Here is a 60,948-nt window from a genome sequence, read left to right on the forward strand (position 1 = left end):
GCAGACCCGTGTCAGTTCAGATCCGAGAGATCTGAACGATCCGAGAGACCCGTTCAGAGAGTAGAAAGAGAGAGAGAAAGAAATCTCAGACGGGTTGCTGCCAGCGCCATCAATAAACGAGCGATATTGCCAAAATGATCCACAGTTACATGACCTTTAAACTGCCTAGAACAAAAAAACGTTGTTGTGTTTCGATGTGTAGCGTATTAAAAACTTTAGAGTAAATTGTTTTATTGTTTTTTACTTTCCTTAAACAGTAATTGTCCACCTCAGATGTTAGAGATTTGAGCGTTAAATGCATTAGGGCATCGCATGCACATAGGCCTATAGGCCTAGACGTCTACTGCGTGATATTGATATTTTAAAAAGGGATATAAAGGAAGAGAAGTTTAGGCCTAGCCCTAGAGAGGTGGATGGAAAGGTAGAGATATGCCGGCGTTATGTTCCCGGTTATGTTCCCGGCCACTAAAATGTGCTGTTTTGTCACACAACACAATGCCACAGATGTCTCAAGTTTTGAGGGAACGTGCAATGGCATGCTGGACTGCTAGAATGTTTACCAAAGTTTTTGCCAGATAATTCAATGTTCATTAATCTACCATAAGCCGCCTCTGTTGTTTTAAAGAAGATGGCAGTACGTCCAACCAGCTTCACAACTGCAGAGGGGTCTGCTGATGTCAACGTTGTAAACAGAGTGCCCTATGGTGGCGGTGGGGTTATGGTATGGGCAGGCATAAACTATGGATAACTAACACAGTTGCATTTTATCAATGGCAATTTGAATGCACAGAGATACCGTGATGAGATCTTGAGGCCAATTGTCGTGCCATTCATCCGCCACCATCACCTCATGTTTCAGCATGATAATTCACAACCCCACATCGCAAGGTCTGTACACAATTCCTGGAAGCTAAAACTGTTCCCAGTTCTTCCATGGCCTGCATACTCACCAGATATGTCACCCATTGAGCATTTTTGGGATGCTCTGGATCAACGTTTACAACAGCACGTTCCAGTTCCAGCCAATATCCAGCAACTTCGCACAGCCATTGAAGAGGAGCGGGACAACACTCCCCAGGCCACAATCAGCCTGATCAACTCTTTAATTTAATTTTTTTAATTTGACCTTTATTTAACTAGGCAAGTCAGTTAAGAACAGATTCTTATTTTCAATGACAGCCTAGGAACAGTGGGTTAACTGCCTGTTCAGGGGCAGAACGATAGAATTGTACCTTGTCAGCTCGGGGGTTTGAACTTGCAACCTTCCGGTTACTAGTCCAAAGCTCTAACCACTAGGAAGGAGATGTGTCTTGTTGCAGGAGGAAAACATTGGTCACACCAGATACTGCTGGTTTTCTGATCCATGCCCTTACCTTTTAATTTAAGGTATCTGTGGCCAACAGATGCATATCTGTATTCTCAGTCATGTGAAATCCATAGATTAGGGACTAATTTATTTATTTATATGAACTGATTGCCTTATATGAACTCTAACTCAGTAAAATCTTTGAAATTGTTCCATGTTGCATTTATATTTTTTGTTCAATATAATTGCTACAGGCCTCGGGCATGTGCAATTAAAATTGATTTACCGACTGGACCCATCCTCTGTTAATTTAATGTGTAAGATGATGAGAACTGCGCAAGCTCGTTATCTATGTCAGCCAATTCCAACTAAATAAAACGTATAGCTGAAACTGGTTCTGGCTGCTCACCTCACGTACGCCTGCTGCTGAGGAGAGAGCGAGTGAAATGAACCTTGGCCTACCTAGGCTGCTGTTGATTGCGAATATATAGGCCTTTTTCATTTAAGTAAAACCAAAGTTACAGGTGAACGAGTATAGTGAAAAGAAGCAGACATGGGGAATGTCATCCGTGGGGACACGTTTTAATATTGTAGTGGACAAAGATGAGCAGAACGTTGTCACGGCCAAATGGACTGTTTGCATCTCGCTATTCAGCATTGATGCAATTTTCAAACTTTAAAGTATGTATTTTCGTATTTATTATAATTAGTTTTATCTTTATTATTATGATTCAGTTAGGGCTGACCCCAATTAGTCAACCGAGATTGTTTTAGTCGAGCTTTGCGCCCATCCCAGGAAACGAATCAATTGCGCAGGCCTAGACTAAAATGCCTATTTATGCTTAAACCAATGTATTCTTGATCCAAAAATGTGGTAGGAGGGAGGCTCCATGTGGAGGGTTTGACGCAATTGCTGAGCCTCCAGAGGCATTCAGAGGCCATCCTGTATGAACACAAACTCACTTATATGACAACAGCTCTGCGAAGCGCAAGAAATATGAATGCTCAGACTTCTGCGAAGGCCACATCATCATAAATGCTGCATGGCCAATGCAGACGTTGGATTGACAATGCGCCCAGCTGCACGTCTCCAGTGCGCTCTCCTGCCAATTTGCGCTCATTAATTGTTTAATAACTTCATTGAGTGAATTGTTTGCGTTTGATTGTTAGTGTATTTCAATACCCAATTACATATCACCAGTAGTACATTTACCGTTAATTCCTAGAATGTCTAATCTACAATGTTTGTTACTTTGGATAAAGTCATTTATTTGAAGGCATTCAGTATTATTATCCCAGTCTTCCGGTTCTCATTGTCGGAGTGGACACATTGTTTGCAGAGTACACAACCTATGCTAACCGTATGAGAAACACGTTTTCGTTTATTTAATTCCTTTTATAAGTTTTGTCAATTTAGTCATTGTCTTTTATTTGTGGTGTACGCCACACTGTAGGAGAAGGTGTGTTCAGTGGCCAGCCTGATCATCTCTGTCACACACAAGGGGACGGTCAACTGCGTCAGGAAGGTGGGAAGCAGCCTGGACCCAGAGAGCATCTTTGAGATGACAGAGGTGAGAAAGGACGCCTGCGCTCCTCTTCATATCATCTGTCCTCTCTCACCCCAACAAACGTATTAGCATTGAATGTTCAGCTGTATCAAGGTTTAACCTTATCAGCACATCACAAAGTTGTTTACACAATTACACCCTTTGGGGGAATTTTGTGCAGAGGAAATTCATGAAGTGTGTGTGAATGTACAGTTTATTTGGTTTATGTGAATGCAATGCAATGTATATGTATACAGGTGCTGTATACCGGAGAACGCTACACGCACACACCCACACACAGTCTTGTACAACTAACCTAGTGGGGCCACACAATTCAGTCCCATCCAAAATCCTTTTTTTCCATAACCCCTAAACCTAACCTGTACCCTTACCCTAACCTTAACCTGAAAATGTAACCTTAACCCTAAACCAAACCCTAGCTGCTAACCCTCACCCTAAAAGTAAGCCTAGCTCCTAACCCTATACCTAATTCTAACCTTAACCCCCTAGAAATAGTATTCAACCTTGTGGGGACATTTTTTGTTTGTTTACTATTCTGGTCCCCACAAGTATAGTTACTCCCACACACATTTCTATGCTCTGTCGTATATCTCTACAGACAGGGAAACAGGTAGGGAAAGCCCTCATGGAGCTTCTCCAGAAGGAGAGTCTGGGAAAGAAGAGAGAAAGTAGGCTTTAATTTTTTTTAAACTTTTAGGTTTATGCAACAGTGTTAAATGTGTCTGTCTTCCTTACACTTCAAAGCAGGGACATTTTGAATCACCGATAGAAATGATCTGTATGAGTATTTTGATGAAAGGTTAATGATGTTTACTTGAGTGCTGAACTAAGGTGGAGGCGGCAGATGGCAAACATGTTTTTTACCACTACTGAGTTTACAAATAATGACCAAATTCAACACGTGTAACTTGAGCAGTGTGTTCTTGCCATTCAAATGGCTCCAATAAAAACTAAGCCTCTTACTTTTGTCTTCCAGATTGGTCAGGATTACACAAATGTTCAGCATTTAAGTGAAGTTAAAACCGTAGAGTACTTTTACGGTATACCTCTATAACTGAATATCTTTTTCTGTAATTGAGTAGATACTCTTGACGGCGATAGTCACTGTGTCCTATTGTCCTTTAACACGTGTCAGATTCATCAGAGGAGCATAAAGTGCACATCCAAAAGAGCAGATGTGAGACAGGACCATTTCCACTGCCTAAGAACCATGGCCTGGAGCATATGATCTACTTTGCCAAAGAGGAGACCGGTCCAAAGAAACACATATGTTTACTACTTCACCATTTAAAAACCTGACCAAGATCCTGAGTAAAAGTAAAGAAATTAAGTTGCATGGCAATAATACCAAAGACAAATGATTTTAGTTGACCATAATGTGAGTAAGAGATGCCATTTGACTCAAATTAGAACCACTACACCCTATTGTTCTTTTTCAAAGTACAGGGTGGGACCACTGGGACATCCAGAAATCAGATAAGGATGTCACAGTGCATGTGATGTCTGGGACTGAGAGTATCAGGTTCTGAGGTTGGACAGCTCCAGCTCCAGGCAGCAGTTTTCAATTACACTGTTTTTTCCTTTTGTGGAGGACTTGAGGACATAAATTGCTAGGCTCCACATTGAAGCAGTCATTCAACAACAGACCTAACCATGGAGTTCAGAAGAACCTGTTTGGTTTTTGGAATACTCCTCTTGGTGAACTGCTCATTCCAGCAGGCTTTCCCTACGAAGAGAATGGTTAAAAAGGGTAGGTGGTGGGTGCCTCGCACTCTATATAATGGTCAGAATGATATGTATGTCCAGTGTTGAAATTGTTTTTAAATCAATAATTTTGAATCTGAGAGAAATTAAATGTTTGTTACACACAGCTCTCATTGTTCGGAAGATTAACTATTTTGAGTAAAATAGGATTTTATTAGTCTTGCCAGAACATTGCCTGCAATACACATCAATAATTTCAAGCAACACATCTGGCATTGCCACCTCACTGGAGCAGTAGCCTATTGCTCAAACTTTGAGTCATCTTTGAGTCCATCCTGTTCCCCTCCCCCGTTTCTGTTCTGTCATGCTCCAGATGAAGGCAAAGGCGCAGCCATAGAGGAGCTGCAGAAGCAGATCAATGACATTGTTCAGGATCTAAATATTATGAAGGAGCAACAGGCTTTGCAGTCAGGTGAGATTCACACACACTGGTATTGTTCAGGAACTTTTGGACATAAATAACAGTATCGGTTTCTGTTTTAACACTTCTAAAGACGCTCTGACACTACAATTTTCACTTGGCTCCTCAGTTTGTTTGAAAGGGGTCAAGGTTCATGGCAAGTGTTTCCTGGCTGAGCCGCTGAAGAAAAGCTACCACACAGCCTTTGACGACTGCATTGCCCTGGGGGGTGTACTCGGTACCCCCTTGTCCAAGGACCAGAACGACCAGCTCAGCGACTACGTCCACCAGAGCATCGGCCCAGGCGAGCAGATCTGGCTGGGCATCAGCGACATGGTGACTGAGGGCAACTGGATGGATCAGACGGGTAACAGCATCCTCTACAAGAACTGGGACTCTGGTTCCAGATCCCCAAAAACAGATCGTTCCCAGAACTGTGTCATCCTCTCGGAGGCCACGGGTGGGAAATGGTTAGACAAGAACTGTCGTGAGGAGAAGGCCTCTGTCTGCGAGTTCAACATAGTCTAAGGCACGCCATTTGTTAGTTGCATTTCCCATGATTGAATTATTTTGTGTTCGCTACCATGTATTCTTTTCTACAATGTACGCTTTGGTTTTAAATTCAACCCCTGAAAATTTATATTTTTTAACATTTGGAACAAGTTACTGACAGTTTTCTAGAGCTGATAAGGTTATCAAAAATGTTGGAGAATTCTTTGTAAAAAAACATGTTGGTTTCTTGGACACAGATTAAGGATTATCCAGGACTAGGATTAATCTGTGTCCGGAGGCGAAACTGTCCCAATGACAATGACACATTTTCATGTGAATTTGCACAAGTACAAGATCCTTACGTTACCATATAGATTGCTTTCCTATCTAATTTACAACAATTATTTCAGAGTGCTAGCCTTTGAATACTTGTTTGTTTTCATCACAAGATGTCTTGCCTGAACACATAAAATCTCAATAAAAGTTATGAAATTATAATAGGGGCTTGTCTAAGAAAATGTAAAGACATTGAAAACCCAACTATTACACGACTGAACAAAGAAAACGTCTTAGGAAGACACGTTCATTTCACATGTATCAAATCTTGTAGCGGGAAAAGTGACTTTAAAAAAAATATTTTTAAACCTTCAAACAGAGATGAGACAAAATTGTAAACACAGAGGTGTATTACCGCAAGAGGATTGTCATAATCTGTTGACCCTTGGCGTCTTGCTAAAGGTTTGGTTGTTTCCCTTAAAAAGTCCCTCTTGGCAACTAATTCAATGAAAACCTACCATACAATCATCCTGCCTTCCGTGGTTGAAGTTCCTGTGGTTATAACAAACTACAAGCCAGGACTTTAAAGAAGGTCACAGGTTTTAGCCAAAGAATGAAAGAATGTCACTTTTCCCATCACTATAAGACACCCTCTGAAGCAATATTGTTTTGGATTGATTCCCTTATCTATCCTAGATACAGTATTCACAATATCACACTGTACTCAGACCACTCAATGTCTAAGGAATTTATAAAAATAAAAAAATTGGCAGAGAAATTTATAAAAACACATATTTACAGAGAAAACCCCTTGCCACAAGGCATAAACAACGCTAGGTACAAAACTAACAAACAAAACAAGCAGCCCAGCACTTAAACCCATAACACACCAGTGTCCAGGGCAACATTCAAGATATACTAGCATATAAAACTATTAAAATACTATCAAGAAATATACACAAAAACCAAGTAGACCAGTAATGTAAACACAGAAGAGCAGCACCGTGTGCCGTTTCAGAAATTACTCTCTAGGAGCTTGGAGGAAACAGACTCAGGCTCCAATGAAAGGCAGTAATAGTCATTTGTCTGATGGTCTTGTGCAGTAGGCACAACACCACTAATAGACTCCCTGAATGTTACGCAAAGGCACATTTACACCCCATTTCTCCACTGCACTCCACCTGAAACACATTGAGCTATGTAAAATGAGTAACAGTAGTCCATCTCACAGTACCACCTCACGCTAAATGGATTCCTCCCCCTTCGAGTCGAAGGTCTCTGGATCTAGGATTTGGTTTGCCCCTGACAGTCTAATCGTATTAATGTCCCCAGTGCTCTTGAACGTGTAGAGCTCATTGTCTACCATCCTGCGGTCCATGAAGCCCATGCTGTCCTGGCGGTCAATGGGCGTGCGAGGTCTCGACGGGATGAAGGTTTCCGACGGGTCCAGGAAAGGTCTATACTCGTCCATCTCAGGCACCAGTTCAGGCTCATGTTCTGCAGCTGTCTCTGTGATCTCTGGCACTCCATCCTGGAGCGCCATGAACGTCCGATAGGTGTCGACCGGCTGTCCTTGGAAGTGGTCCTGGATGGCGCCCACGTAGCTGGGCTCGCGCAACAGGTGGCTGTACACCATGGTGTCTTCGATGGAGGCGTAAACGTGAGACTCGCTGTCCGACTGAGTTTTGGGGAACACATGATCGCCTGGGATGAAGATATTCCCTTTCCCTATGCAGATGGAAGCCTCTTTGACCATCGCTCTTTTCTTCTTCCTGCAAAGCACAAAAGAGGAATACAAAATGGTCAAGAAGACATCACACTATTGGGGGGGCAAGTCATAAAATGACCTCAACATCAAAGCTATATATGGATTGTTTTGGTGAGGCAGGTGTTCTCACCTGAACACCAAGAAGACTGTCAGCACAATAAGCATAAGGAGCAGCACTGCTCCCACAGCACCCAGGATGCCGCTCAGGAGCAGCTCTACAGAGAGACACACAAGAAGGAGCGAATCGTGATTACATATGGTAAGAATGAGACAAATATAGCTGCAAGTAGCAATGAAATGAGGTGCTAGCGTATGAGCACGTTGGAACACAGTTGCATAGACACATTATAAACCCTTCCTTGTAACAATTCAAAACACTCATCTTTGATGTATTGCGTTGCTTTTCTCAAATGTACTAGAGACAGTAATACATGCTGAGAGTTAAGGTTCACACATGAATTGCATGCAGTTTCATTAAAATGTTATACATACACAGGACCTTCAGAAAGTATTCAGACCTCTTGACTTTACACATTTTGTTATAACCTTACTCTAAAATTGATTAAATTGTTTTCCCCCCTTCATCAATCTACACACAGTACCCAATGACAAAGCAAAACAGATTTTTAGAAATGTTTGCTAATTTATTCAACATAAAAACTGAAATATCACAAGTATTTACACGTTTTACTTAGTACTTTGTTGGAGCACTTTTGGCAGCGATTACAGCCTAGAGTCTTCTTGGTATGACGCTGCAAGCTTGGTACACCTGTATTTGGGGAGTATCTCCCATTCTTCTATGCAGAGCCTCTCAAGCTCTGTCAGGTTGGATGGGGACCATTGTTGCACAGCTATTTCCATGTCTCTCCAGATGTTAGATCGGGCTCAAGTCCGGGCTCTGGATGGGCCACTCAAGGACATTTAGAGACTTGTCACGAAGCCACTTCTGCATGTGTGTAAGCTATGTGCTTAGGGTCGTTGTCCTGTCTGGAAGGTGAACCTTCGCCCCCCAGTCCGAGGTCCTGAGCGCTCTGGAGCAGGTTATCATCACTAGACTCCCAGTTCGTGCAGCTGCTGCCACCATGCCTTACCGTAGGGATGGTGCCAGGTTTCTTCCAGATGTGACGCTTGGAATTCAGGCCAAAGAGTTCAATCTTGGTTATCAGACCAAAATAAATGTTTCTCATGGTCTGAGAGTCTTTAGGTGCCTTTTGGCAAACTCCAAGCGGGCTGTCATGTGCCTTTTACTGAGGAGTGCCATCTATCTGGCCACTCTACCATAAAGGCCTGATTGCTGGAGTGCTGCAGAGATGGTTGTCCTTTTGGAAGTTTCTCTTATCTCCACAGAGGAACTCTAGAGCTCTGTCAGAGTGACCATCAGGTTCTTGGTTACCTCCCTGACCAAGACCCTTCTCCCCCGATTATGCAGTTTGGCCTAATGGTCAACTCTAGGAAGAGTCCTGGTGGTTCCAAACATCTGCCATTTAAGAATGATGGAGGCCCCTGTGTTCTTGGGGACCTTCAATGCTGCAGAATGTTTTTGGTACCATTCCACAGATCTGTGCATCGACACAATCCTGTCTCGACGCGCTACGGACAATTCCGTCGACATCATGGCTTGGTTTTTGCTCTGACATGCACTGTCAACTGTGGGACCTTATATAGTCAGGTGTGTGCCTTTCCAAATCACGTCCAATCAATGGAATTGACCTCTGGCGGACTCCAATCAAGTTGTAGAAACATCTCAAGGATGATCAATGGAAACAGGATGCACCTGAGCTCAATTTCAAGTCTCATAGCAAAGGGGGTGAATACTTTAAATAAGGTAGTTCTGTTTTATCAAATGTGCAAAAAGTATCAACATCTGTTTTTGCTTTTTCATTATGGGGTATTGTGTGTAGATTGCTGAGGGAAAAAACTATTTAGAATAAGTCTGTAATGTAACAAAATGTGGAAAAATACAAGGGGTCTGAATACTTTCCGAAGGCACTGTGTGTGTGTAGAGATATATCTCAACACCTGCGTTGACACACAGAGAAGTTGAGTTATTAGGGTTTGATTGAGAGCTCAATATTTATTTCCTAGAAAGTTGTGATTTTCTCTTGACATATCGCTGAGCTTTTTTCACACTTAGAGGGATGAACATATATTCTGAGTTGAGTCAAGCTGAGTCAATACTGTGTTGATGATTATGAGATCATCAAGTACCCCTAATAATTCCCATACGTGTGTATTGATGTCATTTACGATATAGACATCCAATTAAAACAACTATTATTGTTTTCTTTTTGCCCTCAAATTTTAGATCTCTTAAGAGTTGTTGAATTAACCAGAAAGGTCTTGTGAGACAAATGCTAGAATTATGCAGATATCTTAGCAAACATATTAGGTCACAACTCTATAGTAACATTACAAATAGGTCCCTTACGGCTAGTCTTCTGCAGGGTAACCTTGCTGAGCACACTGAAGTGTCCATTCTCCGGCATACAGTTGGACATGTTGAGGTAGAAGCTCTCAGGGACCATCAGCTTGTCCTCTGCCTCCTTATCCTCCCTTCGACTCAATAGCTCCTCTGGAGAGCCCAGGGTCTGCACCTTGATGAACGTGTGCCCCTTGCCACACTTGGGCTGGCTGATGTTGGTCAACAGCAGGTCGGCCTGGAGGTGGCCCGGCAGATTGATGATCCAGGACACGGTGGAGTATGGCTTCATGCCACTGGGCCAGTTTGGGGTGGCCAGGAGGGCAGGGGAACCCATTCCGGGCTGGACTGTATATATGATGCTGTCTGAGGGACAAAAGGAAGTGACAAAGAACAATATAGTTTGAACACAGTGGTTGAAAAGAGTGAGAATGTCATTTTCCATTCAAACCATTGTTAAAACAAATCCCCTCGTCATTGCTGTATGTCTGTGCCCTCTTGTGGATGTTACACAAGGAACCATAAAAAGGTAAGTGAAGAGAGTATTAAAGTAACTGTCCAGTGTTTCCAGACGTCTATGAAATATGACCTACAATTAACTACAAAATGAGTGAAATTGTTTTCCGTACAATTTTGTTGAATTAATTATGTTAAAAAGCAGCTTTTCTGTGTTGGAATGGTGGTGGTGTACCCCCAACAACAGAATGGTGTGGGCTTATACCGGTGATTAAAAATATTAATTGGAAATAGACCGCTGATTGGTCAGCTCATCCTCCTCATGCGTATGACATCATACTCTGAGGAAACGGAAAGCATTTTTGAAACGGTTTGAGATACAAGTTTGAAGTGAATTTATGCTTTGGCCACCAATAGAGGTACAGGATGAGTCAACAACATTATGAGTTAACACAACTGTTAAGTGAGATTTTAACTGAAAAGTTACTTTAAAATATTTTTTTTAATGAAAAAAAAACAACTGCGAAACCAGTTAGCATACCTGAGATTTTTTCACTGAAGGACACATTGAGGAAAGGCCCTTGAATCAGGCTAAGGTCCTTCGCTGTGGCAGTAATAGAGACGTTGGAGTGCACTTGGATTTTGCGAATGATGCCTTCGGAGCAGAAGTAGCCAATGGAGGACCCATCACCCTCTGCTACGTGAAGGGAGACACTGCCATTGCACTCCTGTCCTGGCAGGGACTGCCTGAGGTTTCCTGTGGGGGACAGTAAATCCACAGTGCCATATACTGGGATAATGAGGTGCCAGGTGAAGCTTTGAAGTAGCGTAGGGAGGCACGTCGGCATTTTAGGGACCGTGAGGAGAGTCCCAGTCACGGAGCACGAGTCTAAACTCCGGCATCCTGGAATAGATCCACAGAGGCTTGAGATATTATAATGGGTTTTACATACATTCATATTCTTAGTCCATCACATCTTTAGATAAACAAAACACAAAGACCATTTGTTCTAGCTTTGTCACAAATATACTCTAATAAGAAGCTTAAGTGAGAATGGCATAGATACTGTCCATAGTGATTTCTATGTTTTGGAGGCAATACATGCAACGCTAATGTATGTATTGTTACAGTACCTATGGTTTTTACAGATGTCAGACGTAGGTCTTCACTTGGACAGTCCAGGAAAGAAAGCCTGGCTTTGGTCCCTGAGGGAACTGTGATCTTCTCCTGGAGCATAGAGTCCTTCCTCATCTCACAGTAGGGGTCAGATCCCCTCTTCTCAAAGTGGAGAACTAGCCCTTCATCCTCTGACAGATTTACAGTGCAGAGAACTGACCAGGGAATAAAAGACAAACAGGCACAATCATCTTCTGAGAAATAGGTCACCGATCACCACTCATTTAATTTGATTGAATGAATGAATGAATGATCAGGCTAATTTTAGGCTACAATATGTTTTTTAAACATTTATAATGGAAATATTAGTATTATATTGGTTTGGAAAAGTCTAGGGTTGGTTTAACAGATTGCCTGTATAGAATAAAGAAGATTTTTTGTATCTTTACAACACAAATCATGTCATAACAATTTATGATTGCCAATAGCCTTTGTACCTGGATGGCCGCTCCTCATCACTGAGACCCTAAATTTGAGGGACAGGCCCGGTTTGGTCCTGTCTGTCTCACAGTTAAATAGGGTCATGGTGAAGCTGCCCTGCCTGTGTGTTGGCTGGGGGTCCGCCAGGGTCTTCTGGATGCCCACCTTCCCACGCGCCTTGTGGTACATCACCATCACTTCCTTCTTCTGGCAAAGAGACTCTGTGTGATTCAGGAAGTTAACCGTGTAGTTATGCATGCCGGGCACCGTGAAGTCCCACCTCATCAGGTCGTCATCAGGGAAACCTCTAGGGTAGTTGGCTGAGAGGAAGTCTGTATCTGACACCCCTCGAGGTAGGTTGACTTTTACCACAGCCAGCACTGGAAGGAAAGGGGTTAAATGAGGTATAATGACACGACAAATTCTGTAAAGGGAGGTCTACCGAATACATACAAGCTAATAGAGATTAACTCAGTGACCTCAACAGGCATTTATTTTTTATGGCTCCTCCAACAGCTGCCAGACACTCACTTTTAATTTCCGGTCCGACGGTGACCTTGAAGTCCAGCGGCTCCAGCTTCCTGTCCCCAGGGACCTGCAGGGACACCCGGCCCTTGTACAACACCTGGATCCTAGTGATGCTGCCGCCTGGGCAAAAAATGCCGATGGTGGAGAGCCCGGTGCGCTGGTACGTGATGATGGTGTAGGTATGCTCGTCAGGACAGGTCTCAGGGGGTGGAATCTGTCTCATTCCCGGCGATGGGAAGTCCAGCTGGAAGGAAAGGCCAGGTGGAACTTTCAGGTCCCAGGTGAAGGTTCTGTTGAAGTCTGGGAAGAGGGAGGACTCCGTCTGGACGATGTTCCCACTGCAGGTGATCTCTGTGCAATCTGGAGGAGGAAAAACATTATATTAGTGAAGCTAACAGATGAGCAGCTTTTGCACTGTCGAGACTATTTCATTGGGTTCATTGTGTTAGGCATGCTCAATCAAATGCTACTAGAAGTCAGGTCAGGGCCCTGTTGAGGCCAGGAAAATGGGTCTGAGGCGTCTTACCAATCTCCCTGTTGATCTCCACACTGAAGACATCTTGTGGCTGTGGGCAGGTGAACTTCACAGAGGTGTTGCGGGCAGCTCTCAGGACGAGTTCTTTGGGGTTGCAGGTAGGCCCCTCCCCAACACACACACTGCACTCTTTGGCTTTGGTGTTTCTGCTGATGGTGACGATAGTGTCTGGCTCTGGAGTCACGGAGATCATCCGGGTCTCTGAGGAAAATTTGAAACGTAAACACTAATTTATAGATCTGATTTCAACAAAAGATAATTCACTGTACATACACTTCTCACATTAGAGTTAGACATGAACAGAACAGTTGAAAGAGCTTACGTTTCTTTATTGGTTTGGCCGTAAATATAGAGGAATCCACCTCTCTGCCTTTTGGAACTTGCAAAGACACCGTGGCTTGGCTCGGTATATGAAGGTGAGCCACGAGGCCATTCTTGCAGTATGTCTGAGTTTTGACCTCTCGTTCAGTGTTGGTCCTGGTTACAGTGTACTGGTAGCCATCTTGACACAACTCTGATTCAGTCATCTCCTTCAGCCTGTCAACAGGGAAGTCCAAATTCATAACGGTCTTCTCCAGCACACTTAGATCCCAGACGAGTGTTCTAATGAACTCTGAGAAGAGGGAAGGCTGAGCCACACCTGTGGCAGGGCTGCAGGTGTCATTGGTGCATTCTGGGTAAAATAAAATCACATAACAGGTAAGACCGGAAGAAACCTAAACAAAACCTGCTTAACGGTTCACCCTTGGGGCCAGATCTAAAAGGTAGCCTTAGATGTTTTTATGCAGCATCTTCGCTGACAACTACCACCCCAGGATGTCAAATTCTGAAGCATCTGCCTGTGTTGTACATATTTTTGACTGTGTAAATACGGCAATACTGGTTTGATCTAATTGAGCTGGCAGTCTAAAATGAAATCCAATACTACAAAGTTTCTCTAGACTCACCGATTTTCCTGTGGATCTGGATGACGAAAGCACTTTGTGGTGGTTCAGTGCAGTTGAAGAGCAAGGTGACATCCTCATCGGGGACCAGGGCCAGCGATGAGTGACAGGTCGTCTGGGTGTCATTCTCAGTGCCATTGACCTTGCATACGGAACACTGTTCCAATGGAAGGAGCAGTGAGGACGACACAGTCACAGTAGCATCTTTGTCAGGGCGGACGGTCATGCGCAGACATTCTGAGTGAACAGAACGAAGAAAAGGTTATTTTTAATATTTTGCAAAGTCCAAACTGAAAAGGCTAGTTCACTACTATGTCATTGTATTGAGTAGTAAAACTGTTGTTGGAGTCAATGAACAGGCTAAGAATTGAGCTAAAGGTAACAAAAATACATGGAAAAAAAGATTATAAAACAGTGACATAGTAGTTAAGTTTCACTGAACATTGGGAGCAGGCTAGAACCTATTGTCATGTCTGGACTTAAGGCTGCACCAGTTATTTCACAAATACACATCTGTACAGAACACTACATGTTCCGTCAAAGGAAAATATGAATGGAGGTTCTGGGCCATTCCACCATAACGCAATTACGCTTTCACTTAGTTTTTTTTCACTTAAAAAAAATGTATACCAATCAAAAACCATTGATTTCAAAGTTTAACAAACCATACAACTATGCACAAGGCCTACTTTGAACAATTTCCACTGAAAATTTTACAAAAACTAATTTAGTGGAAGAACTATGCAGATGTAAACTTTGGTAACGGAAATATGGTCAAATCTATTATGTAAGCACATTTTCCAAAAACTCTTAAATATCTGCTCCGAATTAAGATTCAAAGATGTCTTCAGAAAGAATGGGGTGTCAAACTATGATTGAAAAAAATATATTTTGGTTATTGAACTACAGCAAGTGAATTGGATTTACACCTGGTAACGGAATTATGGTAATGGCTTCCTGGTTTGTACTACACAGAAATGCCAAATTATGGATATGAACGTCATTCTCCTCATGCTTCACAAGTTTGGGCATCACACAGCAGAGCACAGTAGAGTACAGTGCAATACAGCACAGTAGGGTAGAGTTCAGTAGAGTGCAGCAGAGTACAGTGAGCCCAGTACAACCTACTGTACTCTACTGTATTGTACTCTACTGGTACGCCATCCAAACTTGTGAAACACGCCTATGATAGACTGGTCCATCTGTAGATGTTAACATCGGGGTCAGGAAGGGACCAAATTGCAACTACTATTCAACATCCATGGATGTTCGGTGCTTAGTGGTTGAGGATGCTGGTTACAGTAAATGGAAAGAGAAGGGGCTCATGGGTAGGTGTCAGTAAGAGCTGGGAGAAGTGACATTAACTGGAGAGTGAGAAAGGCAGAGAGGGAGGGGTTGTCCAGACTTGACCATTTAAAAACTCTTGTGGTTTGACCACCAGACAACAGAAAATGCCAACTGTGGTTTGTGACTATTTTGATTTCCCATTTTAGCCAATTCAGTTGCAGTAATTCTTTCCGTTTAGTAACGGAATTACGAGTTTTAATCACTTAATAATTCATAAACAAAATGTATATGAGTAAAATCACTAACTAATTGGTAGGTCTGGCATTACTTGTTACTTCTGTGAACTTACATTATCCTGCCTCTTCATGAAGGAGAGAAATGAGAAAATATCTTAGATGTGTGGGTTTTTGGTAACAGAATCACAAGGCAATATTTCTTAAATTTACAGAAAGTATATAAAAAAAATGTAAAAACTAAAATAAAAGTGTTGATATTAGTTGGCAGAGGTCTTTACATCAACATTAGTGTTTTGAAGTATTTCTGATACCTTTTAAGACCCCTTTTCCATCTGTTTATCCAGGAATCTTTCATTTTTAAGATGTAAAATGATTGAAAAATGCCTTAATTCCCTAAAAATAGACTATTAGCTTCCATATGTCACCTAACTTGACATGTTCCAATCAACTTTGGTGCTCATGGGTCCGGTTAGTTTTTTTTACCCCCTTTTCCTCCCCGATTTTGTGGCATCTAACAGCGGCCGGCCTCGACAGAGCCTGGACTTGAACCCAGAAACTCTATTGGCACAGCTAGCACTGCCTTAGACCACTGCGTCACTCGTGCACCACTTGAGGCCCTCATGGGTCATTTTTAATGGAAATGCCCTTCTGTTACGTTCAAATTGACAGGAAGTACGCTGTATCAAGTCCTGTGTCAGATGACTGGTCTATGCACAAACTTACCATGATAGGATCTCTTTTGTCTTTGAATAGCATATCGACATATTAACAATTCAACATTAATAACATAACCAAACAATGAAATATACTCTACTGGCATATCCAAGTTCCAGAGTGGGGATCTGATGCTTTTACAGTTATAATATAATTTGTAAGCATAGAGTATCCTCTACCAGGCTTTCACCTTATATATGAAAGCCTGTAGAAGTTCTTGTCAGAAAGAGGCTTAAAAAGGGATAGCTCACCCAAATTACACATTGGCTTCCTTACTCTGTAAGCAGTCTATGGACAAGGTATGAAAGCAATCCATGGCTTGGTTTAAATTCCTTGGCACGGTTTCCACATGCTAACGTTTGAGTATTTGTGGCACAAATCCAATTCAAGTTATGGGACTGATATTAGCCTTTTTGTCCATAGATTGATTACAGTGTGAGGAAACCAATATGCCATTCTATAATTTGGGTGAACTATATCTTTAAAAGAAGTTAGAGTATCTAGAGACGGAAGCGAAAGCGAGACATCCGGCTCCCTTTATCGGGGCCGCTCTGGTCTGCTTATTTGGGGGCATTCAGTTTGCGGAACGGTTTGTACTGAACAACACGTTACCCCAAAACGTTCTTGTACAATCTTGAACAGACAAAGGTACGTTTGCACAGTTCTGTGGGTGTGCCTTGAAGCAATGAGTGACGTATTTAAAAGGCAGCAGTGCATTTCGGCCCACAACCCAAACCCTCTCCGTTTTTCAACTGGTCTTTCAGTACAGCACCATTTCCATTTAATTGAACGTTCCACTACGTTTTTCCGTACTGGAGCCAAGGCTACCAACAGAGTGAATGAGAAAATAGATGAAAAATTTTCACCCTCTGCGGGTGATTAGCAGGTTGTGCAATGATACAAGTAAACAGAGGGCTGTGATTGACATAGTAGGCCATTTAACCAATTTCTCTATAAAAAATGGACAACAACTTTAAAACTTTGATATACCTGTAGAGTATATTATGTTATTATGTCATGGCTATCGAAGCTTCTGTTAGGCTAATTGACATCATTTGAGTCAATTGGAGGTGTACCTGTGGATGTATTTCAAGGCCTATCTTCAAACTCCGTGCCTCTTTGCTTGACATCATGGGACAATCAAAAGAAATCAGCCAAAACCTCAGAAAAAAAATTGGAGACCTCCACAAGTCTGGTTCATCCTTGGGAGCAATTTCCAAATGCCTGAAGGTACCACGTTCATCTGTACAAACAATAGTACACAAGTATAAACACCATGGGACCACGTAGCCGCCATACCGCTCAAGAAGGAAACGCATTCAAATCAAATCAAATTTTATTTGTCACATACACATGGTTAGCAGATGTTAATGCGAGTGTAGCGAAATGCTTGTGCTTCTAGTTCCGACAATGCAGTAATAACGAACAAGTAATCTAACTAACAATTCCAAAAAAACTACTGTCTTATACACAGTGTAAGGGGATAAAGAATATGTACATAAGGATATATGAATGAGTGATGGTACAGAGCAGCATAGGCAAGATACAGTAGATGATATCGAGTACAGTATATACATATGAGATGAGTATGTAAACCAAGTGGCATAGTTAAAGTGGCTAGTGATACATGTATTACATAAGGATGCAGTCGATGATATAGAGTACAGTATCTACGTATGCATATGAGATGAATAATGTAGGGTAAGTAACATTATATAAGGTAGCATTGTTTAAAGTGGCTAGTGATATATTTACATCATTTCCCATCAATTCCCATTATTAAAGTGGCTGGAGTAGAGTCAGTGTCATTGACAGTGTGTTGGCAGTAGCCACTCAATGTTAGTGGTGGCTGTTTAACAGTCTGATGGCCTTGAGATAGAAGCTGTTTTTCAGTCTCTCGGTCCCAGCTTTGATGCACCTGTACTGACCTCGCCTTCTGGATGACAGCGGGGTGAACAGGCAGTGGCTCGGGTGGTTGATGTCCTTGATGATCTTTATGGCCTTCCTGTAGCATCGGGTGGTGTAGGTGTCCTGGAGGGCAGCTAGTTTGCCCCGGTGATGCGTTGTGCAGACCTCACTACCCTCTGGAGAGCCTTACGGTTGAGGGCGGTGCAGTTGCCATACCAGGCGGTGATACAGCCCGCCAGGATGCTCTCGATTGTGCATCTGTAGAAGTTTGTGAGTGCTTTTGGTGACAAGCCGAATTTCTTCAGCCTCCTGAGGTTGAAGAGGCGCTGCTGCGCCTTCCTCACGATGCTGTCTGTGTGAGTGGACCAATTCAGTTTGTCTGTGATGTGTATGCCGAGGAACTTAAAACTTGCTACCCTCTCCACTACTGTTCCATCGATGTGGATGGGGGGGGTGTTCCCTCTGCTGTTTCCTGAAGTCCACAATCATCTCCTTAGTTTTGTTGACGTTGAGTGTGAGGTTATTTTCCTGACACCACACTCCGAGGGCCCTCACCTCCTCCCTGTAGGCCGTCTCGTCGTTGTTGGTAATCAAGCCTACCACTGTTGTGTCGTCCGCAAACTTGATGATTGAGTTGGAGGCGTGCGTGGCCACGCAGTCGTGGGTGAACAGGGAGTACAGGAGAGGGCTCAGAACGCACCCTTGTGGGGCCCCAGTGTTGAGGATCAGTGGGGAGGAGATGTTGTTGCCTACCCTCACCACCTGGGGGCGGCCCGTCAGGAAGTCCAGAACCCAGTTGCACAGGGCGGGGTCGAGACCCAGGGTCTCGAGCTTGATGACGAGCTTGGAGGGTACTATGGTGTTGAATGCCGAGCTGTAGTCGATGAACAGCATTCTCACATAGGTATTCCTCTTGTCCAGATGGGTTAGGGCAGTGTGCAGTGTGGTTGAGATTGCATCGTCTGTGGACCTATTTGGGCGGTAAGCAAATTGGAGTGGGTCTAGGGTGTCAGGTAGGGTGGATGTGATATGGTCCTTGACTAGTCTCTCAAAGCACTTCATGATGACGGATGTGAGTGCTACGGGGCGGTAGTCGTTTAGCTCAGTTACCTTAGCTTTCTTGGGAACAGGAACAATGGTGGCCCTCTTGAAGCATGTGGGAACAGCAGACTGGTATAGGGATTGATTGAATATGTCCGTAAACACACCGGCCAGCTGGTCTGCGCATGCTCTGAGGGCGCGGCTGGGGATGCCGTCTGGGCCTGCAGCCTTGCGAGGGTTAACACGTTTAAATGTCTTACTCACTTCGGCTGCAGTGAAGGAGAGACCGCATGTTTTCGTTGCAGGCCGTTTCTGTCTCCTAGAGATGAACGTACTTTGGGGGCGAAAAGTGCAAATCAATCCGAGAACAGCAACAAAGGATCTTGTGAAGATGCTGGAGGAAACAGGTACAAAAGTATCTATATCCACAGTAAAACAAGTTCTATATCGACATAACCTGAAAGGCCACTCAGCAAGGAAGCCACAGGTCCAAAACCACCATAAAAAAAACAGACTACGGTTTGCAACTGCACATGGGGACAAAGATCATACTTTTTGGAGAAATGTCCTCGGGTCTGATGAAACAAAAATAGAACTGTTTGGCCATAATGACCATCGTTATGTTTGGAGGAAAAAGGGGGAGGCTTGCAAGCCGAAGAACACAATCCCAACCGTGAAGCACGGGGTGGCAGCATCATGTTGTGGGGGTGTTTTGCTGCAAGAGGGACTGGTACACTTCACAAAATAGATGGTATCATGAGGGAGGAACATTATGTGGAGATATTGACACAACATCTCAAGATATCAGTCAGGAAGTTAAAGCTTGTTCGTAAATGGGTCTTCCAAATGGACAATGACCCCAAGCATACTTCCAAAGTGGTGGCAAAATGGCTTAAGGACAACAAAGTCAAGGTATTGGAGTGGCCGTCACAAAGCCCTGACCTCAATCCCATATAACATTTGTGGGCAGAACTGAAAAAACGGGTGCAAGCAAGGAGGCCTTCAAACCTGACTCAGTTACACCAGCTTTGTCAGGAGGAATGAGCCAAAATTCACCCAACTTATTGTGGGAAGCTTGTGGAAGGCTACCCGAAATGTTTGACCCAAGTTAAACAATTTAAAGACAATGCTACCAAATACTCAGAGTGCATGTAAACTTCTGACCTACTGGGAATGTGATAAAAGAAAAGCTGAAATCAATCTCTACTATTATTCTGACATTTCATATTCTTAAAATAAAGTGGTGATCCTAACTGACCCAAGACAGGGAATTGTTACTAGGATTAAATGTCAGGAATTGTGAAAAACAGTTTAAAATGTATTACATGTAAAATCAAGTCAGTATCTGGTGTGGCCACCAGCTGCATTAAGTACTGCAGTGCATCTCCTCCTCATGGACTGCACCACATTTGCCAGTTCTGTGCTGTGAGATGTTACCCTATTCTTCCACCAAGGCACATGCAAGTTCCCGCAAATCCGACCATCACCCCTGGTGAGACAAAACCGTGACTCGTCAGTGAAGAGCACTTTTTGCCAGTCCTGCCTGGTACAGTGGGTTTGTGCCCATAGGCAAAGTTGTTGCCGGTGATGTCTGGTGAGGACCTGCCTTAAAACAGGCCTACAAGCCCTCAGTCCAGCCTCTCTCAGCCTATTGCAGACAGTCTGAGCACTGATGGAGGGATTGTGCGTTCCTAGTGTAACTCGGGCAGTTGTTGCCATCCTGTACCTGTCCCGCAGGTGTGATGTTCGGATGTACCGATCCTGTGCAGGTGTTGTTACACGTGGTCTGCCACTGCGAGGAAGATCAGCTGTCCATCCTGTCTCCCTGTAGTGCGGTTTTAGGTGTCTCACAGTTTAGACATTGCAATGTATTGCCCTGGCCACATCTGCAGTCCTCATGCCTCCTTGCAGCATGCCTAAGGCTTGTTCACACAGATGAGCAGGGACATCTTTCTTTTGGTGTTTTTCAGAGTCAGTGGAAAGGCCTCCTAGTTTTCATAACTGTGACCTTAATTGCCTACCGTCTGTAAGCTGTTAGTGTCTTAACGACTGTTCCACAGGTGCATGTTCATTAATTGATGTTTCATTGAAAAAGCATGGGGAAAAGCGTTTAAACCCTTTACGATGAAGGTCTGTGAAGTTATTTGGATTTTTACGAATTATCTTTGAAAGACAGGGTCCTGTCCAATGTTTGTTATTTTGCCCATCTTAATCTTTTCTTTTCATTGGCCAGTCTGAGATATGGCTTTTTCTTTGAAACTCGGAATTCCGGAGTCGCCTCTTTACTGATGACGTTGAGACTGGTATTTTGTGGGTGCTGTTTAATGTACCCGCAACATTAAATATCTACAATATATTTCTTATCTAATATTATTTTAAAATGGACAAAAACAAGGCCATTTTTATTAAGTGACCAAACGTTTGAACGGTAGTTTATATCAAACTAAAAACTAGTGACCACTTTAGTATATAATTCTTCAGTTTATCGACATATTTTGCAACATTGAGAATGGGAAGGCCACACTCAATACATAATTAGCAACTGATTGTTAACGCCTGCTTGCTAAGTTTGAAATAATGTTTTGAACGTTCTCTCACCTGACAGGTTGAGGAGCAAAGTCACAATTCCCAGGAGCGCTCGAGCGCATTTTTTTGTGAGCCGCATGTCCACTGATAAAACAATAAAGAGATGTGCCTAAATGATTCCGGACAAATGTTATCAAACCCACGATATTTGCATTTTGTAAAATCTCAGGTTAAAACATTTTCGATGGCGGTGACAGAGCAGTAACTTCCTGATGTACATTACCTGTTACACGCAGAGGGCGTGTACGCTACCATAAATGGGTAACCTGTTGAAACTTGACCGAATAGTGTAGTTGACAGGCTGGTCTCATAGACGAGACGTAACATAGTAAATGAAAATCCAGGACACACAAATTAGTATGATACAGTATGTTGAGTATTGGTGTGGTTACATAACACAGAGATTACTTAAGGCAAAAACAAAAGCAGGGTGATTGATCTGGTGCATAATGTGAACATATAGCAATTGTTTTTGTTTTTTACATTTTAGTCATTTAGAACACGATATCATCCAGAGTGATTTACAATAGTGAGTGCATACATTTTCATACTTTTTTGTCATACTGGTCCACCCCCCATTCGTGTTCCAATGTCATCATGGACAACTTTAGCATTTTAGCTAATTAGTAACTCTGCATCTACTTAATCATTTTAAGCCACAGTACCAGTCAAAAGTTTGGACATGCCTACTCATTCAAGGGTTTTTCTTAATTTTAATATGTTCTACATTGTAAAATAATAAAACTATGAAATAACAGATATGGAATTATGTAATAATCAAAAAAGTGTTTGAGATTCTTCAAAGTAGCCACCCTGTGCCTTGATGACAGCATTGCACACTCTTGGCATTCTCTAAACCAGCTTCATGAGGTATTCACCTGGAATGCATTTAACAGGTGTGCCTTGTTAAAAGTTCATTTGTGGACTGAGCCAGTCAGTTGTGTTGTGACAAGGTAGGGGTGGTATGCAGAAGATAGCCCTATTTGGTAAAATACCAAGTCCATATTATGGCAAGAACAGCACAAATAAGCAAAGAGAAACGACAGTACATTATTGCATTAAGACATAAAGGTCAGTCAATCCAGAACATTTCAAGAACTTTTAAAGTTTCTTCAAGTGCAGTTGCAAAAACCATCAAGTGGGGGCAGAGCTTGCATGTTGGAGTGAACGGCTGTGTGTGAGAGAGGCTCCTGCAACTTTTTTGCGAAACAATCTAACTTAACCTTGACACCAAAATCGAGAGCACTATTCGAACTGTGGCTTCGCAGCAGGGGCATAGCCAGAATGTTTTGGGGGGATAGGCCTAGAAAAATTTGGATAGTCATTTTTTCTACTTGTTTATTACATTTATTTTGCGATGTGCACCGTATATTATTTAGTAATACAATTGTTTTATACTAGTGCTTAGTACTTGGAGCAACCTCGTTACATATACAAATAATTACCCATCCCAGCATATTAAAACAAGACAGTAACTTTAGACCAGTTGCCAACTTGCCAACAACATAAAACTTATCTTCAGGTGCACTTTAATCTCGATGGGCAAACAAGCCTATATTCGATGTTACCATTTTATACCATGGCAGGCAGTAGTACTACAGTAGTAGTACCTTACCTTTAGTAGACATATCATAAGGCGTGACCTACATCACAAGGCGCAGACGGTGAGGCTTTGAGTTGAATATGGTGATGATTTCATCATAATCCAGTGTATCTGTCAATTCCCACTCAAAAGACAGCAAACTGAAGTGGTTCAGCCAGCCGCTTGTCATTGATGTGTGAAGACGATTTCTTATCCTAGTTGTTGTTGAGAAAAGTCTCTCCACACTGCATGATGTCATTGGAAGGGTGACAATGAGCCTGAACAGAGTTTATATTAGGGAAAATTACATCAGGGCAGCTTTCAAGTACACTCATAATGGAGGAAAAGTAATTCATTCCCATGTTCATTTTGCGACTCAACTGCTGAATAAAAACAGTGAATTCAGCATCCTCAATTGATATTAATGATGATCGTATGTGGTCTTCAGCTGCACTTTAAGGCCGCAGGTTTGAGATTCTTTGGAAAAGGAGGCTGCCGATTGCATAATCCCATACAGTGAGGGAAAGAAGTATTTGATCCCCTGCTGATTTTGTACGTTTGCCCACTGACAAAGAAATGATCAGTCTATCATTTTAATGGTAGGTTTATTTGAACAGTGATACAGAATAACAACAAAAAAATCCAGAAAAACACATGTCAAAAATTGTATAAATTGATTTGCATTTTAATGAGGGAAATAAGTATTTGACCCCCTCTCAATCAGAAAGATTTCTGGCTCCCAGGTGTCTTTTATACAGGTAGCGAGCTGAGATTAGGAGCACACTCTTACAGGAAGTGCTCCTAATATCAGCTTGTTACCTGTATAAAAGACACCTGTCCACAGAAGCAATCAATCAATCAGATTCTAAACTCTCCACCATGGCCAAGACCAAAGAGCTCTCCAAGGATGTCAGGGACAAGATTGTAGACCTACACAAGGCTGGAATGGGCTACAAGACCATCACCAAGCAGCTTGATGAGAAGGTGACAACATTTGGTGTGATTATTCGCAAATGGAAGAAACACAAAAGAACTGTCAATCTCCCTCGGCCTGGGGCTCCATGCAAGATCTCACCTCGGCCATGAGAATGGTGAGGAATCAGCCCAGAACTCCAGAGGATCTTGTCAATGATCTCAAGGCAGCTGGGACCATAGTCACTGCAGTGAAGGACTGAAATACTGCAGCGCCCGCAAGGTCCCCCTGCTCAAGAAAACACATATACATGCCTGCCTGAAGTTTGCCAATGAACATCTGAATGATTCAGAGGACAACTGGGTGAATGTGTTGTGGTCAGATGAGACCAAAATGGAGCTCTTTGGCATCAACTCAACTCGGCGTGTTTGGAGGAGGAGGAATGGAGGAGGAATGCTGCCTATGACCCCAAGAACACCATCCCCACCGTCAAACATGGAGGTGGAAACATTATGCTTTGGGGGTGTTTTTCTGCTAAGGGGACAACTTCACCGCATCAAAGGGACGATGTACGGGGCCATGTATCGTCAAATCTTGGGTGAGAACCTCATTCCCTCAGCTAGGGCATTGAACATGTGTCGTGGATGGGTATTCAAGCATGACAATGACCCAAAACACACGGCCAAGGCAACAAAGGAATGGCTCAAGAAGAAGCACATTAAGGTCCTGGAGTTGCCTAGCCAGTCTCCAGACCTTAATCACATAGAAAACATGAGGAGGGAGCTGAAGGTTCGAGTTGCCAAACGTCAGCCTCGAAACATTAATAACTTGGAGAAGATCTGCAAAGAGGAGTGGGACAAAATCCCTCCTGAGATGTGTGCAAACCTGGTGGCCAACTACAAGAAATGTCTGACCTCTCTGATTGCCAACAAGGGTTTTGCCACCAAGAACTAAGTCATGTTTTGCAGGGGGGTCAAATACTTATTTTCCTCATCAAAATGCAATTCAATTTATAACATTTTTGACGTGTTTTTCTGGATTTTTTTGTTGTTATTCTGTCTCTCACTGTTCAAATAAACCTACCATTAAAATTATAGACTGATCATTTCTTTGTCACTGGGCAAACATACAAAATCAGTAGAGGATCAAATACTTTTTTCCCTCACTGTATGTGTCTTCTTGAAATCTTGAGTTAAACTCAGTAATCTGTCTGTCTAGAATATTGTTCCAAAATTGCCTCAGGTCACTGTCACTCTAGATGCTGGATGTTTTCCCTAATGGAGTTGTGACTAAACTGTCTGCCAATTTCACGGGCAGTTTTCGCTGCCGTGATGAGCTCACATCCCAATTACTAATACTGTATTATGCTTAATCACCATCTCTTCAGTTAGCTTGAGAACTTTGATAAAGTCTCCCCCTGAGTTATCTCTGAATGTAGAAAAGCTGCTTTTGAGGATTTCAATTAAACCAATACAGTCCGTCACAGATAATGTAGAGCTTTGTAATCCCTTCGTAGCAAAACCACTAGTGTCAAACAATTTAGTAAATGTGACTAACAGGAATAAAATGGATTGTTCTTGATTTGTAAGAGGGCACCTGCTTCTAATGTGGTTTGTCCACAAGCCTCTGAAAAATCTGCAAGAACCACTAAAATGACATCTAGCAGTAACAGCACTTTTACTCACAGACCCTGATTTTGAATTCCGCGTACATCCGTGGATCTTTCTAGCTCGATACATGGTCTATTGGGATGCAACTCTTTCTGTACTTCTATGAATCCAGCATGTCTGTGGGATCCACTCATAAATGTGTGTAGCTGGTTTACTGTGTCAAAAACAAGTACTGACATGTCCCAACACTTGCCGTCGTGCACAGAACCAAATTCAAAAGGTGGGAGTTGCAATGCACATATGCCGCTTGCTTAAATGTTTGCTTTAGTAGGACATGTACCCCTCTTCTGTTCCCTGACATGACTGAAGTGCCATCGAAACAAAAACCCACACACAGAGTGGGATCCAACTCCAGAGGTTGCAACACAATGTATTTTCTGAGAACTTCCTTGTGCAGACTAATCAGCGGTTTCCATAAACCCAACACTTCTTTCTTTAATCATTGCAGCATGAATGTATCGGATGCACACAGCAATAAGTTCTCGTTTCGATTTATCTTTATATTCATTTGCTAGTATGGCAAAATACGTGGAAGGTGCAGAATGAACTTCATCTTTTATCCTGCACAGTAACAATGATGCTGCACACTCCAGCAACTCGTTCTGAATTTCAGGGCTCATAAGCGTGGCATTGTGAGGTAGCTCATTAAGCCTGTTTTGTATTTCTGAGTCATACTTTGAGATGGAATGTAAGATTTCTAAAAAGTTAGCTTTGTTCGGTTTCTCTATGTCCTCTGAGTGGAATATCCTGCTTTGCACACATTAGGACAAAATCTATGACCGCTTTAACATGTGCAAGGTTTCTTTCTATAAAATCCATGTTTACATCACCATGTATTTGATTCAACACAGTCCCACAACTTCTAGGCTCATGGGTCGCCTTGTAGGATTCAAATTTTGCAAGGGCACTAGCTTGTAATTTGCTATTCTCGTGTTTGCAGCAAGGATTTCTTGTGATTTACCAGTTCTTAAATCTATCTCGTACGAATTCGTACAAATTTGAATTCGACATGTTCCCCAGGAAAGTGCCTACAAAAATTACAATAAATTGCATATTTTGGTTTACTATACTCAATCCACAGGAACTGGTCATACCACCTTGAAGAGAATTAGCGTGATATGCCACTTATCATACTTGAAGGGAACTTTGCCAACTTTGGTTGACAGGCTGGTTCATCAACTGCAGACAAATCTGTCGGTGGACCTATTGCAGGTTCACCCCCGCCCGCAGCATCAAGAACGAGAGGAGATGGTGGGGTAGGCAAGCATGCCTGGCTCAACGTGGCATTCGTGGTTGTGATAGCGATTGCGGTTGTTTCTATCCATCTGTTAATGCCTCATTCTGGAAGCTATCGGTAGATTGATCCAAATAATTTTCTGGCACACACTTTTTCCTCCAGACGTCTTTTTTTTGAAAAACCTAGCGATCGTCATTTGGTTAACCATTGCTAGAACTACTAAATTACATTAGCTGGTGAGGCAATTCGAGTAAGCTAGCGTGGTAGAGCTTGCTAGCTTATGCGCTACAAAGTTTATCCACATTACATTGTTCAGGTAAACCACAGTATGATTCTTTTTTTTTAAATGTAGCCAATAGTCGGAAGCCAACTTGTTTGTTGTGGACTATTTCTTTGTTATATTATATAAAAATTTCCCATAGAAAATAAATCTCACAAACATTTATTTTAAACATGTAATAAAATAAATAAAAATTAAAATGTACACTGCTCAAAAAAATAAAGGGAACACTAAAATAACACATCCTAGATCTGAATGAATGAAATATTCTTATTAAATACTTTTTTCTTTACATAGTTGAATGTGCTGACAACAAAATCACACAAAAATTATCAATGGAAATCAAATTGATCAACCCATGGAAGTCTGGATTTGGAATCACACTCAAAATTAACGTGGAAAACCACACTACAGGCTGATCCAACTTTGATGTAATGTCTTTCAAACAAGTCAAAATGAGGCTCAGTAGTGTGTGTGGCCTCCACGTGCCTGTATGACCTCCCTACAACGCCTGGGCATGCTCCTGATGAGGTGGCGGATGGTCTCCTGAGGGATCTCCTCCCAGACCTGGACTAAAGAATCCGCCAACTCCTGGACAGTCTGTGGTGCAACGTGGCTTGGTGGATGGAGCGAGACATGATGTCCCAGATGTGCTCAATTGGATTCAGGTCTGGGGAACGGGCGGGCCAGTCCATAGCATCAATGCCTTCCTCTTGCAGGAACTGCTGACACACTCCAGCCACATGAGGTCTAGCATTGTCTTGCATTAGGAGGAACCCAGGGCCAACCGCACCAGCATATGGTCTCACAAGGGGTCTGAGAATCTCATCTCGTTACCTAATGGCAGTCAGGCTACCTCTGGCGAGCACATGGAGGGCTGTGCACACCCCATGACTGACTCACTGCCAAACCTGTCATGCTGGAGGATGTTGCAGGCAGCAGAACATTCTCCACGACGTCTCCAGACTCTGTCACGTCTGTCACATGTGCTCAGTGTGAACCTGCTTTCACCTGTGAAGAGCACAGGGCGCCAGTGGCGAATTTGCCAATCTTGGTGTTCTCTGGCAAATGCCAAATGTCCTGCACAGTGTTAGGCTGTTAGCACAAACCCCACCTGTGGACGTCGGGCCCTCATACCACCCTCATGGAGTCTGTTTCTGACCGTTTGAGCAGACACATGCACATTTGTTGCCTGCTGGAGGTCATTTTGCAGGGCTCTGGCAGTGCTCCTCCTGCTCCTCCTTGCACAAAGGCGGAGGTAGCGGTCCTGCTGCTGGGTTGTTGCCCTTCTACGGCCTCCTCCACATGTACCTGTCTCCTGGTAGCGCCTCCATGCTCTGGACACTACGCTGACAGACACAGCAAACCTTCTTGCCACAGCTCGCATTGATGTTCCATCCTGGATGAGCTGCACTACCTGAGCCACTTGTGTGGGTTGAGACTCCGTCTCATGCTACCACTAGAGTGAAAGCACCGCCAGCATTCAAAAGTGACCAAAACATCAGCCAGGAAGCATAGGAACTGAGAAGTGCTCTGTGGTCACCACCTGCAGAACCACTCCTTTATTGGGGGTGTCTTGCTAATTGCCTATAATTTCCACCTGTTGTCTATTCCATTTGCACAACAGCATGTGAAATTGATTGTCAATCAGTGTTGCTTCCTAAGTGGACAGTTTGATTTCACAGAAGTGTGATTGACTTGGAGTTACATTGTGTTCCCTTTATTTTTTTGAGCAGTGTATTTTGAATAATAATAATAATAACTTTTTGGGGGTAGGCCTGAGATCAAACTGGGTAGATCGTGGCTACGCCTCTGATTCGCAGGGCCAGAGTATTGTGGACCTTGAGAAGGCTACTGAATTCAACGCTGGTAGGATCGACGAGTTAGAGAAGCTATAAACATCCTTGCAGGATAGTGTACAGAGGCTTTCTGTGAAAGTGGTCGACCTAGAGGGCAGAGGGGGTGGAGGCTGGCTCTCGCCCCACCGACTTCTTCGCCAAGCTATTGAGGGATACAATGGGATCGAATGATTTGGCTTCTGATCCGGAGTTGGACCATGCACATCGTGTTCTTGTCCCAGTACCTGGACCGGGCCAACGTCCTTGCCCAGTAATCACCTGTTGCCACAGTTTCAAGACCAATGATCTTATCCTGCGTGAGGCTCGAATGAGGGGTAACCTGTTACATAAAGGACATCCATTCTGTGTGATATAGCGCCCGATGTGGCAAAGCATTGCGCCGGCTACAGAGATGTCATGAACAAACTCTACGAACTCCATCTTCGCCGAGTCTTGCTCTTCCCTGCCAGACTCAGAATTACCCCTCTTTCTGGTGAGAAGATTTGGCTCTCCTCGGTTTTGGACTCCGAGAAGTTTATCTGGGAATATACACCAATCCCCCGTATGAGTTAGAGCGCCTTGTGTGTTAATCTGCTCATGGACTCGAATCCATACTATGCCAGAACGGGTGAAACCTTATTAAACTGGGCTGCCGCGTGAAGCTTTATTCTCGCTACCGAATATGTAAGACGCTGAGCCGACCAATGGAGGGTGGTCAGAGCTCTCATTTAACGTTAATTTCACTGTCATTCCGGCTGGACGACTGATCTGTCGTTGGAGTTCAGAGCGATGCCTGTTTGAGTGGCCTTCTAGGTTTGGTCTTTGACACTTTCGGATGGATATACATTAAATTCGCCAATTTTTTTGTTTTGTTTAGTTATTTATTTTTCAATTCTTACATTATTCTTATTATCATACTATTTATTTATTGTTTGCTGGGGACTGGTGGTGATGGTTGGGGCGGGGCGGGGCAAATGGGGTGGCATCAGACACCTGGATAGCAAGTTGGTGTTTTGTGCGATTCTGCTTCTGTCATAGCCGTGCACCGCTCTCCCAATTAGGTTCCCACCAGCCTTCTGTGGTGTTTGCGTTTATACGTGTAGGTGTGTGTACAAATAATTATTATTTGTACTTTACATTTTTTTCTTTTAGCATTTTATTATTATTATGTATGTGTATATTTTAAATTAGTGTAGATTATTATTTTGGGGTATAAATGTTTGTAGATATGCGTGTGTGTGTGTGTGTATATTTATTTATTTTAGATTGGGGTACATTTCATTTAGCAAAATCCTTGTTCCGATCTCCTAACCCACAGCATGTAAATGTATTACTGTCTATATCGTTTGCTGATGGTTTATGTTTAGACTGGCATTGCTTAGCAATATAATCTTGCGCTGCTATATCTTGCTTATCTCGGGGATTGACCCAGCATGACACTTAAGTGCGCAATATGTTTAAGTTGCAACTTATTCTGTTTTGGTTTATTAGATGCTAAATGAACTCCTCTGTTCATATGTTAGTGGAAGTTCTAGGATAGTGAGAGGTGAACGTATAGTTGGGATTTTATTTTTGTTTTACCTCTTGTTCGAGGTGCATTTTTGGCATCGGCCAGACAATGTGTTTTTTATTTTTTATTTAAATAAATAAAAATGTGTGTATGCCTGTTAAAGGTGGGTTGAGGGGGAGGGTAAATGTTGGGGGACAGGGAGGAGGGTAAGGGTGCTTGCCGGGGGGGAGGGGTTGGTTGGATACTGCTCTGGTGTAAGTGCTACATATGCTGATTGTGATGGTTTTGTGCGCTTCCTTACCTTTTTATTGAGTTACATGTTATGCAGGCCACCATAGAAACTACAAACGAGAGGAGGGCGGGGCTTACATTTACTTCCGTGAATTGTCAAGGGTTTAAACGAAGCAATTAAGAGAGGCAAGGTCCTAGCCCACTTGAAAGCACTCTCTTCTGATATTATATTTTTGCAAGAAACCCACCTGAAAAACAATTCTCATAGCAGACTTAAATGTAGATGGGTGGAACAAGTGGTCTGGTACAAGAAGTTTACATACACCTCATCCAAATACATTTAAACTCAGTTTTTCACCATTTCTGACATTTAATCCTAGTAAAAATTCTGTTTTAGGTCAGTTAGGATCACCACTTTATTTTAAGAATGTGAAATGACAGAATAATAGTTGAGAGAATGATTTATTTCAGCTTTTATTTCTTTCATCACATTCCCAGTGGGTCAAACGTTTACATACACTCAATTGGTATTTGGTAACATTGCCTTTTAAATTGTTTAACTTCGGTCAAACATTTTGGGTAGCCTTCCACAAGCTTCCCATAACAAGTTGGGTGAATTTTGGCCCATTCCTCCTGACAGAGCTGGTGTAACTGAATCAGGTTTGTAGGCCTCCTTGTTTGCACACACTTTTTCCATTCTGCCCCGAATGTTCTATAGGATTAAGGTCAGGGCTTTGTGATGGCCACTCCAATACCTTGACTTTGTTGTCCTAAAGCCATTTTGCCACCACTTTTGAAGTATGCTTGGGGTCATTGTCCATTTGGAAGACCCATTTTGCGACCATGCTTTAACTTCCTGATTGTTGTCCTGAGATGTTGCTTCAATATATCCACATAATTTCCCTTCCTCATGATGCCATTTATTTTGTGAAGTTCACCAGTCCCTCCTGCAGTAAAGCACCCCCACAACCCCCGTGCTTCATGGTTGGGATGGTGTTCTTCGGCTTGCAAGCATCCCCCTTTTTCCTCCAAACATAACGATGGTCATTACGGCCAAATAGTTTTATATTTTTGTTTTATATTTTTGTTTCATCAGACCAGAGAACATTTCTCCAAAAAGTATGATCTTAGTCCCCATGTGCAGTTGCAAACCGTAGTCTGGCTTTTTTATGGCGGTTTGGGAGCAGTGGCTTCTTCCTTGCTGAGAGGCCTTTCAGGTTATGTTATGATGAACATGGTACTTTCAGGCGTTTGGAAATTGCTTCCAAGGATGAGCCAGACTTGTGGAGGTCTACAATTGTTTTCTGAGGTCTTGGCTTACTACTTTTGATTTTCCCATGACATCAACAAAAAGGGGCACTGAGTTTGAAGGTACACCTTGAAATACATCCACAGGTACACCTACAATTGACTCAAATTATGTCAATTAGTTGTTTAAAGGCACAGTCAACTTAGTGTATGTAAACTTCTGACCCACTGGAATTGTGATACAGTGAATTTTAAGTGAAATCATCTGTCTGTAAATAATTGTTGGAAAAATGACTTGTGTCATTGCCAAACTGACTTGCCAAAACTATAGTTTGTTAACAAGAAATTTGTGGAGTGATTGAAAAACTAGTTTTAATGACTCCAACCTAAGTGTATGTAAACTTCCGACTTCAACTGTATATTCTGAACAATAAATTATTAACATTTCATAAAATCTGTCAGCCTTTTCCTTTCTTACTTGGACCAGTTGGCGCTGTGAATTTGTACATTCTAACGCGCTCTCAATTGTAATATTTGAATCTACCTTCTTTCTTTCTGCCTGTCCTTGTTCTGTATGTCATTTTGTATTATTTACTTTGTACCTAGATCTCTGGGCCTTTCTGTTTCTGTCTGTTCTTTTATGTTTAGATAGGAATTGCACACATACACCATTCTTGTGGGTGTTCAATAAAGAATATTTGAACATAAAAACCATCAAGCGCTATGATGACACTGGCTCTCATGAGGACCACCACATGAGAGGAAGACCCAGAGTTACCTTTCCCGCAGAGGATAAGTTCATCAGCCTCAGAAATTGCAGCCCAAAAAAATGCTTCACAGAGTTCAGGTAACATACACATCTCTACATCAACTGTTCAGAGGAGACTGTGCGAATCAGGCCTTCATGGTCAAATTGCTGCAAAGAAACCACTATTAAAGGACACCAGTAATAAGAAGAGACTTGCTTGGGCCAAGAAACATGAGTAATGGACATTAGATGACCGGCGGAAATCTGTCCTTTGGCCTGATGAGTCCAAATTTGAGATTTTTGGTTCAAACCGCAGTGTCTTTGTGAGATGCAAAGTAGGTGAATGGATCATCTCTGCATGTGTGGTTCCCTCCATGAAGCATAGAGGAGGTGTGGGGGTGCTTTGCTACTGACACTGATTTATTTAGAATTCAAGGAACACTTAACCAGTGTGGCTACCACAGGATTCTGCAGCTATATGCCATCCCATGTCTGTCATAGTTGAAGTGTACATATGATGAAAATTACAGGCCTCTCATCTTTTTAAGTGGGAGAACTTGCACAATTGGTGGCTGACTAAATACTTTTTTGCCCCACTGTATGTGTATTTTCATAATGTCGATGTCTTCACTATTACTCTACAATGTAGAAAATAGTCAAATTAAAGAAAAACCCTTGAATGAGTAGGTGTGTCCAAACTTTTGACTTGTTGTGTACTTTTCAACCAGTGGAGGCTGCTGATGGGAGGATGGCTCATAATAATGCAATGGCATCAAACCATGTGTTTGATGTATTTGATACCATTCCACGCATTACACTCCAGCAATTACCACGAGCCCGTCCTCCCCAATTAAGATGCCACGAACCTCAGGTGTTTGCAAATACTTAGTATTTGTAATAGCATGTTAGCTAACCCTTCCCGTATCCCTTCAACCTAACCCTAACCTTAACCCCTAGTCTAGCAAACTTTCATCATGTAGCTGACTTTAGCCACTACAAATTGGAATTCATAACATATTATACGTATTGCAAATTCGTATCATTAACCAGTAACATATCATACGAAATGGATGATGGACATCCACAAATTAATACATACCGTGCTAAACGTAACATATCGTACTACACTGAACAAAAATATAAACGCAAAATGTAAAGTGTCCCATGTTTCATGAGCTGAAATGAAATATCCCGAAATGGTCCATATGCACAAAAAGCTTTTTTCTCTCAATTTTTGTGGACACATTTGTTTACATTCCTGTTTGTGAGCATTATCTTTGCCAATATAATCCATCCACCTGACAGGTGTGGCATATGAGGAAGCTGATTAAACAGCATGATCATTATACAGATGCGCCTTGTGCTGGGGACAATAAAAGGCCACTCTAAAATGTGCAGTTTTGTCACACAACACAATGCCACAGATGTCTCAAGTTTTGAGGGAACATGCAATTGGCATGCTGACTGCAGGAATGTCCATCAAAGCGGTTGCCAGAGAATGCAATGTTAATTTCTGTACCATAAGCCACCTACCACGTCATTTTTGAGAATTTGGCAGTACATCCAACCTGTTTTACAACCGTATGGCGTTGTGTGAGCGAGGGGTTTGCTGATGTTCACATTGTGAACAGAGTGCCCCATGGTGGCGGTGGGGTGACGGTATGAGCAGGCATAAACTACGGACAATGAACAGAATTGCATTTTATTGATGGCAATTTGAATGCACAAAGATACCATGACGAGATCCTGAGGCCCATTGTCGTGCCATTCATCCGCCACCATCACCTGATGTTTCAGCATGATAATGCAAGGCCCTATGTCACAAGGATCTGTGTACACAATTCCTGCAAGCTGAAACAGTCCCAGCTCTTCCATGCCCTGCATACTCACCAGACATGTCACCCATTGAGCATGTTTGGGATGCTCTGGATCAATGTGTACGACAGCGTGTTCCAGTTGCCACCAATATCCAATACCTTCGCACAGCCATTGAAGAGGAGTGGGACAACATTCCACAGGCCACAATCAACAGCCTGATCAACTCTATGCAAAGGGAATGTGTCACGCTGCATGAGTCAAATGGTGGTCACATCAGACACTAACTGGTTTTATGATCCACGTCCCAACTTTTTTAAATTTAAGATCTATATTCCCAGTCGTGAAAAATCCATAGATTAGAGCCTAATGTATTTATTTCACTTGACTGAAAAATCTTTGAAATTGTTGCATGTTGCGTTTATATTTTTGTTCAGTCTAATTTGAGTGTACCATCATTTTGTTTACTATGTAAGTCCAGGTTGTTGTTGAAGCCTTGAGCTGATACGTCGATGGAACCTCATCTGACGTGACACCCCTCTCTTTGTTTTGGCTTTACTGATGCCCTAAATTAATTATAGTATTTCATTAGTTGTGACAAGACTGCATTTTTAAAGTAAGTCTGTGTGGCTGTGTCAGTTAAATTATATTCTGAAGCATTACGGTAATAATGTGAAGATAGAAACCCTAGAAAGACCACACGAGGGCAGCAACACACAAGTAATCGTCACTAATTAAAGTGTTTCCAGATTTCTGTTAAATATGACCTATAATTACTTACAATATGAGTGAAATTGTTTTCTTTCCAAAAAAGTGTAATTAAGAATGTTAAAAAGCACCTTGTCTGTTTTGGAATGGTGTGTGTGTATACCGGTCATTAAAAATATGAATGTGGGTAGTAGACTGCTGTTTGGCCAGCTCTTCTTCCTCTAGACTGCTGTTTGGCCAGCTCTTCTTCCTCTAGACTGCTGTTTGGCCAGCTCTTCTTCCTCTAGACTGCTGTTTGGCCAGCTCTTCTTCCTCTAGACTGCTGTTTGGCCAGCTCTTCTTCCTCTAGACTGCTGTTTGGCCAGCTCTTCTTCCTCTAGACTGTTGTTTGGCCAGCTCTTCTTCCTCTAGACTGCTGTTTGGCCAGCTCTTTTTCCTCTAGACTGCTGAAACTCTTTTTCCTCTAAACTGCTGATTGGCCAGCTCTTCTTCCTCTAGACTGCTGATTGGCCAGCTCTTCTTCCTCTAGACTGCTGATTGGCCAGCTCTTCTTCCTCTAGACTGCTGATTGGCCAGCTCTTCTTCCTCTAGACTGCTGATTGGCCAGCTCTTCTTCCTCTAGACTGCTGATTGGCCAGATCATCTTCCTCTGGAGTATTACATCATAGTCTATGAGGAAATAACAATACTTTTTTTAACTGTCTGTTTGAGATACAAGTTTGAGGATAGAGGTTTTTTTCTTCCAAATGTATGCTTTGGCCACAAGTACAAGTATAGCACGAGTCAACAACACTATATGGGTATGAGTTAACAGAAAATTAACTTTTTAAAAGTGTGATTTTCACTGAAAAGTTACTTTAAATGAACAGACTGTCATAACTTCCCACGTGTTAAAGCATGAAACACACTGAGAATCTCACAGCAAATAGACTGCCAATAGGTACTCATCACAGTGGGAGGCTGTTCCTTCTCTTGCTAGAACAAAAGTGGTACCTGCTGCGTGAGGTGTGCCAACCCGGTAGCAACAAACCTACCGATTAGGGACAAGAACTGTGACTTGCTTTACTCTCCGGAGAAGGGTGCCTTTGAAAGGAGTGATAACTGGAGTGGTGTCACGTGTTGAGGATGGCCAACTGTAGTTGTGTGATACCCGTCGTTTGGTGCAACGCAGACCCAGTGGAGAGCGTGGTGAAACAGAGAAGACACTGTCTGTACTACGGAGTTTTGATGTAGCGTTTTTACTAGATAAAGTCAAGTTAGGATATGTCAGTTATTCCGTGACATCTTTTGTCCTGAACCCATTACGGTGTTTTAGGTGTCAAGCTTATGGTCATGTGGCAGCAGTGTGTAGGAGGGAGATTCCTAGATGTGAGAAGTGTGCAGGAGGACATGAGACCAAGGAATGTGTAGCATCTGTGTAAAAAGTTGTTTGTAAACTGTAGGGGCACCCATGGTGCTGGAGATCAGACGTGTCCAGTGAGAGAAACGCATCAGAGCTTTTGGCGTTCGTGGCCATGGTTGTCAACTGTACCGCAGGAATGAAACGTAAATCACAGAGGATAGATGTTGTGGTGGCAGCTGCAGAGAAGTACTTAGGTGTATGAGATTTTACTGCAGAAGAGTTACAAGGTGTTTTGAACGATAGTGTCCTGTCCTCCCAGGCTGCTAGCCTGGTGTAGGATCTGATAGGGCCAAAGTAGTGGAATAGTGATGAGATTTTAATGGGTGTAGGGTTAGATGGTAGGGAATTTTTTCCCCCCATACTACAGAATAGTCAACTAACACACAGCCAATACAGTAGGTGACGGCATGCACCTGTAACATTTGTTTGCGGACCGCCATATTACCAAAGAAGAATTCATCCATGGATGAGCCAGTCACACTTAATATGCAATGTAGGCTATGGGATGGTGGATAGCTAAGTACTTCCTCCAAGATAAGTGTCCACTGTGTAGCTAGTATTGTCATTGTAATTAAATCCCAATGGATTAGCTAGTTTCCATGAAATAGCTGCCGAGTTAGTGCAGTGTCCTTATGTTGCGCTAGCTAGCGAATATGCTAACAGACACTAGCTAGCTAAACGTTTGGCTATGGGCTGGCACCTTCGGGATTATGGAGATTGAATTCAAGCATTTCTTTGTGATGATGAGTTTGGAGGGTACTATGGTGTTGAATGCTGAGCTGTAATCAATGAACAGCATTCTTACATAGCTATTCCTCTTGTCCAGATGGGATAGGGCCGTGTGCAGTGTGACGGCGATTGCATCATCTCTGGACCTATTGGGGCGGTAAGCAAATTTGAGTGGGTCTAGGGTATCAGGTAGGGTGGAGGTGATATGATCCTTGACTAGTCTCTCAAAGCATTTCATGCTGACAGAAGTGAGCACTATGGGATGATAATCATTTAGTTCAGTTACCTTAGCTTTCTTGGGAACAGGAATAATGGTGGCCATATTGAAGCATGTGGGGGACAGGGATAGGGATTGATTGAATATGTCTAAACACACCAGCCAGCTGGTCTGCGCATGCTCTGAGGACGCGGCTAGGGATGCCGGCCCAGACGGCAGCCTTGCGAGGGTTAACATGTTTAAATGTTTTACTCACGTTGGCCACGGAGAAGGAGAGCCCACAGGCTTTGGTAGTGGGCCGTGTCAGTGGCACTGTATTGTCCTCAAAGCGAGCAAAGAAGTTGTTAAATTTGTCTGGGAGCAAGGCATCAATGTTCGCGACAGGGCTGTTTTTCTTTTTGCAATCCGTGACTGTCTGTAGACCCTGCCACGACCACGTCTCGTGTTTGTGCCGTTCAATTGCGACTCTACTTTGTCTCTATACTGACTCTTTGCTTGTTTGTTTGCCTTGCAGAGGGAATAACTACACTGTTTGTATTCGGTCATGTTTCTAGTCTCCTTGCCATGATTAAAAGCGGTGCTTTGCGCTTTCAGTTTTGCACAAATGCTGCCATCATTCCACGGTTTCTGGTTAGAGAATATTTTGATAGTCACAGTGGGTACAACATCTCCGATGCACTTGCTAATAAACTCACTGAGTCAGCGTATACATCAATGTTGTTGTCTGAGGCTAACATATCCCAATCCATGTGATGGAAGCAATTTTGAAGCGTGGAATCCGATTGGTCAGACCAGCTTTGGTTAGACCTGAGCACGGGTGTTTCTTGTTTTAGTTTCTGCCTATAGGCGAGGAGCAACAAAATGGAGTCATGGTCAGATTTGCCAAAGGGAGGGAGTGGAAGGGCCGTGTATGTGTCACGGAAGTGTCACGCCCTGGTCGAAGTATTTTGTGTTTATCTTCATGTATTGGGTCAGGCCAGGGTGTGGCATGGGGTTTTTGTATTGTGGTGTGTTTTGTCTTGGGGTTTTGGTGTTGGTATTGGGATTGTAGCTTAGTGGGGTATCTAGCAAAGTCTATGGCTGCCTGGAGTGGTTCTCAATCAGAGGCAGGTGTTTATCGTTGTCTCTGATTGGGAACCATATTTAGGCAGCCATATTCTTTGAGTTTGTCGTAGGTGATTGTCCTTAGTGTCCTTGTTCCTGTATATGTGTTAGGTTACACAAGTATAGGCTGTTTCGGTTTTCGTTACGTTTATTGTTTTTGTAGTGTTTGTTATTGATTCGTGTTTTACGTTCGTTATTAAACATGGATCGCAATCTACACGCTGCAGTTTGGTCCGACTCTCCTTCACCACACCTAGAAAGCCGTAACAGAATCACCCACCACAAACGGGCCAAGCAGCGTGTCAACAGGCAGGAGCAGCCCAAAGAGGAGATGCGCAATAAGGATTTCTGGACATGGGAGGAAATCCTCGACGGGAGAGGACCCTGGGCTAAACCAGGGGAGTGTAGCCGCCCAAAGGTGCAGCAGGAGAAGAGGCAACAGGAGCAGCCCAAAGAGGAGGACAGTTATGGACTATACTTCTTGGGAGGAGATAGACAAGTGGGCGGTCGACCCAGGTAGAGTGCCGGTGCCCGCCTGGGATACGATGGAGCAGTGCGCAGAAGGTTATCGGAGAATGGAGTTGGCGAAGCAAGCACGGCGGCGCGGACGGAAGCCCGAGAGTCAGTCCCAAAAATGTCTTGGGGGGGGGCTCACAGGGAGTATGGCTACGCCAGGTAGGAGACCTGCGCAAACTCCCTGTGCTTACCGGGGGGCTAGAGAGACCGGGCAGGCACCGTGTTATGCAGTGGTGCTCACGGTGTCCCCAGTGCGGGTGCATAGCCCGGTGCGGTATATTCCAGCTCCGCGTATCGGCCGGGCTAGAGTGGGCATCGAGCCAGGTAAGGTTGGGCAGGCTCGGTGCTCAAGAGCTCCAGTGCGCCTGCACGATCCGGTCTATCCAGTACCACCTCCACACACCAGCCCTCCGGTGGTAGCTCCCCGCACCAGGCTTCCTGTGCGTGTCCTCGGTTCAGTACCACCAGTGCCAGCACCACGCATCAGGCCTACAGTGCGCCTCGCCTCTCCAGCGCTGCCGGAGCCTTTCTCCTCTCCTGCGCTGCCGGAGTCTTCCGCCTGTTCAGCGCAGCCAGAGCCTTCCTCCTCTACAGCGCTGCTTGAGTCTCCCGCCTGTTCAGTGCAGCCAGAGCTGCCAGCCTGCATGGAGCAGCCAGAGCTGCCAGCCTGCATGGAGCAGCCAGAGTTGTCAGTCTGCATGAAGCAGCCAGAGCTGCCGGCCTGCATGGAGCAGCCAGAGCTGCCGGCCTGCATGGAGCAGCCAGAGCTGCCGGTCTACATGGAGCAGCCAGAGCTGCCGGTCTACATGGAGCAGCCAGAGCTGCCGGTCTACATGGAGCAGCCAGAGCTGCCGGTCTACATGGAGCAGCCAGAGCTGCCAGTCTACATGGAGCAGCCAGAGCTGTCAGTCTACATGGAGCAGCCAGAGCTGCCAGTCTACATGGAGCAGCCAGGGATGTCAGTCTGCATGGAGCAGCCAGAGCTGTCAGTCTGCATGGAGCAGCCAGAGTTGTCAGTCTGCATGAAGCAGCCAGAGATGTCCATCTGCATGAAGCAGCCAGAGCTGCCAGTCTGCAAGGAGCTGCCAGTCTGCAAGGAGCTGCCAGTCTGCACGGAGCTGCCAGTCTGCACGGAGCTGCCAGTCTGCACGGAGCTGCCAGTCTGCACGGAGCTGTCAGTCTGCACGGAGCTGTCAGTCTGCAAGGAGCTGCCAGTCTGCACGGAGCCACCAGAGCTGCCAGTCTGTAAGAAGCCGCCAGAGCTGTCAGCCTACATGGAGCAGCCAGAGCCGCCAGTCAGCGTGGAGCAGCCAGAGCCGCCAGTCAGCATGGAGCAGCCAGATCTTTCAGTCTGCCAGGATCCGCCAGTCAGCCAGACTCTTCCAGATCTGCCAGTCAGCCAGACTCTTCCAGATCTGCCAGTCAGCCAGACTCTTCCAGATCCGCCAGTCAGCCAGACTCTTCCAGATCCGCCTGTCAACCAGATCTGCCAGTCAACCAGACTCTTCCAGATCTGCCAGTCAACCAGACTCTTCCAGATCTGCCAGTCAACCAGACTCTTCCAGATCTGCCAGTTAACCAGACTCTTCCAGATCTGCCAGTCAACCAGACTCTTCCAGATCTGCCAGTCAACCAGACTCTTCCAGATCTGCCAGTCAACCAGACTCTTCCAGATCTGCCAGTCAACCAGACTCTTCCAGATCTGCTAGTCAACCAGACTCTTCCAGATCTGCCAGATCTGCCAGTCGGCCAGGATCTGCCAGTCAGCCAGGATCTGCCAGTCAGCCAGGATCCGCCAGTCAGCCAGGATCCGCCAGACCACCAGCCAGGATCTGCCAGTCAGCCAGGATCTGCCAGTCAGCCAGGATCTGCTGAGACCACCAGCCAGCCAGGATCTGAGATCTATCTCCTGCCTGAGCTTCCTCTCACTCCTGAGCTTCCTCTCACTCCTGAGCTTCCTCTCACTCCCGAGCTTCCTCTCACTCCCGAGCTTCCTCTCACTCCCGAGCTTCCTCTCACTCCCGAGCTTTCTCTCACTCCCGAGCTTTCTCTCACTCCCGAGCTTTCTCTCACTCCCGAGCTTTCTCTCACTCCCGAGCTGCCTCAGTCCCGAGCTGTCCTTCAGTCCCGATCTGCTCCTCAGTCCAGTGGGGTTCTGGGTGAGGACTACTAGGCCATGGTCGGCGGCGAGGGTGGACTATCCAGGGACGCGAGGAGAGGGGACTAAGACATTGACTGAGTGGGGTCGTGGGTGTCGTGGGTGATTGTCCTTAGTGTCCTTGTTCCTGTATATGTGTTAGGTTACACAAGTATAGGCTGTTTCGGTTTTCGTTACGTTTATTGTTTTTGTAGTGTTTGTTATTGATTCGTGTTTTACGTTCGTTATTAAACATGGATCGCAATCTACACGCTGCAGTTTGGTCCGACTCTCCTTCACCACACCTAGAAAGCCGTAACAGGAAGTTAGAGTAGCAATGGTCGAGAACACTACCAGATCTTGTAGCGCATTCGATATGCTGGTAAATTTTAGGTAGCCTTGTTTTCAGATTAGCTTTGTTAAAATCCCAAGATACAATAAATGCAGCCTCAGGATATATGGCTTCCAGTTTACATAGAGTCCAGTGAAGTTCTTTCAGGGACGACGAGGTATCTGCTTGGGGTGGGTGACTATAATCAAAGAGAATTCTCTTGGGGGATAATGCAGCTCGGCATTTGATTGTAAGGAATTCTAGGTCAGGTGAACAAAAGGACTTGAGTTCCTGTATGTTATGATTGCACCATGAGTTGTTAATCATAAGGCATACACCCCCTCCCTTCTTACCAGAGAGATGTTTGTTTCTGTCGAGGCAATGCATGAAGAACCCAGGTGACTGTACCGACTCTGACAACATATCCCGAGTGAGCCATGTTTCCGTGAAACAGAGAATGTTACAATCTCTGATGTCTCTCTGGAAGGCAACTCATGCCCTAATTTCGTCCACCTTGTCTAGAGATTGGACATTGGCGAGTAATATGCTCAGAACCGGTGGATGGTGTGCTCTCCTTCTAAGTCTGACCAGTAGTCCGCTCTGTCTGCCTCTCCTGCGGTGACGATGTTTTGGGTCAGCCTCTGGGATTAGATCCCATGTCCAGGGTGGTCCGAACAAAGGATCCGCTTCGGGAAAGTTGTATTACTGGTCGTAATGTTGGTAAGTTGACGTAGCATTTATATCCAATAGTTCTTCCCGGCTGTATGTAATAACACTTGAGATTTTCTGGGCTAACAATGTAATAAATACATTAAAAAAAGAATTACTGCATAGTTTCCTAAGGACCTGAAGGGAGGCGACCATCTCTGTCAGCGACATCTTGTTCATTTTATTTGTAATGGAAGTGAGAGTCATGATCAACAGCTATCTCAGGAGAATCAAAGAGTTGGAATACAAACTAAATATACAAGGAGCTCCAAAAGTATTGGGATAGTCAAAATGTTTGGTTGTTGTTTTGGCTCTGTACTCCACTTTGGATTTGAAATGATACAATGACTATGAGGTTAAAGTGCAGACTGTCAGCTTTATTTGAGGGTATTTTCATACATATCGGGTCAACCGTTTAGAAAGTACATCACTTTTTGTACATTGTCCCCCCCCCCCATTTTAGTGGATTTAAATTTTATTTATTTATCCAAGAGTATATTTTATATCGCCTATGAACATAATGTGACATTTTACATTCCACCAACAAGTGCAAACTGCTGTTCCACGCGGTATTTTTGTGTCAGAATTTGATTATCAGTGCTGCATTCTGCTGTTGTCTTTCGTTTCGTTGTTTTTGTCCAATTCTTTTGCTATGCCCCCCCCACACACACACACATTCTGTCACATTTTGAATGTCTTTGTTTTATCCTTTTCTCTCCATAATCCTTGTTTTATTGCGCTGTGCCCTTGATATATCCTTTGTGTTGCAGTAATTGCTGCTGTAAATCAATGTAAGAGGACTTGAATAGCTGAATTCATTCCAGGGGATTCGTTGTATTGTCAACATGGATGATCGAAAGGAGAAGTTATTCATTGTTTCGTTATTTTATATAGATTTAATTACAATAACAAAACAAACATGGATACATTTAAGATATTGCACTGGAACAAATGATAAGCAACTACAACAAAATGTCAATAAATGCAAGCAGTAATACATTTCAAATCAAATGTTAGTCGTGAAACGCTTACTTACAAGCCCTTAAACCAACAATGCAGTTATGAAAAATCCCCCAAAAATTAAGAAATAAAGTAACAAATAATTAAAGAGAAGCAGTAAAATAACAATAGCGAGCCTATATACAGGGGGTACCGGTACAGAGTCAGTGTGCGGGAGCGTTGTACATGTATTTTTTAGAGTTACTTTAACTTTGATTTAGGCTCTTAACATTGATGTAGTCTAGGCTATTCTCTTATGCATGATTCCTCAACTGTCTGATCTGGGCTAACTACTGTAGCTGAGCCTGAAGATTATCTTACATAACAGACTGATTGATTTCCTGAGCATGTATCCTAGTGTAGGCCACTTTGATGTTATCCAGAATTTACGATGAATTCCACCCGGGACGACGGGTTGAAGCTTTTCACATCACATCGGGTAACTCTCATCACCTCACTCCTGACTGTCAGCATCACGGTCTGACTGCGGTGACCCCCTTCTCTCCTTATTTCCTCTCTCTCTCTTCCAATTAGTGGGACGTAGGGATGAGGGGTGGGTGACCGGCAGACCGGAGTCTTCTTTAAACGCCTTTTATTAGGTCGGCCAATATGGTGTGTGCCACTAACTCCCCTGACGGGATTTAATGTAATTATAGGATTACAGTTGTCGGACAGCACTGCAGCCGGGGAATATTTTCTACCAATGGAGGTGTTTTAAGTGAATATACACTTATTCACTGCGAGGTCATCTTTAAATAACGGAACCATATAAACATTATTAATCCTGACTTTTTGACATCGATTAATCAACTACATCGGAAGCTAGATACAGAACAACCTTCGAGGTAGTATCTCGAGCGCATTACGCACGACGGGAGGTACACAGTCGCTCTTCATTCAGAAGATGAAAACTCTCAAACCGACACAGAGGGGGATATAAAGCATTACTGCGGAACACCAAGGATTTGGTAAGTTTGGAGGACGATTTTTTAACATCCTTTGCACCCAGGTTTAAAACAAGGAGTGCGAAATTGTGGGGAACGTTTGGAGTGCAAACGTACAGCTATGTGCAGAGGCATAGTGTGCATGTTACAAACCTGTTAAGGATGTGACCCTTTTTTCAATTTTCGCCTAAAATGGCATACCGAAATCTAACTGCCTGTAGCTCAGGACCTGAAGCAAGGATATGCATATTCTTGATATCATTTGAAATGAAACACTTTGCAGTTTTTGGAAATGTGAAATTAATGTAGGAGAATATAACATATTAGGTCTGGTAAAATATAATACAAAGAAAAAACATAATTTTTTTGTACCATCATCTTTGAAATGCAAGAGAAAGGCCATAATGTATTATTCCAGCACAGGCTCAATTTCGATTTTGGACACTAGATGGCAGCAGTGTATGTTACAGGTTTTAGACTGATCCAATGAACCATTGCATATCGGTTCAAAATATTGTATCAAGACTGCTCAAATGTACCTAATTGGTTTATTAATACATTTTCAAATTTCATAATTGTGCGCTCTCCTCAAACAATAGCATGGCATTATTTCAGTGTAATAGCTACTGTAAATTGAACAGTGCAGTTAGATTAACAATAATTTAAGCTCTAGCATTTTAACCCCATTCCTGAAAGCTAAGACTCTCTGGAACATGGACATGCCTTCTGTTTTCCTCTATGATCAATTTGTCGCACATAAGAATGTAGTTGAATAGCCCTGTCATGGCCCTTCTAAGGACAGCCGTTCCATTCCCTGTTTTAATTAAATGATTCAATTTGTGCAAAATGATGGAATTCACATGCCATTTCTGTTGGCACTGAAATCTCTCCATAATAACTATGCGTCGATGGTATGTTAAATTTTTACGATTAGGGAAAGTAACCATGAAGCCTGTGTAAAATGTAATCCAGTAAATAGGCTACGTGGTTGAGTTACATAGCCTCTATACATGATGTCATAGAAATATACAAAGTAGACCTGTTAGTAAGCTACATTTCAATAAAAACATCTATTCGGATTTGAAAGCAAAGTGAGTCACAAGGAATATGCTATACAAATTAAATCACAACATATGGTTATTATATTTTTTATGAACATCTTGCTATGTCCTTTTTGACAGAACTGTTGCCAGAGCATCAAACGAGAGGACGATTAGGAATCTTGCCAAAAGCAAAAGCTCTTCTCTGTTATGTCTGTCTCCTCTTTACCGGAATGGAAACAACTCCTGCTGGAGCGAAAGAGGAGGGAGGAGGAGGAGCGAGAGAAGAGAGAAAAAGAGGAGGAGGCCAAACTCGCCAGCATGCCTGTTTGGAAGCGAGGGATCATCCAGAGGAGAAGAATGAAACAGGAGAGTTTCGGGGACAAGGAAAGAGAGGGCCCCCTCCAAGTCAAGGAGTGCAGGTCCCCTTCTGATGCTGTGAGTGACCCAGACAGTGCTACACTGGTGCAGCTGGGAAGTGAATCACCACTCAACCCAGACGTCACAGGGCCTTGGCTGGATGAAGAGTCTAAACCGCAGAGTCAGGTGTTAAGGGAGACCATCACCACTGTCCAACAAAATCCATTCATTCGCACGCATGGCGGGTTGAGAAGGGGAAGAGAAGAAGATATGGCTGGGGAGATGGGCCACGAGAAAGGGAATGAGCAGGAAATAGAAGTAGGGAGAGAGAGGGAAAAGGAGAAGGAAAGAGGCCATGTCAAAGGTCATGATGGGGAGTCTGGGAGGGGAAGAGATATAGAATTAAAACTACAGCGATACAGGGAACGGAGTAGGGGCAGAGAAAGGGACAGAAGTGCCGGAAGAGAGACAAGCCGGGACACCGTGAGAGACAGGGAAAGGGAATGCCTGAGAGGGAGAAAGGAGGAGGAGAGGGAGGAGGGAGACTCAGATCCTCAAAACCCCAAGTACCCCCATCCACTAGTCCCAGGCCTTCGTACCATCAGAGCAGACAACATCATCATTATTGAACAGGACAGAAAGGGCAGTGATGAAAGGAGGGGTAGAAGGAGAGAGTGGGAGAGGGAGGTGATGGAAGAGGAGCAGGAAAAGAGAGACATAAAGATGGACCTCAAGGAGTTTCTTTCTGGTGGAGGGAGTGTCCGAGCATCAGTGGGATTGGTAATTAAACCCTTAGCTGGCACTGAGGACTGCAGGAGTAGAAGTCTAAAAGGGGCAGGCAGGGAAGGAGATGGCAAAGAGAAGGAAGAGAGAGAGGCAAAGTGCAATAAAGATGGAAGAAAGGACTGTGAGAGGGGGCTGGAGAGAGAGGTGGCGTGGTTGATGATGAAAGATAAAGAGAGGGAGAACTTGAGGGAGAAAGACCGACCACGAACACACACAGTTTCAGAACAAGAGAATAGGAGATGTGGTGAAACAGATGACAGTATCCACAATGAGAGAAGAGTTAGGGTGAGTGAGCTGCTGAGTAAATTTGGGGAACATACAAAGAAATTCAGGGAACATCCAAAGCCCCCGTCCCGGTCTAAAAGCTCAGATTGTTTCAGCCGGCCTGGCAGGGACAGAGACAATTTTGGTCTGGACAAGGACAATGATGGAGACAGGAGAGGGGAGGAGAAACATGCAGGATTCAGGGGTGTGCCCAAGCGGTCATTCAGCTTCTCTGACCAGGTGATATGCACAAAGGAGAATGGCATGCAGGATGAGGGGAACCATGATAGGAAGGTGGTGGAGAGGACATGTTCAGACAGGAGGGTGGCACCTCGGGGAGATGTAGTGGAGGGGGAATGGTCAGAGAGGGGAGACAAGCAGGGGGGCTGGACCCGGTTTTCAGATAAAGAGCGGGTGGGGAAGCATAGAGAGGGATTCATAAAAACAGACAGGGAGGAAGAGGGGCAGCCTGAGAGACAGCCTGCGTTGGAAAGTAGCACAGGGAAAGAGACTGACCATGGGGTCGAGATTGTAACACAAGTGGAGTTAGAATATCGGAACACGGGGACAGAGGAACTAACACAGAATATGTGTGAGGAGGCAGGGTTTAAAAGGGCCTCAGTTAAAAACACAGAGGCCTCATTTGCGCAAGGAGTGCCCATCAAACACTATGGGCGAGAGAGAGCAGTGGAAAGAGAGGTAAAGCGAATGACAGAAGAAAGAGAGAGAGGGATGGAGAGGGCGAGGAGCACAGAGAGAGAGGTGGTTGGAAGACAGGCAGAACCTCAAGTGAGGGACAGAAGGGGGTCAGCCATTAGAAGAGGATCAGACGCAAGGGATGCCAAGAGGATGTCAGAAGTAAGGGACTGCACAATGTCAGTTGAAACAACTCAGCAAAACTGTGTGATCACCCTCTCTGTAGACAGAGCCAGTCCTCCTCAGTCTGTCGAAAGCCATTACAGACGTGTCTCAGCATTGACAGAGTGTTCAGCCACCTTGCTCAGTGCTGTGGCACACAGAGGAACAGATTGGCGTAGTAGTCAAGGAGCGCCGGGGAACCATTCAACCCAGTCAGCACTATCACAGCACACGGGGGATCTTATCAACAAGACAGGGAGAGTCGGAGAGACAGCCAACGAACTTGACAATCACACAGGGACCCAAACATTAACTCAGGATCGCAAACGTGTGACGAGGGAGGACACAGAGAATGTGAGAGGGAGCAAAGCTTACAGGGTGCCAAGTGAGGTGAGCAAGGAGAGCGTACACTCACCTGGCACACACGTGCACAGTCACGTCTGCCCCGAAATGTCCGTCCAGGAAGTGACCCCTGAGTCTCCCAAGTCTCCAAAGCACATTGCCTCAGTTGGAATCCCTCCAACGTCACTTGAGCGACACATACCCAGGACAGTGTTCTACGGTGCGGAGGAGGTATTAGAGAACAAAAGGCCAAGCCTCCAAAGCGACGACGACCAGAGCTGCGAAGGAGAGGGAGGGAAAGGTGTGGAGAGGAGGGATAGTTGGAGGATCGGCAAGCCTTTGTCTCGTATCGAATCCCTGCGAGAGAAAATCCGGCAGAAGGAGAGGCTGAGGAACACGGAGGGAGCGGTAGCAACGGGGGATGATGGAGATGCGACTGAGGGAATGAAAAGGGCTGGGACTAGAAGGGTTAGAAGAGCTTCAAGTTCAGATATGTGTGATGAAGGAGAGAGGGGGAACGAAATGGGGCGAGAGAGACAGAGACAGGAAGGCTCTGCACAGCAGACAACATCCACTCAGTTTTACGTCACACAGGAAGCGAGCGTGTCAAAAGCCGACCCTGAGCTTCCTGTTCCTCTCTCATTCTCGCAATCTGTCAAAGGAGAGGAAGAAAGCGATCACACGATCGAGAGAGAGGAAGATCCAATAAAACATGTAGTAGATGAGTTACGGTGTGACAGGGGTCGGCAGAGAAAACAGGACACCAGAGGCAGAGGAGGAGAAGTAGCAGAGGTTAAACTCTCGGGGGAAGAGGACAGGTTGCATTATCTGCCTCCTTCACCCTCTCCTTCACCCTCAGACTCTTTCTCCCCCTCTCTTGCTGAGATGAGCCGGATTTATAACCTGAAAACAGTGGGGTCCAGGACGGCGGTGTGCATGAGTGAGAGGACCGTGGATAGGCCTATCCCTATACATACACCCAACGTACAGTCCCGCATATCAGCAGAACAACAGGAGCCAAGCAGTCTGGAGAGATCCGTTGGGATGCTGACACAGAAGCAGCTGTGGGGTGGTGGTGGGGCATCTGGAAATAAGGCCTCTTGTGATGAGAATTCCGGACTTCAGAAAATACAGCGTCAGGTGGAACAGCTTCAGTTGCGAGAACAACAGGAAGTACAGAGACTATCACACGACGACAACGCAGCACAGTCGACTTTTAGTAAAAAAACTAATTTGAAAGCTAAAGCGTCTGAAGCTCAGCAAAGCACAAGGATATCACACAACCAGCCCAATAAGGAACCTCAACAGATGCATCCGAGGCAAAAGGACCAGCAAACACCTCTAAATCCCAGAAAATGTCAGTCTAATCCGCAGTTGCACTCTGAAAGGCCTCCTCAATCCAATCGTGCCCGATCCATTACCATCAACTCCAGATCTCTCCTGACCCCCTCTCCTGAGAACTCATTACACCCAGACCAGGGAGTCCCACCCAGCACATCATCCTCCCCATGTTCACCCTCCCCACCCCAGTCCCCCTCCGTCTCTCCCTCTCCTTCGCCTTCTCCGATCCATTTCACCATCAGAACAGGCTCTGGAGGCCAGCAGGCCAAGAGGGGCACCACCATCACCATCACCCCAAGGAAGCCTGTTGGAGGGGCAGCCGTGGAATCGGTTTCAGTATCCTCAGGACCCTCAGTCAAGACGTCTACCAAGTCCCAGATGCCTGTCCTAACCGAGATAGTAGAGAGAGGCAAGAAGAGATACCCCACTACGGAGGAGATCGAAGTGATCGGCGGATATCAGAACCTGGATAAGTCTTGCCTGGTCAAGACTCCCAAAGGGACTCCCAAAGGGGTGAGTGTAGTGGAGTCATATGCCTGCAAATTGTATTGATGATGTATCAAATGTATGTATAAAGCCCTTCTTGCATCAGCTGATGTCACAAAGTGCTGTACAGAAACCCAGCCTAAAACCCCAAACAGCAAGCAATGCAGGTGTAGAAGCACAGTGGCTAGGAAAAACTCCCTAGAAAGGCCTCTTGTAGTGATGATCATATCTTGTAGTGATGATCATGGATCCTCTCCCCTAAGGTTGGATTTAATAAAGACCAAAAAACAAACAAACAAAAAAAATGGCAGAAAATGGCTTCAATAGACTATCAATATGTTATGGGTGTACTGTGACTATCAGAAAACTTCACCTCCTCCCTGCCTGCCTCCATTTGACCCCCCCCATCATCATGTAGAATCCCCTTTCGCTAGCATTAGGACATCCCGTTTGATTGCACTGAGGAGTTAGAACACGTCGACTGAGCTAAGCCTGTTAAAGCCTTATCAAGCACGACATCATGATTCTCAGCTGTAAAGTAGCCTACTAGTAGCGGTGGCTCTGGTCTCGTTTAGTAATAAACTAATTATAAACCCTGTATAAATCATTTGTTAGGGTAACTGTAATGTCTAGTGCTAACAGTCTATTTCAAATGAGCATTCATGTAACACTTGAGAGAGCAGAAAAAGTGGAGAGGAAACCACAATGATAGAGCCACTCAGCCAGAGCACTCCTCCTCCTCCCTATCTCTTTCTGTCTGTCTAACTTGAAGTTTTGCAGAGAGGAGCTATGTGGGTTGTGAATCAATCGTCACTTCTTTCTGTTTCATCTAGAAAGACAAGTTATCCCACAATAGATGAATTGCCCCCCCCTCCCTCTCCCCATTGCAACATCCTTTTTGTGCAATGGAATGAAAACAGTCGGAGCAATAGCCTGTTAGAGAGAGGTTGCTTCAGAAATGGCTCCCTATCCCCTACAATGGCACCCTATCCCCCATGGGCCCTGGCCAAAAGTAGTGCACTACATATGGAATGGGGCACCATTTCAGACACGGGCAGAGTCTTTTGGAGTACTTTAATTAGGACACCTCCATAACAAAGTGGCTCATCAGAGCAGAACTAAAGACCAGGCTTGGCAGTCTCCCCACACGAATGGAGCTTTAGAATGGGAAGAACGGGAAAGTTAAAATGGGATACCTAGACAGTTGTACAGCTGAATACCTTCAACTGAAATGTGTCTTCCGCATTTAACCCAACCCCTCTGAATAAGAGAAGTGCGGGAGTCTGGTGTAATCTGTTTATATAGCGAGGTAGACGAGAATATGCATATTTAGAGCAATTACGGTATACAGTATACACTGAGTATACAAAACATTAAGGACACCTGCTCCTTCCAGAGACATAGACTGACCAGGTGAATCCAGGTGAAAGCTATGATTCCTTATTGAAGTCACTTGATAAATCCACTTCAATCGTTGTAAATGAAGTAAGAGACAGGGTAAAGAACCATTTTTAAGCCTTGAGACATTTAAGACATGCCATTTAAAGGGTGAATGGGAAAGACAAAATAGTTAAGTGTCTTTGAACAGGGTATGGTAGTAGGTACCAGGCGCACCGTTTTTGTGTCAAGAACTGCAATGCTGCCGGGTTTTTCACGCTCAACAGTTTCCCGTGTGTATCAAGAATGGTCCATCACCCAAAGGAAGTCCAGCCAACTTGACAGAACTGTGGGAAGCATTGGATTCAACTTGGGCCAGCATCCCTGTGGAACGCTTTCGACACCTTGTAGAGTCCATGCCACGTCAAATTGAGGCTGTTCTGAGGGCAAAAGGGGTGGTTCCTAATGTTTGGTATACTCAGTGTATATCTATTGTTAAATACTTAGACCTTTATGGTTTATGTACTGTACTTTACTCAGACAGCATGACTTTTAATATAAAACACTTTGCTATTGTATAGGCATTTAGCTTATCAGCCACTTTTTTTCATCTAATTTTCTGTACATAATGCAAGATGCTACACAGATCCTTGGCCTGAGTCACACCATTGCATTACAGGTTACTTCCTCTGACAGATCTTGTCTTTCAATGAGTCTGCCCTTGTTGCCTTTCTGACAAGTCTTCCTTTGTATTTTCCTGTTTCTGCTGAGTTTGTTTTGCTGCATTGGAATTTTGGCAAACACTTTTGACAACGTTGACCTCTTGGCATATGACAGCAGCATTTGCCAATGTCATGCTTCCAAGTCTTGTTGGAAATCTAGGCTAAGGAATTAATGATTGACTTGTTCATTCAGCCATGGCAGTAAAGTTGAGGAAGCTCTCACCATGTTTATTGTATAGTTTTCGCAACATCGACTATTGATACTGTCCTACTGTAACCTAATTTCCCATTTAAAAATTGTCATTGGGCCCATATTTGGTGCGATTGAAGAGGAACAGTCTCTCATTTGTCAGTGAAACAGGAGGGTGGGGTTAAAGAGAAGTGGAGTGAGGGGAAACTCAACAACCTTGTGACTCCCTAGCCGAGACACAGCATGACCGAGTCCCAAATGGCATCCTATTCCTTACTTAGTGCACTACTTTTCACCAGGGCCCTATGGGCCCTGGTCAAAAGTAGTGCACTATACAGAGAAAAGGGTGACATTTTGGACCCATCACTGGATATTTCCTCTTTCAGGCCTGTTCACTTCCTCTGAACGATAAGAGACAGAGAAATAGCAAATATAGGGGGGTAAGATGTCTATTTCACCAGCCACATTGGCAGGTGGTCAGGGCTACATAGTGCGAGCATTTCACTTGCATTTGTGAATAAAAATAGTCAAGTATGATCACATTTATAGTAAAATAAGTACACTGAACAAAAATATAAATGCAGCATGTAAAGTGTTGGTTCCATGTTTCATGAGCTGAAATAAAAGATCCCAGACATATTCCATATGCACAAAAAGCTTATTCCTCAAAAATCCCTGTTAGTGAGCAATTCTCCTTTGCCAAGATAATCCATCCACCTGACGGGTGTGGAATATCAAGAAGCTGATTAAACAGCATGATCATTACACAGGTGCAGCTTGTGCTGGGGACAATAAAAGTCTAAAATGTACAGTTTTGTCACACAACACAATGCCACAGATGTCTCAAGTTTTGAGGGAGTGTGCAATTGGCATGCTGACTTTAGGAATGTCCACCAGAGCTGTTATCAGAAAATGTAATGTTAATTTCTCTACCATAGGCCTCCTCCAACGTCATTTTAGAGAATTTGGCAGTACGTCCAACCGGCCTCACAACTGCCGACCATGTGTATGGCGTTGTGTTGGCGAGGGGTTTACTTATGTCAACATTGTGAACAGAGTGCCCCATGGTGGCTGTGAGGTTATGGTATGGGCAGGCATAAACTATAGAAAACGAACACGATTGCAATTTATCGACTGCGATTTGAATTGCAGTCGATACCCGGGGTAGGTTGTGCCAAGAGACCACTTTTTTTGGACAAGCCATGTTTTCAAAACTATTATGTTCACATGAATTCTGATTATTTCCAGGGATGCACAACATCCTATTATATCCACATAATTTTACATAATTTTACTTCCTCATGAAGCCATCTATTTTTTGAAGTGCACCAGCCCCTCCTGCAGCAAAGCACCCCCACAACATGATGCTGCCACCCTCGTGCTTCACGGTTGGGATGGTGTTCTTCGGCTTGCAAGCCTCCCCCTTTTTCCTCCAAACATAACGAGAGTCATTATGGCCAAATACTTATATTTTTGTTTCATCAGACCAGAGAACATTTCTCCAAAAAGTATGATCTTTGTCCCCATGTGCAGTTGCAATCCGTAGTCTGGCTTTTTTATGCCGGTTTTGGAGCTGTGGCTTCATCCTTGCTGAGCGGCCTTTCAGGTTATGTCGACATAGGACTCGTTTTACTGTGGATATAGAGACTTTGTACCTGTTTTCTCCAGCATCTTCACAAGGTCCTTTGCTGTTGTTCTGCGATTGATTTGCACGTTTCGCCCCAAAGTACGTTCATCTCTAGGAGACAGAACGCATCTCCTTCCTGAGCGGTATGACGGCTGTGTGGGCCCATGGTGTTAATACTTGCGTAGTATTGTTTGTACAGATGAATGTGGTACCTTCAGGTGTTTGGAAATTGCTCCCAAGGATGAACCAGACTTGTGGAGGTCCACAATTATTTTTCTGAGGTCTTGGCTTATTTCTTTTGAGTTTCCCATGATGTCAAGCAAAGAGGCACTGAGTTTGAAGGTAGCCCTTGAAATACATCTACAGCTACACTTCCAATTGAATCCAATGATGTCAATTAGCCTATCAGAAGCTTCTAAAGCCATGACATAATTTTCAGGAATTTTCCAAGCTGTTCAAAGGCACAGTTAACTTTGTGTATGTAAACTTCTGACCCACTGGAATTGTGATACAGTGAAATAATCTGTCTGTAAACAATTGTTGGAAAAATGACTGTCATGCACAAAGTAGATGTTCTGACCGACAAACTATAGTTTGTTAACAAGGAATTTGTGGTTGAGGGGTCGAAAAACAATTTTTAATGACTCCAACCTAAGTGTATGTAAACTTCTGACTGTATATTTTTTAGAAAGAATATTATATTTCCCTTGATGTAGTGATGCTGAAAGTAAAAAATTGCTCGACATACCCCACTCTGCCCAAAATACATTTTGTGTTTGAAAGAATAAATTATGCAGTGTTGTTTATTGAACGACTATGCTGTAGGATGTGGATTATTCCTCATCATGACTCCATTTCATGATAATCAGTGCTGTAACTGAATGGACAGATACTACGACCGATCTTCCAAGTACATCCAAACCTAATTGGATGCATTATTATACTTACTTCCATTTACAAAATAGCCCCCAACACTCTACTCAACCAATTGGATGCAGTCTATCACAGTGCCATCCGTTTTGTCACCAAAGCCCCATATACTACCCACCACTGCGACCTGTATGCTCTCGTTGGCTGGCCCTCGCTTCATACTCACCGCCAAACCCACTGGCTCCAGGTCATCTACAAGTCTCTGCTAGGTAAAGCCCCGCCTTATCTCAGCTCACTGGTCACCATAGCAGCACCCACCCGTGGCACGCACTCCAGCAGGTATATCTCACTGGTCATCCCCAAAGCCAATTCTTCCTTTTGCCACCTTCCTTCCAGTTCTCTTCTGCCAATGACTGGAACAAACTGCAAAAATTACTGAAGCTGGAGACTCATATCTCCCTCACTAGCTTAAGCACCAGCTGTCAGAGCAGCTCACAGATCACTGCACCTGTACATAGCCCATCTGTAAATAGCCCATCCAACTACCTCATCCCATACTGTATTTATTTATTTATCTTGCTCCTTTGCACCCCAGTATCTCTACTTGCACATTCATCTTCTGCACATCTACCGTTCCAGTGTTAAATTGCTATATTGTAATTATTTTGCCACCATGGCCTATTTATTGCCTTTACCTCCCTTATCCTACCTCATTTGCACACACTGTAAATAGACTTTTTCTACAGTATTATTGACTGTATGTTTGTTTATTCCATGTGTAACTCTATGTTGTTGTAAGTGTCAAACTGCTTTGCTTTATCTTGGCCAGGTCGCAGTTGTAAATGAGAACTTACTCTCAACTAGCCTACCTGGTTAAATAAAGGTGATTAAAAAAAAATTCACCTGCATCAATCTCACCCACTCAGTCCACACTGAGTAATGAGAAAACCCCCCAAAATTGTTTCCTTTGTGTCAGTTCGGGACCTAATCCTGTAATATACTCATAGCGGTTAAGCACAGCTCTCCTTTACTATAGTCGTCCTGCTGTAACCCTTTCGTAGCCTATTGGTGCTTCCTGGCCACCTGTTGCTCACGTTGCTGAGACTGTTTGACGTCAGCTCCACCGAGCACCGGCATCATCTTACAGAGGGGGGTGACTTACGCTCTCCTCGTCATCCTTGTTCAGATCCTCTGTCTCCCCCCTCTTCAATCCCAAGGCTTCCTTGTCATACAGTATATCTTTCTCTCAAACTAGACCGAGGTACCATTCTCATAGACAGTGGCTGCCCCACATCCTGTGTAAGACATTTTTACAAGTATTTGTAAAGGTTCCGATGTGACTGTGGTGATTAGCGATTGGCACAGTGTGCTTCCTTTCTTCCTCTCTCTCTCTCTCTCTGGTTCTCTGTCTCTCCTCCATGTTCTCCCCTGCTGTGTTAGCCTGGGTCAATCAGTTCAGTCAGGGATTAACCTTCTGGGCCTGAGCTTGATTCGTCCAACGTCTCTCACACCAGGTTGTTATCAGGAGTGTATGGTCAGTCAGTTTGTGGTGAATATAAATGCACTACGGTATAGATGTACTACACCAACCTGTAATATAACGTACTATAACAACCTATAATATAATGTACGAGGCAGGGGCCAGGTTTTCCTACTGTTCGGTGCAGGCAGCAATGTTGTTTACACCAAAATAATCTCTCATATCCGTGTTAAGTAACAAATTGTAGGTTACATACATTTTTGTCAGGAAGGGTCTGACTCAGTGCAACTTAATCATGCCGTTTTAATGGGTGCCTTCCACATCACCCTTTCATACTAAATAAGGGAAACACAGGGAAAGTACAGGTTATTTTTTGCTATTAATTGTTCTTGAAGCATGTCCATCCTGATTAAGTAACACTGCAATGTGGTCAGGCTGTCTGTAAGGGTGTGTCTCTATTGGTTGCACTGTACTAAGCCTCTCTCCTGTGTCTGTCTTGTCCGCCCCCTCCAGGAGAAGGTGTGTTTCGACGAGACCCAGCTGGAGCAGGTTTTTGAATACCCATCAGAGGCCTCTATGATAGCCTTTACCCCCTACCCCATACCAGGTCAGGAGAAAGGGAAGGAGGATGAGGTGCAGGAGGAAGAGGAGGAGGAGGAGAGAGGGGTGTTTGTGTCCGGGAGCAGCAGGAACGTGGGAGCAGCGGCTGGCCTGAGAGTGCTGAGAATAGGTCAGTATATGTCACTCCCTTCCATTTAGCTGAATACCTGCATACACAGGGTGTATTCATTAGTGCAAACCGTAGCAAAACATTCTGCAATGGAAAACTTTTTGCAACAAACCAAGCGTTTCTTATTGGAAGTTCAGCTTAGTCCCTCTCCGTTTTCGTCCATTTGCATCCGTTTGGTTCCTAGTGAATACACCTCTCAGTTAGTCATGAAATGTGGTTGTCCATTCCATACCTGTCTCTGAATTGTGTCTCATAACTCCTCTTTATCTCTCCATTTTACAGATGAGTCTTGCCATCGGTAGATGTCAGCTCGCCAAATAGCCCAAGTGATGTTTCATATTAGATTTTTGTTTCCTGTATTTTGTTTATTTAAAATGATATAATTAATGTTGGTAATCTTTTTTGATGTTCAATGTTTTATTTTACTTAGGGTCAGGGACTATTGGTTTTGAATTTTAAAAATGATGGTTTTGAGCAGTTTATGAGTTGAATGATGGCGCATGTAGCGGAACCTGACTGGACTTTTTATTTTACTTCTCTATTTCAAGGTAGAAGTGCAAAGGAAATATGAAAGCACAGTACATTTTGTAGCCTATAAGTTTGAATATATAAAAGTGTATTTTTACCATCAGGTGTGTACTGTTGGGTGATGATCACATGTCAATGCAAGTTAGTGGATTACTACAAAAGTATTGTAAAAGGGTCCGGTCAGTTTAGTTTTATTTAGCTTAGTTCAACAACACAATGGCCCTACTGTATATAAACGTTGCATCAGCACTGTAACGATTCAGGCTGCATTCCCTCTAGGGCACTACTTTTGACCGGAGCCCTATGGGCCCTGGTCAAAAGTAGTGCACTATAAAGGGATTAGGATGTCATTTTGGATGTATTCTCAGTGACGCTTATATCATCTGGTCCCTGTGCCTGCTTGATTTGCTCATACAGATGATATAAAGATTAGGTGATCCACAAGTCCAAGATACATTTTGAGTCTTGTGAACATCCCTCATCTGTACAGTGCCTTCAGAAAGTATTCATACACCTGGACTTATGCCACATTCCGTTGTGCTAAAGCCTGAATTCAAAATTGATTAAATATATTTTATTTCTCACCCATCTACACACAATAGCCCACAATGATAAAGTGAAAACATATTTTTTTTATTTTTAAATTTGACGTCTAATTTACACGTATTCATTCACACCCCAGAGACAATACATCCAGCTCTTTCAAGTTGGTTGTTAATCATTGCTAGAAAGTCATTTTCAAGTCCTGCCATAGATCTTCAACCCTATTTAAGTCAAAACTGTATCTAGGCCATTCAGGAACATTCAATGCCGTCTTGGTAAGCAACTCCAGTGTATATTTGGCCTTGTGTTTTAGGTTATTGATTCAGAGGGAATGGGTTAAATGCAGAAGACGCATTTTCGGTTGAATGCATTCAGTTATGTAGATATCCCCTTTCCCTTATTGTCCTGCTGAAAGGTGAATTTGTCTCCCAGTGTCTGTTTGAAAGCAGACTGAACCAGGTTTTCTTCTAGGATGTTGGTTGTGCTTAGGTCTATTCCGTTTAATTATTATTATTATTTTTAAACTCCTTAGTCCTTGCCAATGACAACCATATCCATAACATGATGCAGCCACCACCATGCTTGAAAATATGAAGAGTGGTACTCAGTGATGTGTGGTGCCTTATGGCAAACAGGATTGCATGTTTTGGGATATCTTTATTCTGTATAGGCTTCCTTCTTTTAACCTTTATTTAACTAGGCAACAGTTCACTCTGTCATTTAGGTTAATATTGTGGAGTAACTACAATGTTGTTGATCCATTCTCCGTTTTCTCTTATCACAGCCATTCAACTCTGTAACTGTTTTAAAGTCAGCATTGGTCTCATGGTGAAATCCCTGAGCAGTATTTTCTATTAAATTGTAAAAAAATAATAATAATAAATTACAAACATAATTCCAATTTGACATGAAATGGGGTATTTTGTGTAGGCCAGTGACACAAGATCTCAATTTTAAATGCAGGCTATAACACAACAAAATGTGGAAAAAGTTGAAGGGTGTAAATACTTTCTGAAGGCACAGTAGTTTCTGGCAAACCATGGCTATATGTAACATGATGACAATTCACTTTTGTTCAATTACGGTTTCTGTTTCAACCACAAACTGGATTTAAGTGAGACTTAATGCACATGATTGAAAAACCTGAGGATACATTATGTAATGATCACCATTACAAGTTTTGATTTTTAACCACTAGTGGAATTAATGTGGTAGGATGAAAAACAGTAGTCTATGTACTGTATCTATAGTACTTTGACTGTATAGTTTTGAATGGAAAAGGTATTATGTTTGGGTCTCTGGTGTTATTATGTAAGACTACAGCACATGTGTGATGTGGGTGAAAAACAAGGACCATGATTTTCAGACATTTAATATATAGAATGGTCCTTTGGAGTATGGATTGTTAACGTATATTTGACATTTGTATATAAATGCATAATTGACCAATAATTAATCAAAGTTGACGGTTTGGCCTTACCCAGGTCTCCTTTAAGACTCCCTAATGTTTTATCTGTAGGTGCTACAAAGAAAACATTGGTGTCATAGGAAGCTTCACCGCTTGCTTTGTAATATGAGAAGCATTTTGTTTTCAATAACAATATTCTTATTAATTTATGAATATTGAAAAAAAAAAATTGATTTAGCAAACTGTTGAACGTAATATTGTTGAACGTAATATACTCTACGGACATATCAAAGTTCTAGAGTGGGATCTCTGCTATTTTTAGAGTTATGATCCAATTTGTAACAGAGTGAAAGTGAAAATGGATTCAAAATGGTCACCCTCTTCTGGTGATTTGCCGGATGTACAATACATGAAAATATTAGCCAAATTCAAATGGTATATTTCAATATTTATGTTTATATTTTTCAATATTCATTAATTAATAGGAAAATTGTTATTGAAATCAAAATGCATCTCATGTTGCAGAGCAAGCAGCAACGCTTCATATTACACCAAGTTTTGCTTTATGGAGTCTTAAAGGAGGGTTATATGGCAACTTGTATTATTTCTCAATTAAGCTTTTAGATACAAATGTCAACAATACTTCCTCCAAAAGGACCATTCTATGGATTAAATGAAGTGAAAATCCCCCAAATCATGGTCTTTTTTTTGGTCCTAGTTCGTGACAAATCACCCACATCCAAAATAAGGGCACAAATGTTATCATGGTTCCATGAGATGCTGTAATCTCAATTTTAGGTGCTCTTTTTTACGTGAAAGAATCTATCTGAAGAATATCATATATATGGTATATATGATTTATGCTCCCATGTGTGCAATTTTGATACTTTGTTTTATTCTTTCTGTTTTCAATTGCGGTCAAAGAAGCTGGCTTCAAGAGAGAAAACACATCTAATAAATGATTTGAAATTAAAAGTGTCATGATGGGTTGTGTAGATGTGACTATGCATACATTTATGTTTCAATTATATTTTGTGAGTATGAGATATTATTATGTCAGGGCCAACATTGTTCCTGTTCCCAAGAAAGCTACGGTAACTGAGCTAAACGACTACCGCCCGTAGCACTCACTTCCGTCATCATGAAGTGCTTTGAGAGACTAGTCAAGGACCATATCACCTCCACCCTACCTGACACCCTAGACCCACTCGAATTTGCTTACCGCCCCAATAGGTCCACAGACGACGCAATCGCAACCACACTGCACACGGCCCTAACCCATCTGGACAAGAGGAATACCTATG

The 60,948-nt window shown here is 43.5% G+C and overlaps 3 protein-coding genes across 4 annotated transcripts; 2 read left to right on the forward strand and 1 right to left on the reverse strand.

Moving 5' to 3' along the window:
• Nucleotides 1-4,375: 4,375 nt before the first annotated feature.
• On the forward strand, nt 4,376-6,025 carry LOC112229962 (tetranectin). The gene is made up of 3 exons (XM_024396133.2): nt 4,376-4,624; nt 4,952-5,050; nt 5,169-6,025. The coding sequence occupies exons 1-3, from the start codon at nt 4,528-4,530 to the stop codon at nt 5,564-5,566; spliced, it is 594 nt and encodes a 197-aa protein (XP_024251901.1). The 5' UTR covers nt 4,376-4,527; the 3' UTR covers nt 5,567-6,025.
• A 514-nt stretch (nt 6,026-6,539) lies between these two features.
• On the reverse strand, nt 6,540-48,504 carry LOC112229959 (CUB domain-containing protein 1). 2 transcript variants are annotated; one of them, XM_024396131.2, is made up of 11 exons: nt 48,416-48,504; nt 14,057-14,290; nt 13,432-13,782; nt 13,101-13,310; nt 12,578-12,934; nt 12,064-12,426; nt 11,584-11,781; nt 10,991-11,353; nt 10,003-10,359; nt 7,705-7,789; nt 6,540-7,578 (listed from the first exon to the last, which is right to left on the reverse strand). In XM_024396131.2, the coding sequence occupies exons 2-11, from the start codon at nt 14,277-14,279 to the stop codon at nt 7,050-7,052; spliced, it is 3,036 nt and encodes a 1,011-aa protein (XP_024251899.1). In that variant the 5' UTR covers nt 14,280-14,290; nt 48,416-48,504; the 3' UTR covers nt 6,540-7,049. The 2 variants fall into 2 exon arrangements, with proteins under 2 accessions (XP_024251899.1, XP_024251898.1); XM_024396130.1 differs by lacking the exon at nt 48,416-48,504 and adding an exon at nt 21,838-22,063.
• On the forward strand, nt 45,880-58,504 carry LOC112229961 (zinc finger CCCH domain-containing protein 13). Its single transcript, XM_024396132.2, has 3 exons — nt 45,880-50,196; nt 56,949-57,165; nt 57,448-58,504. The coding sequence occupies exons 1-3, from the start codon at nt 45,943-45,945 to the stop codon at nt 57,465-57,467; spliced, it is 4,491 nt and encodes a 1,496-aa protein (XP_024251900.2). The 5' UTR covers nt 45,880-45,942; the 3' UTR covers nt 57,468-58,504.
• The last annotated feature ends 2,444 nt before the right edge of the window (nt 58,505-60,948 follow it).

This window comes from Oncorhynchus tshawytscha, linkage group LG31, assembly GCF_018296145.1.
Source record: "Oncorhynchus tshawytscha isolate Ot180627B linkage group LG31, Otsh_v2.0, whole genome shotgun sequence".
Lineage (NCBI taxonomy): Eukaryota > Metazoa > Chordata > Actinopteri > Salmoniformes > Salmonidae > Oncorhynchus > Oncorhynchus tshawytscha.

Excerpts from the sequence above, each read along its gene's own strand:
- LOC112229961 (XM_024396132.2), top strand. The coding sequence starts at position 45,943 with ATGTCTGTCTCCTCTTTACCGGAATGGAAACAACTCCTGCTGGAGCGA. Across the intron at positions 50,197-56,948 it reads CCAAAGGGACTCCCAAAGGG|GAGAAGGTGTGTTTCGACGA; the intron begins GTGAGTGTAGTG and ends CGCCCCCTCCAG. Across the intron at positions 57,166-57,447 it reads CCTGAGAGTGCTGAGAATAG|ATGAGTCTTGCCATCGGTAG; the intron begins GTCAGTATATGT and ends TCCATTTTACAG.
- LOC112229962 (XM_024396133.2), top strand. The coding sequence starts at position 4,528 with ATGGAGTTCAGAAGAACCTGTTTGGTTTTTGGAATACTCCTCTTGGTG. Across the intron at positions 4,625-4,951 it reads GAAGAGAATGGTTAAAAAGG|ATGAAGGCAAAGGCGCAGCC; the intron begins GTAGGTGGTGGG and ends GTCATGCTCCAG. Across the intron at positions 5,051-5,168 it reads GCAACAGGCTTTGCAGTCAG|TTTGTTTGAAAGGGGTCAAG; the intron begins GTGAGATTCACA and ends TTGGCTCCTCAG.
- LOC112229959 (XM_024396130.1), bottom strand. The coding sequence starts at position 21,904 with ATGCGGCTCACAAAAAAATGCGCTCGAGCGCTCCTGGGAATTGTGACT. Across the intron at positions 12,427-12,577 it reads CGTCGGACCGGAAATTAAAA|TGCTGGCTGTGGTAAAAGTC; the intron begins GTGAGTGTCTGG and ends CTTTCCTTCCAG. Across the intron at positions 10,360-10,990 it reads CTTCAGTGAAAAAATCTCAG|ACAGCATCATATATACAGTC; the intron begins GTATGCTAACTG and ends TTTGTCCCTCAG.